General features: G+C 38.9%; 1 protein-coding gene across 1 annotated transcript; it reads left to right on the plus strand.

The window, feature by feature from the left end:
- Positions 1 to 17,195: 17,195 nt before the first annotated feature.
- LOC139711744 (sulfite oxidase, mitochondrial-like) lies at positions 17,196 to 53,050 on the plus strand. Its single transcript, XM_071623599.1, has 12 exons — positions 17,196 to 17,339; positions 27,323 to 27,521; positions 32,358 to 32,454; positions 33,863 to 33,910; positions 35,121 to 35,210; positions 35,596 to 35,696; positions 36,729 to 36,762; positions 38,681 to 38,754; positions 41,400 to 41,490; positions 41,976 to 42,133; positions 50,144 to 50,313; positions 52,938 to 53,050. Exons 2-12 carry the CDS (start codon positions 27,346 to 27,348, stop codon positions 53,048 to 53,050), a joined length of 1,152 nt encoding a protein of 383 aa, XP_071479700.1. The 5' UTR covers positions 17,196 to 17,339; positions 27,323 to 27,345.
- The last annotated feature ends 19,039 nt before the right edge of the window (positions 53,051 to 72,089 follow it).

The raw sequence follows: 72,089 nt of genomic DNA on the forward strand, positions 1-72,089 counted from the left end.
GATATACTCCTCAACACTCACTCTTAATTTCTTACATTATCAAAGCATCATTCATCACCTTCTTGTATACAATGACTGTCTTCTACAGTGACCGTTACCAACGACCATTTGTGGTCTGGTCTGGGGACAGGGAGTCTACTTGGGGGTGATAAACTCTAGGGGGCTCGTCCGTGGTAAGGGGAAAGGAAGAACCACAGATACAAACAATGTTCTCAGTTAATGTGTCCGCCCATAAGACTTGCCCTACCAACTTTCAAGTGGAGTCCCAATTTGCCTAACTCTGGGACCGTAACAGTATTATGCACACGTATTATTCCGAGCTTAGTTCATGTCTGATCAATGACAATTGTGAGCGACACAATCATTGAATTTTTAAGAGTGTTTTCATTAACCGCAAAAAGTAGAAGTCGCAGAGATTGTGTTGAATGTCCCTTATAGAAACGCATGCACTTTACAATAACTCAGCATATTTCCAGTCATTCGTAAAGCTTGGCAAGGTTGGTTTTTGCGACTGATGCGTTAAACTTTCTCAATGGCATGGTATCAGAATGAGTATAGCTTTGTGCAACTTTATTGGACATATTTTTATGCAGTCTTTGATGTGTCTATCTGTTAAAACAAAAAGAATTCATATGATTCCCCAGAGTTTTTTGCTTATCTGAAAACAAGAATGTAACCCAGCATTGTATTTCTCTAGTTTGTTTTCTGAATGCAACAATAGTTGCGAAGTCAGCCTGACGGGGTAAACGGTTTCATTTACGTATCAAAAAATCGGTAGAAGGAAACAGACGTAGCCTCCTTTATGATTAGACTGGCATGACCAGTTAAATGATAGTAACAGTAGAAACACGAAAGGCAAAAGTTGCATTGGGTTTTGTTTTTTGCGTTTATTTGATTAATATTTCTCCCGAAGTCAGGTAGCAACAAATTTAACGTCCTTGCAATTAAATGAAATGATTGCTCTATTACTGTGTCACGGCGTCTAACGATTTGATTTATATCAAAGTTATTTCACGTTAGCCAACAGAAGTAGAAATCCTATAATAATGACAAACGTAATCTTACATTTAACCGCGTCAATAGCTGATGACAAAAGATTCGATCGAAAGTATTACCTTGTACAAGATTTAGACACGCATTGCATTATAAAGTATGCTCGTCGGTGGTTCATGATTATTACGTTTGAAATGATGATTAAACCACGCATACTTTGATCTTCAGTCACCTTTTGCAAATATGCTTTTCTGCTTTTGTGCTTCAAAATACTTATAATGAAACTTGTGATAGAAAATCCAGTTTGTTACTGTCATAAGAAGAATGCAAATACAAATTGACAGCATTCAGATTAGTAACAACACCCACTTCTTTTTTTTGCATTAGTAGTTCAAAGTCTGCTTTTTTTTTGATGTTGTTGTTCTTTTGAAAGCAACTCAACACTGCCTCACATGAAATTATGTTATACACACTGAATTCGAACGTTAAAACCAGCGGTTACTTCACCGATTACTCGGTTTTATACTTTTAGCTATCATTAATTGTTCACTCCTATATACAGATGGAATGTATTTAAATTTCCTCGCTCGTTTGAATAAGATACTAGCGTCCATCGAATTTCATTTTAGTGAAGCTTTAGCACGTGCAAAGACATTCGTCAACACACACACACACACAAAAAAAGGCATTGGTCAAACGTAAAGTAGTTGCTGAAGATTTCCAAATCACAAATCGCGCTAAAGTACAACTTTGTTACAGTTTACAAGGCCTATGATTTAATTCACAACTGATATCATTATGAGAGATAAGATATTTCTCTGTTGAAAACAGAAACTAATGATTGCGGATGTATTTTTCAAAGTGAACTATTCATTGAACATTACTGAAAACGTAAAAAGTGCATCCTGATAATTGATATTAGTCTTTAAAAAATGCAAACGATCAGTGCCAAATAAACGTTCACCACGGGGCACCCTGCTAGTTCTGTAAAGCAAACATCATTCTGCTTGAAGTATTCGATATTTGAAGAAATGAACAAATCGCTGGTCATTGTTCCCATACAGCGATGAACCATTAAACGCCTTTGCAACGAGTCAGATCATTAAAGTGAGCGCATTATTACTGCATGCTGCTGAAAGAAAAGACAAGTTGGCTGTGGTTCAGTTATCAACATGCAATGCACGCATAGTTATAAACACAGATTGCAGGTCTGACTTGACTAAATAGTGTTCACATCGATGGGTTGGCATCCAAAGATTTGATAATCACGCATTTGAAGACATGATATCTATATGATTAGGTGAGTTCGTTCTTCAGTTTTTTTATAGTTTATAAGTAGAAGAGCTGGTGTGTAAATGTAAATACTTATAGCATAATGATGTAATGGTAACGAGTGATTTAAGGTTAGGGGATACCCACAATCATGCCACTTTGCAGTGTGAGAACAAGTTAGGGTAGCGAGAGAATGATTTGAGACATCTTGTGAAAAGAACTTTTTCGTAGGATTAAAAAGAAATCGGTCATTCATCCGTGGGAGAGCTGTAAATAATTACGGTATCGAAGTGGCTGATATAGCTGGAGCAGAAAAATGTTCCAACGAAGCCTATGTGTCAATAATGACCCCCGGTCTCCCGTACTTTCCACATGTTAACCAGTATTATCAAACATCTGTACTTTTGAAGGGGACGTCAAAACCGTATCAGGCGATACACGCAAGCGGCATCATAAGCAGAGTTTTTTACTAATCATACCTTTCGACTGATAAATGGAGTGTTGTCAGGTATATCTTCATGGCTAACTCTTCTTCTAATGGGTATATACGTCAAAATGCCTAACAAAAGATGTACTTTCATTTGAGCCCAACAGGCCATAATGATTATCAATACATCTCTATGAGGTAACTCGATCAGAGCATAATATGTGTGGTAGCATCAGGTTGGTACTTCAAGGAAATGGTACTCCAAGGTAAGAAAGTGACTCGTTGAGAATAGACATGCAGGTTCATGTAATATCACCTTCAGCAGCACTCGTGGACTTAACCTTTTTCACCATCGTTGCTGTTGGAAGGAAATACCCAATTATTACAAAACACGAGTGCAATAACCTTATTTTGCTTCACATTATTTTGGTAGGGTTACTTGAATAAAGGCTGGGCGGACTCGTTTTGCTAGGAAAAGCTTTCGATAGCGTTACACTTAATGGACTTTAAAAAGATAACTATTACACTTGACGTATTGAAGAGGATCAATTTTGGAGACTTGTGGTGTAAAGTCGATTGGCGCAACCTATACCGCTATTGGAAAATTACGTTATAAATAATTCTTATTTTCTGTTGTGGATATAAGAGAGCATAGAACGAATGTACGATGATTCTATATTTGGTGGTTTACGTACTGTAATTGATGCTTATGATATTTGTTTGTGTGTGTGTGTGTGTGTGTTGGGTTTTTTTTTTCATTCACCCAGAAGGCGCAATGGGTAACATATTTACTGAATAAACTTTATGTAACGTCGTGGTTTTGCACAAATATCGGTATATCGTTGAAGTTAAGGTCGGTACAGCACATTCTTCAAACAATTTACGCCTCGGATGGAGGGTTAGGAGTTGTTACTAGCTTTTCAAATCCCCCTGCAGGATGTCATTAAGTATGATTTTATAGTTAGAAATATTCCCGATGCATGGACACAAAACAAACTATGAAATGATAATTTGGATTTAGAAAATACCCAATACAATATTATTCCCGGGCTGGACTCGTAAAGATCAATTCTGTAAATGATTAAGGTAAATCATAACGCATCTCTCAATCCCCGTTATACACGTACGCCTTGGAAATCATACCCTGGAAGTGGACTTTTAAAGTTATACCAAACTTATTTACCCCTCTGCATCGAAAAAGATGAACAATTTCTGGGTGAAAGGCTCTGTACAGCTGGGGCATTTTAGTGGAATTTGTCCATATTTAAGATTTATTTCAAATGTGTCAATGGAAGAGCTCACTATTACGTAAGGTGTTAGACTGTTCCATTCTGTTATCACTCTTGGAAAAGAAAGAGTGTAGCCTGAACTTTGTCTTGACATGCTCCTTCGAGATTTTAAATGGATGAGCTCTTTGTTCGGCCGCTAGTAGATGAAAAGCCAAAGAAATCAGTTGACCGGAGAGCGTCAATTCCCTGTACACGTATCAAGGTTTGTTCCATGTCTGATCTATGACGTCTGTCATTGTCTGTATAGGCTATAGTGAAGGTATGTGTTCAAGCCCTGATGCGTATTGCAGACGTCGCAGGAGACACATTTATGAGATAGACTTGGTGCTCGACGTTGCACGTGAATCTCTATTTTCACAGCATTTTTCTTGAGGATGCCACACGGAAAACATTGCTATAGTTTAAGTATGCATGTAGTCAATCCTCAACCTGTTATCCATAGCTTCGGACCTTCTGTCACTTCCAGCGGTTGAGTTATACATGATTTCCTAAAACCATGTTGGTCTTGAGAAAATAACTCGTTCTTTTTCATGTATGCCGCTATCTCATTTCTTACAAAGGTTTCATTATCTTGCATACTGTACTGGTTATGTTCAGAAGAGTTGTTAAGTCATCATAATGTGTTTCATCCTATGACTTTAATACCTGTCTGGATATAATCTTGAACAACCTTAAGTCATCTTGAATTTCTTCGTGTGTTTAAGCCTCAGTGCTGCCGAATGTGATAGAAAAAAAAAGGGAATCTTTGTATGTCCTCTACAGTCAGCCACGCTTAATCTTCGTACACAATCACACATTGTATGATTATTATACTGACGGTAAAAACGAATGGCTGCGTTTTACAAGTGAAGCTGTATTCATCGTCACTCACAGGTCGACTTTCAACGTGTAATCAATCAACTCGATTCGTTCTGCCAGAGGGATGTATTTCAACTAGGTTTGGTGTTATGATTTCTAATACATGCGCGTCACATGTCATGTATCTTGCCTTTACTGAAGTAAGAAACCAATCACGCCAAAGAATATGAACAATCAAACTTTCTTACGCTTGTACATGAACGAGTCAAAATGATCATGACCTTACTGTTTTAATTCGCACCATCTCACAAGCCCATCCTTGGCTAATTTTATCTTAACGTTCGCATAGTTTGCTTGAATGCACAATCCCGCCCAAACCGATCTACAAATCGCCAAATGCCGCAGCGGCGGTACAATGAAAACTTCATTCGCAACTCCATGTCTTACAGAGAAATGGAGCAACCTCCGTTGGGCTGTGACTAAAGATGGGTTCTTCCAAAGACGGTTTCATGATAATTGTAACTGTACCGACTTTAACTTCAACGATATACAGATATTATTGTGCAAAACCACGACGTTACATAAAGTTTATTCAGTAAATATGTTACCCATTGCGCCTTCTGGGTGAATGAAAAAAAAACCAAACCAACACACACACACACACAAAAACAAATATCATAAGCATCAATTACAGTACGTAAACCACCAAATATAGAATCATCGTACATTCGTTCTATGCTCTCTTATATCCACAACAGAAAATAAGAATTATTTATAACGTAATTTTCCAATAGCGGTATAGGTTGCGCCAATCGACTTTACACCACAAGTCTCCAAAATTGATCCTCTTCAATACGTCAAGTGTAATAGTTATCTTTTTAAAGTCCATTAAGTGTAACGCTATCGAAAGCTTTTCCTAGCAAAACGAGTCCGCCCAGCCTTTATTCAAGTAACCTTACCAAAATAATGTGAAGCAAAATAAGGTTATTGCACTCGTGTTTTGTAATAATTGGGTATTTCCTTCCAACAGCAACGATGGTGAAAAAGGTTAAGTCCACGAGTGCTGCTGAAGGTGATATTACATGAACCTGCATGTCTATTCTCAACGAGTCACTTTCTTACCTTGGAGTACCATTTCCTTGAAGTACCAACCTGATGCTACCACACATATTATGCTCTGATCGAGTTACCTCATAGAGATGTATTGATAATCATTATGGCCTGTTGGGCTCAAATGAAAGTACATCTTTTGTTAGGCATTTTGACGTATATACCCATTAGAAGAAGAGTTAGCCATGAAGATATACCTGACAACACTCCATTTATCAGTCGAAAGGTATGATTAGTAAAAAACTCTGCTTATGATGCCGCTTGCGTGTATCGCCTGATACGGTTTTGACGTCCCCTTCAAAAGTACAGATGTTTGATAATACTGGTTAACATGTGGAAAGTACGGGAGACCGGGGGTCATTATTGACACATAGGCTTCGTTGGAACATTTTTCTGCTCCAGCTATATCAGCCACTTCGATACCGTAATTATTTACAGCTCTCCCACGGATGAATGACCGATTTCTTTTTAATCCTACGAAAAAGTTCTTTTCACAAGATGTCTCAAATCATTCTCTCGCTACCCTAACTTGTTCTCACACTGCAAAGTGGCATGATTGTGGGTATCCCCTAACCTTAAATCACTCGTTACCATTACATCATTATGCTATAAGTATTTACATTTACACACCAGCTCTTCTACTTATAAACTATAAAAAAACTGAAGAACGAACTCACCTAATCATATAGATATCATGTCTTCAAATGCGTGATTATCAAATCTTTGGATGCCAACCCATCGATGTGAACACTATTTAGTCAAGTCAGACCTGCAATCTGTGTTTATAACTATGCGTGCATTGCATGTTGATAACTGAACCACAGCTATACTTGTCTTTTCTTTCAGCAGCATGCAGTAATAATGCGCTCACTTTAATGATCTGACTCGTTGCAAAGGCGTTTAATGGTTCATCGCTGTATGGGAACAATGACCAGCGATTTGTTCATTTCTTCAAATATCGAATACTTCAAGCAGAATGATGTTTGCTTTACAGAACTAGCAGGGTGCCCCGTGGTGAACGTTTATTTGGCACTGATCGTTTGCATTTTTTAAAGACTAATATCAATTATCAGGATGCACTTTTTACGTTTTCAGTAATGTTCAATGAATAGTTCACTTTGAAAAATACATCCGCAATTATTAGTTTCTGTTTTCAACAGAGAAATATCTTATCTCTCATAATGATATCAGTTGTGAATTAAATCATAGGCCTTGTAAACTGTAACAAAGTTGTACTTTAGCGCGATTTGTGATTTGGAAATCTTCAGCAACTACTTTACGTTTGACCAATGCCTTTTTTTTTTGTGTGTGTGTGTGTTGACGAATGTCTTTGCACGTGCTAAAGCTTCACTAAAATGAAATTCGATGGACGCTAGTATCTTATTCAAACGAGCGAGGAAATTTAAATACATTCCATCTGTATATAGGAGTGAACAATTAATGATAGCTAAAAGTATAAAACCGAGTAATCGGTGAAGTAACCGCTGGTTTTAACGTTCGAATTCAGTGTGTATAACATAATTTCATGTGAGGCAGTGTTGAGTTGCTTTCAAAAGAACAACAACATCAAAAAAAAAAGCAGACTTTGAACTACTAATGCAAAAAAAAGAAGTGGGTGTTGTTACTAATCTGAATGCTGTCAATTTGTATTTGCATTCTTCTTATGACAGTAACAAACTGGATTTTCTATCACAAGTTTCATTATAAGTATTTTGAAGCACAAAAGCAGAAAAGCATATTTGCAAAAGGTGACTGAAGATCAAAGTATGCGTGGTTTAATCATCATTTCAAACGTAATAATCATGAACCACCGACGAGCATATAATGCAATGCGTGTCTAAATCTTGTACAAGGTAATACTTTCGATCGAATCTTTTGTCATCAGCTATTGACGCGGTTAAATGTAAGATTACGTTTGTCATTATTATAGGATTTCTACTTCTGTTGGCTAACGTGAAATAACTTTGATATAAATCAAATCGTTAGACGCCGTGACACAGTAATAGAGCAATCATTTCATTTAATTGCAAGGACGTTAAATTTGTTGCTACCTGACTTCGGGAGAAATATTAATCAAATAAACGCAAAAAACAAAACCCAATGCAACTTTTGCCTTTCGTGTTTCTACTGTTACTATCATTTAACTGGTCATGCCAGTCTAATCATAAGGTAGGCTACGTCTGTTTCCTTCTACTGATTTTTTTTTTTTGTACGTAAATGAAACCTTTTATACCCGTCAGGCTGACTTCGCAGCTATTGTTGCATTCAGAAAACAAACTAGAGAAATACAATGCTGGGTTACATTCTAGTTTTGAGATAAGCAAAGAACTCTGGCGAATCATATGAATTCTTTTTGTTTTAACAGATAGACACATCAAAGACTGCATAGAAATATGTCCAATAAAGTTGCACAAAGCTATACTCATTCTGATACCATACCATTGAGAAAGTTTAACGCATCAGTCGCAAAAACCAACCTTGCCAAGCTTTACGAATGACTGGAAATATGCTGAGTTATTGTAAAGTGCATGCGTTTCTATAAGGGACATTCAACACAATCTCTGCGACTTCTACTTTTTGAGGTTAATGAAAACACTCTTAAATGAAATGATTGTGTCGCTCACAATTGCCATTGATCAAACATGAACTAAGCTCGGAATAATACGTGTGCATGTACTCGAACGATAACTGTGCTATTCCGTCGTTATGTTGGTCAAGATTCCTACCACTTCAAGTCGTGTTTTGCGATGTGTATCACGCAGGATTTTCAGAACCTTGATTTCCACATCGCCCTTTCACCTTTGAAACCTCTCATACGCCTACATTTCTGCAATGCGAAATTGTTCTGTAACAATTTTTGAAATGCCTCTCCTAGAGTTTAAGGTGATTGCTTAGCGATACTCTATCCGTAATGATAACTGTACTATGAAAAACAAAACAAAAACGCTTTACTTCAACTTGAAGAATGAAACGTCCTAACCTATATACATCTTTTACAGGTATAATCGTTCTAACTGCGAACATGCCCACCAGTGACAACGCAGGTATATGACTGGAACTGTTGTTTCGAATTGCCGCGTTCATGCCAGGGGAGTGTGATGTATTTGCCGGGCAAGTCAAGAACATCTTCATCGCTCGTGTCGGTTGCTCTTCCTACCAAAGACCTACTCAGATGATACACCCATGTCAACGATTTACATTTTTCCCCTTTATTGGAATATCATTGGATACTTAGTATGTCCCTGTCAGAAAAAAAAAATAGTTTCCTATCCTTTCTCTAACAGTATTTTGCAATGACGCGCCTGCTCTTCGCAGTGGACATGCTTGGCTGTAGACAAGCTGAGGTGCTGAAAACTCACTACTACTTCCTTGAGGTTCCAGTCCACCGTTATGAAAATGATGATCCCACTTACCCAACGTTCCCCGAAAGGAGACGAAGCCCTTCATGATTGATTCCTACTCTGAGTCTTTAATGACAGCTTGAAAATGAACGCATATCGGGGTTAAAAGTCTGTTCATTCAAAGTCTTAAAGTGAATCGTGAGACAAAAAGGAAGGATTAAAGTTCTCTGAAAAGATCTTTATTCTTACCAGAAGCTACAGTTGAAAATGTATGTTTGAATGTAACATGTTTTGGTGTTCTGATTATTCGTGTATTATAATTCGACACTACTGTTTCTTTCCAATGTATTGATTAATAAGTCACCACAGGACACACGATTTAGTAGGCGTACTTGTCGTATAATCACAAACTCTGCATGCCACAAAATGACTGTCGTACATACTGTATAATCTATATTGAATCTACCTCCCATTGAAAACAAGGCATATATAATCACGTAATATCCCATACATATAAACTATTTCTTCGTGTATAACTTGTGCATAAAATCATGGCGCCATCGTAATCACTGTATACATGGCTATACGTTACAACTCATTCGCCTCGTGAGTCAATGCAGTATTCAAAAAAAGAATATTCCGCTCAAATAGTTTTTTAAACAACCTCTGTGACGTGAACCTGTGATTTAGCAATATTAACATGATTGCATCAGGGTTTTCGGTTGGCAATTTTTCTCATTAGACCGATTCTTACAACATGTTTCTATCATACGCCACTGTTCTTGTACCAATAGTTTCACCCGGCCCATTTAGGCATGTAACTTTACCATGTACACGTACCATACACGTTTTGTTTCATCCATCGCAGCATTCTGAAAAGTGCCTGTGGCCGGCAAGAAAAAATGGACTAGTAAAGGCGTGTTAACAGCAAATTTATGGGCGAATAACAGCAAATTTATTGGCGAATATCATCCTTTTGAAATTATTCTATATCGACACCCAGGGAACCGGTGATGATGGTTCGTATGAGACAACGTTGATAGACCAATGCGTAAGGTTGAGTCTATAATATTAAGCTATTATTGGTCGTGAGACTTCATTGCGTTTTCTTCATCCAGTGGGATATTGGATTTAGCATCAGCGAGAGTTGCTATTAATTCGGACCAAACGTTAGGTTTTGTAATTATTAACTATACGATTTGAATTACTTGTTCTGTTATACCTAGAAGTAACGATGTTGCCACACACACTATACACACATGCAGATAAAAAATCTACCCGCCCTCGAAGTGACTCTCATTTCCCCGTCGAATCGTACTAGCCAGTGGTTAACCTAGCCAAAAATGGCCCAACGATCACTTTTTGCTCACTATTCTAAAGTCAGCGGCACGCGTCTGACTCGATATGATACCCTTTATTTCTTGGCGAGCTCAAGACCTAAGTACGTGCATATTGCACAGCTTTTAGGAAAATGTTGGCATCCTATTAATATTGCAGAGCGTTTAGCTCAACCTTGACATCGCTATGACATTGCACCACATATTGAAATGAATGACGTCGTTTTTAAAAGTTGCGGCACGTGTCGGATGAAAATGGTGTGGGCTTGTGCTCTTCATCAACTAGTCATCCCGACACTTATCTGTATTTGCTTACTGATACCATCATCTGCCGAAACTTCCCCCTTGGTAAACCAAATATTCTTTGAAGAGCCACCAAGAAAGAACGAATAACAATGAACTATCGTGGCATGCTATTATGGCAGGGCAAGATAAATGGTAAGTTCTATGTTTAAATGATCCTGTAAGAAATTCCCCGGTAGTCATTGTATAAAGGTTGTAGGCTCATGTTTACTATCAACTCGTCATTGGGATATACATGCATCTATATCTATTTATTGATACCATCATCGGTAGCTTGTGGGCTCCCCTATCGATCATCTCACTTGTACATACGACGCTTACTAACTTGTCCGGTAAATTGACTGATATAGCTAGAAAGTGGCCAATGCAGCCGACAACACAGTAACATCGATGAAATAATAAAGCCTTGCTCTCTCTGAGCTGTTTCTCCGTGCCTCTTAATATTTGTGATTGCACCATCTGTACGCAACGCAGCACCTGCAAAATGTCCCCAGGAAGTAAACAAACAGGTAATTTTCCCTATTAAACATCGCCATGACATCAGTTTCCCCCATTGGCTCACGGTCAAAGCTCATAATAGCAGCGGCACGCGACCGGTGTAACGATTGACCTGTTGACCCACCTCCTCTCGCTCATTTCTCGGTTGCCATTTGACCTCAGCGGCACGCGACTTGGGGGCAGAGGTTTCCGTATTATGGAGCTTCCGTTGTAGCTTCATATCCTAATTGAAAAAAAAATTCCCCTCTCTCGTTCACTTATTGCTCACTCTCTTCAATTCACTTTCCCCATCAGGCAGTATGTAAGGGCGTTTCTGCGAGCCATGACACTATCCATGATCAAACCAAATGATGGCATTATGTTGCGCCATGTGTGGATGATGTCATTTTATTCTACGTTATGTCTTGGAATCGTTCATCTCACGATGTGCCTCGGCATAGTCTCCCGTGTCCTGTGCGCGACAAGCAAGACTTTCTTGTTTCCTAAGCAGGGTGGTCTCATACTCTTCTTCCTGGACCTAGTGGACTACCTTCGCGACGAGAACCGTCGGAAACTCAACGCCTAAATCTCTCGGGCTTTCGTAAGCCAAAGGCTCTTTTAAGAGCCACTACACATACAACAACAAAACAAAAACAAAAAAAAAAAACAAAAAAACCGAATAATGGGTCGATACGCTCTCATGGTAATTATGAAACAATATAAAATTCCAGCAGGGATTACACCGACAGAAATTCCCCGGTAGTCGTTGTAGAACTGTCGTAAATGTTCGTGCTCACGATCAACTATACTCACACATCTATCTAGGGCCTATATTTATTGATACCATCGTCATCTTACACACTCCATCGATCATCTGACTTGTACTCGCTATTCTATTATAGGTTAGATCCTAATACACGCGTCCGCTGCAGCGATTGACCGACGATTGGACCTCAATGGTATTGACCGTTATACTCCCTTTTGATAACCGCTTATACTTACATTAAAAACAATAAAAATATATTTCTAAGCGCTTCGCAATACACGCAATTGCGCCACCTGTACGCAACGCGACTTCAATGTTCCCAAAAGTAAACAAACCGGTATTTTCCCACCATGACCTCAGTTACTCCCGATGACTCACGGTCTAAGTTCAGACGGTGCAACGATTGACCTCCTGACATAGACGACACGCGACTGTCCCAGTTCCGTAGCAGGCACAGCTGACCTCGTTACCAATCCTCTCTCCCTCTCCCCTCGCACCGAGACCGAAGCAGACCCAACCGACCTCGTTAATGATTCCTGACCCTTCTCCTTCACTCTCACTTACATCGCTCACTCTCTTCAATGCACCGGCTAGGGATGCTGCGAAATCCTCATCATATCATCAAACGGCGCTGCTGCGAGCTACCCTATCATCCCGAATTATAGGTCCTCATGTTGTCACTATGTATGCCCACGCCCGTCACGCTATGTTGCGCCATGTGGTGATGCAGCGTCATTCCATCCACGTTGCAATCGATTATCTCATCCCCCCAAAACACCCACGAAATTGATCATTATATGATCTCATACTATGTCACGACATGTTGCGACATGTGCGGATATCTATCATTAATATTTTCTTGCGCCATGCGTTGCAATCGATGAGTTCATGATATTAACGCGGTCATGATGTCACCCTATGGTGCAATCGATGAGGTCATCTGTTACGCAAGAAATGATGTCATCATTTACCTAATATAGCCCCTGTTACGTGATACAACTGATGGCGCAATCAATTGCGCAATCTGGGCTGTCAGTCTCTAACCCCTATCTACTCAACTGATTGAAAAATTGCCCTACATCGACGTAAATAAGCACTGAATTGATCAGTGTTTTAGTAGTAGCCATGATAAAAAATCATGGGCGTACATACTCGAGCAGGATTCGAACCTACGACCTCCTGATCACCGGACAGGCGTCATCTCCACTAGACCACCGAGCTTTCGCCCGACAGCAAGTGTTGGTTCTACTCCTTATAGCATGCAGCGGTTACTGCTTTTATTATTCAAATTAGTGAAATTCTTTTATATCATGGCTACTACTAAAACACTGATCAATTCAGTGCTTATTTACGTCGATGTAGGGCAATTTTTCAATCAGTTGCAATGAAAAAATCATCTCGACGGAAGAATTTCACTAATTTGAATAATAAAAGCAGTAACCGCTGCATGCTATAAGGAGTAGAACCAACACTTGCTGTCGGGCGAAAGCTCGGTGGTCTAGTGGAGATGACGCCTGTCCGGTGATCAGGAGGTCGTAGGTTCGAATCCTGCTCGAGTATGTACGCCCATGACTTTTTATCATGGCTACTACTAAAACACTGATCAATTCAGTGCTTATTTACGTCGATGTAGGGCAATTTTTCAATCAGTTGCAATGAAAAAAATCATCTCGACGGAAGAATTTCACTAATTTGAAGAATTGTTTCTTATGAACATCTGTAAAAAGACACCAGGAAGATCTTTTGAGGAAAATTTATACATAAAAATACCTAAATTATAACCAAACAAATCTATCAGTTTTAAAATCTTATTTTTCTGAAATAAGGCGTTTGTGTGAGATAAATACCCAGCATGGTTAATAATTCTGATCGCTCGCTTTTGAAGAAGAAAAAGTGAATCCAGTAAGTATTTAGATGCGTTACCCCACGCAAGAATTCCATAATTAAGATATGGGGAAATCATGGTTGAATATACAATCTGCAAGATATGGTTGGGCAAAAAATGTTTCAGTTTGTTTAGGATTCCTGTATTTCGTGACAAAATTTTGCTTAAAAAATTAAAGTGAGTTTTCCAGGAAAGGTCACTATCGATGTAAAGTCCTAAAAACTTTGTACTATCTACTCGGGTTAGGTTAATATCATTAATCTTAACATCATCAGGAATAACTTGCAAGGAATTGCTAAATAATGTGTTTTATCAACATTTAATGATAACTTGTTAGCGTAAATCCAGGACTGAACAGATTTCAATTCATTATTCATTATACTTACAAGGGTATTGGGATTGCGGTGAGACAGAAATAGATTTGTATCATCGGCGAAACAAATAAAAGAAAGAATCTGTGACGAATTTTGGAGATCACCATTGATGTACAGGATGAAGAAAAGTGGGCCAAGAAGAGAACCCTGGGGGACACCGCAGAAGTTGACGTCATACCTGACTCATAGCCATTTATGTAAACAAATTGTTTTCTGTTTGTGAGATAGTCTTTAAACCACTCTAAAGCCCTCCCACGGATACCGTAATGGCTTAACTTATAATGCAAAATTTGATGGTCAATGGTATCAAAAGCCTTCGAAAAATCGAGAAAAACACCGATGGTGTGGGAAACATCATCTAAAGCATGAGCTACTTTATCAATAAAGGCTAATAATGCGTGAGTTGTGCTATGTTGTTTTCTGAATCCAAATTGGAAATTAGAAAGAATATTGCAATTAACAAGAAATCTAAGAGTTCGTTTATAAACAAGCCTTTCAAGAATTCTTGAGACTGAGGTTAAGAGAGATATCGGGCGGTAATTACTCACAAATTCTTTTGGACCCTTTTTGTATATGGGAACAACTCGAGCGATTTTCATAATTATTATCTGGGACTTTGCCACTAGATAAAGATTGATTGAAAATATAAGTGAGTGGAGAAATTATTTCATTTATTATATTCTTCAGAAGAAAAGCCGAAATACCATCATTACCTATACTTTTCTTAATATTTAGGTTATCAACAATTTCTTTGATTTCTTCTTCAACAATAGGAATGAAAAACATGGTTTGTACATTCCTGTCTTTTAAAAAAGAATGAAAAATTGTCTGGGTATTTGGTATTTTGCTAGCAAGATCAGTGAAACAGTGAAATAAGTTTGAGGTCAAACATCATCAAATGTGTATCACTGTTTAATGTTGATTTTCCGTAGCCAATGGACTGTGAGCAGCCTGAGAATACTCACGATATTATAGTCTTTGATTATTGGTTAATGTCTCATATTGTTTGTTTGTTTGCTTTTATTTCTGCATTCAATCAGATGCAAATTGAATGCAAACTTCAAAAAGTACAAAGACAAAGAATAACAAGTGCAGTGAAATAAATCGATAACAGTTCCACATAAATAGATACACATGGGTGATTGCATTGAGCAATGTATACACAGAAACATAAAATAAAATATACAGTATTTTTCAGTAAGCAACAGAGATAATTGAATGCAGGAGACCACCATCATAAGCGGTTAAGCTTGAAATGGATGGAGGCCTCATAAAATGACTATCCAACGACATAACTCTCTTGGAGGAAGGTGATCAGGTGAGTGCAGTGCAGTTGCAGGTGAGAGTGCAAGATGCAGTTGAAGGAAGAAAATAGAGATTGACAATAAGATGACAATCTATACTATAAATATTTGTTAGCTCAATTGGTTTGGAGAATCAAATATCGTTTAAGTGAAGCTTTCAAAGAATAAATACTTTAACAAGACTTTATATTATCTGGGAGATTATTCCAAATATCCGGACCCGAATGTCTTATAGATTGGTGTCACTAATAATTTGGGATTCAAAAGGTTGAAATTTCTACATATACGAGTAGGGTACGATGATGGAAGTTGATGATGTATATATTTAAACATAATTACTGCTACTTGAATAATATTCAAATCATACGACGATACCATTCATATAATGGCTAAATGACAACAAAGGGCTTTCCGTCTCATACAGCATTCTCTGTAAATACACCCCCCCCCCCCCCCGAACAACATTCACTGTAGCAGCTACTAGCACTGCGGTTGTTTTGTGTGAATTCAATGGCGCAGATGAGTCCATTGTCTAATGAGCTGAATGCTTGTTTTTCGACTATCGGAGTATCCGTTAGAATCGGTAGAAATGAAGCATGTTTTCATGCAAATTTTTCTCAAGCATGCGTTATTCATATTTGACGCGTAAGGTCTCATATAAACGAAGAAAATATGAATATTTAGGTTATGAACTTTGTTTTTCGAAAACGCCAGATACCGTTAAAAGCCTGAAAATTCACTTAAAGTCACCATTTGCGCGTGCAAATAAAAATTTGGTAGCACCACTTTTCGTTGTACTAACCCAGTCATGCATGAACGATGAACATTAAGTTGTTCATCAAATGAAAGAAGAAAAGTTTATCTTTCCGTTGATGTATAGGCCTATATCTCATAAAGAATTCAGAATGTATGATTTCGATAGCAAAAAGTTGCATGGAAACTCAATTTCGTTTTTTTTTTCTGGGACACGCTGTACATCCAGTGTATTCTGAATTCACATAAAAGATAATTGAGTGCGTCAAAATAACACCCCACGCGTCAAAAGCAGTTATCTTGGAGCGTGTACCGCGTGAATTCAGAGTACTTTTTTTGACATACATATGAGTTAAATTTCAGGTAAATTGTGAGATATATTAATAGATAGAAAAACATGGGGGCGTCGATGTATTGGATACCCAACCATGCCATGTACTAAATCATCGTTCCCCCCCCCCCCCCCACTTCCTCCAAAGTCCTCAATCAGCCCATCATGGAGCTACAATACACAACCAAGCATCCCCCCCCCCCCCCCCCCTTTCTGTGAAACTCACAAGACCAAACAGCTACAGGGAAGTGGGAACTTCCCACCTCCCTGGGTACCGTTTCAAAAACAGGGACGATGCACTCCCTTCCGTTGTCTGCACTGTACGTCCACGTCGAAACGTGCGTGCGTAAACAAACCTCTCTGTCGTCCTCTCTTGCATTGCGCATTGGCGCATCGACTATCACGCGCAGCTGTCTAATCGCAAGCAAACCCATCTACCCGAGCCACCGACCGACCGCGCGGAACGCGCCGTAGACGCTAGCTTGCCTTGAGCTACACGCACAAAATTACAACCGCGGCTGCTGTCAATTAATTATCAACAGAAGCAATCACATTCTATTAGCAAAAGTCATTGATGAGGTAAGACACGGCCATTGGTTCATCATCTTTGGTATTTAATTTGCGGGATCCGGGAGCAGAGTAGCCGTTCGATGGCCAGTGTGTAGTTCTCTGATAACCTAGTTCGTGGCCTGTCGAACGTCTCGGTGCCAGATCTTCTTGTACACTGGCCCTGGGCCTGTTGTGAATATCCTCCTCTCTCGCACAGCACACCAATCCTCATCATCTAAACAGTATTACATCCCTTGCTCGGTTTTGAACGCATTTTGCATACATGTTGACAAAGTTGTAGTGAGTATGTTTGTGGAATGGATTGTGGAGTGGTTTGTAGAATGGCTGGGGCACTTATGTTAACTTAAAAGTAAAAATATTCAGTTTAAGCAAAAGTACAACAAACTGCATGTAAATGCCGGGAACATGTATTAATTAATAACAGGGTTAGGTATGTATGGGGGTGGGGGTAGGGAGGAGGTGGGATGGTATTCTACTACTACTATTTATATACTACAAGACTCCAAGGCCCGAATTCACAAAGGTGGTACAAATGAAACCATGGTTTAACCATGGACAAAAACCATGGAGCGCCAAGTGTCGGCTGTCGCATATTTCGTTACGAAATCAGTCATTTCGTTGAAGAAATGATTATTTTGTAACTAAATGAACATTTCGTTAACGAAACGGTCATTTGGTCGACAAAATAACCAATTTTGTAAGGAAATATTTCGTGCGACACTTGGCGCTCCATGATTTTTGTCCATGGTTTAAACCATGGTTTCATTTGTACCATCTTCGTGAATTCGGGCCTAGATGTGTAGTAGACTGCTGACAGATCAAGCATCTCAATTCAGTAGAAGACGTAGCCTGACCAGACTCCATGCGGAGCACACGTTTTTACAGCGACCGTGACTGGGCTGTGTATGGTTATTTTCGACGGTTCTCCAACAAGACAGAAGCCTTGATAGACACCGCTGTGGGTCGACCGAAAGATCAGTCTGTAAATTTACCTTGTTGTCAGGGATATGTTTTGCACGGACTATGCCTAGCTTCACAGAATTCTAAACAGACTGAAGGCTGTCCTGTTTTACTCATTACTGGCTCGATCCTATGGAGCTGCTCTGCCTGCTGTTGCGCACAAACCAAACATTACTTTCACCCCAGTTTCATGCAACTTTTTTACACGAACAAGTTTGACATGACGTGACACAATATGCAGCAATATTTGCGGTATCTTTGCCACTTTGTGCAATTGAAATACTCACAGCAACTAGGTTATATTACAGAATAGCACATTCGTATCCACATCGGTAATATCACAACATCTCTGTTCACTACTTAAACTGTAAGTCGCCATTCTGCCCATTTACTTTAGAAATGCGTACATGCATAAGTTGTGCTCTAACTGGCCGAAGAGACCATTTCTGTTGCATGTACATTGCATTTGATTGGCTAACAGATTCATATGTTGAAGAGCTGTTATGATCATATCGACGGGCTGGTACAGTAGTTGTGTATTTTCCCATGAAAATTTCACCCAAATCTTGGATATTTCAAACAGTTAGTGAGTGCATTATTTTATGAGATGTTGATTTTACTATATGAGTGTAAATTTGCCACTCTAGGACTGTGAATAAGATACAGTGGAGAAGGTAGCCCAACTTACAACTAGATGCCATGCCGTGCGAAGCACAACACTCGTGTACAGCAACAGGGCTGTGTGTATGGTTGTTGAGAAGGGTGAGGTACACTGTACCTCACCCAATTCTCCATAGGGACAGTGGTTTTAGAGTCTCTTTACAGCGACATTTATACATTGTAACATGCTTTCATCTGTCTACGGAGGAGAGCCATATTACATAGCAAAGACTTTTTTTTTTTTTTTTTAACTCCGGAGGACAAACAGATTTTTTTTTGTCTACGCTATGTGATGCTTTACCACTGTTCCTATGGATGTGCTGGGTGAGGAACCTTCCTTGATTACCTCTAAATCACAGCCCAATTCTTTTAGTTCAAATTAACATCTGATAAAGCACAGTGTGCTCACCAGCTGTTTGAAATATCAACCATTTGGCCTGGTTCTGGTGGAATTGTCATGGAAAAAGACACAGCTACCAGCTCGTCGCTGCGCTAATACTTATAGCGCGCTGATGACTGATCATCGGCGGATGCATGTGTTAGCCAATCACATTGGTTTCCATGGATAGAGCATCCCCTACAGCATCTGGTGATGATATGAGAGGATGAGAACCTTCAGTCTGTATGTGACAAGGATTCTGTGAAGCCAAACATTGTCTCTGCGGATCATATTCCCATTGATAAAAGACTCTAAATCTTTCAGTCTTGTCCTCTGGTTGCAGCGGTTGTGCCCTTACCTGTACACCACTACAGTGTAGGTGATGTGAGGCATTTTATCAGTTAAATCGTCATTGCCAAATCCATTGGAGGGGACTCAAAAGTCAAAGCTGTAACATACTCCAAAGATGTCTAAGATGACACCTTACATTTCTAGTGACACAGTCCTGTATTCCTCAAGATTAAGACTTGTGTCAAATGTATTTCCAACCAAAACACTGTCTTAGATTTAAGTGCTGATGTTCTGATTGATTAAACTGTCTTAAGTAATTTCATAGTGTGCTCAAGTTTTCATTGACATGTAGGTCTGACCTACTACTTTTAACTACTTTTAACAGCTTGATCGCTTTTTTTGTTGACTTTTACTGAGCTAAGAGTAACAATGTATAACAACAAGTTCATTGCCACTGAAATCTCGGGTTTTTAGTCATACCATTTTTCCACATGACATTTTTGCATGAAAAGACTGATTTCAATGGCAAACCTTAGAAATGTTTGTGTGAGGAATCCTCTTTGTCGATTAAAAAGAAGAGATATGGAGTCTTCTATGTAGTAACATCATTTTCCTCATTTACAAGTGGCAGAGCAAGGAGAAGTGATGACAGTTCACACTCATATTGGTGAGGAGTATTACTCTCATGATGTTAGAGTCACATTAATGGCAGTCACACTGGCCAAAGATCGTGAAGTTTAAGATCGTGAAGTTTGCTTCTCAATTCTTGGTGTTGGGTCACTGGTGCGCTTGCTCAAGAAAGAAGGAAGAGCGCACCGTCTGACAGCTAGTGATTGTGATGTAACAATGCACACACATGCATTACAATTACAGCAAACAGATGATGGACTGGTCACGTGACAAACTTTGTGAAGTATCAGTTGCTAGTGTTCACATTGCCCAAAGATTGAGAAGACTGGAGAGGGTACTAGAAATATCCCATTTGAGTGGGAAAGTACTGTATTCAAAAGTGGATATTTTTGAGCGACAAATTTTTCGCACTCGACTGGGTAAGGAGAGTTTTGCTCGTTTTTAATGTCGCGGAATCAAAACATCTACTACTAGAACATATACAACGTAGCAAGCAAAAATATTCGCGTGCTTTTATTTTCGCGATAGTTTCTGCTTGCAGGAAGCGCGCGAAAATTTCAACACAGAGAAAATTTGTGCTTTTACAGTACATGAGAAGATTCGCGATGTGTTTGCGGTCACACTGGCAATACTTTGATATCTTTAATTCACAATCTTTTACTAGTGTGACAGCAGCTATAGTAAACCACTGCACCACATTATAGAAGTGCTGAGCTGATGTTGTGTCTCTGATATGATGCAGTGCAATTCAAACATCATTTTAATCTCTTTGTATGGCCATATATTCATAGTATTTAAAAAAACCAGAGCACTTGGGGCTGCAGTCTGCCACGAGAACATTAGATGACTAATATTTCACATGCAAAAGTATTTATAGGAGTACATGAGTGATGTCACAGTCATGCACCCTAAATACATTGTACACCCCACTGCAGTGTATCAACTCGGCAGTATTCAATTACTGTACACGCCATATATTTCGTGAGTCTAAATTTTTGCGAATTGGGACTTCCCAACAATTTCGCGAGTGGTTAAATTCGCGATCGTGGAGTCCTGTACTGAACTGTCAAATGATATGCATACGTCACAATCATATCAGCATTAGAGTCAATATTTTCACATGTTGTTAGTTTCACGAATAGCAGCTGACTCGCGAAATTCGCAAAAATAAAAACCTCGCGAAATATTCGGCACATACAGTACTACATAGCTTGTAATGTGTTTGCCTCATCCCTGCTCAGAATTGAACTGATCTGTTCCCTTTTGTTCCTGTTCGCATTTGCAGTGCATCAGCTTAGTCAGATACACCTTAAATGACCATTTGATTTGGCTCAGATAATACCCAAGGTGTTTTTATTCAATTGATTTTTCCTTTGAAAGAGAAGATTAAGCAAGACAATGAGCGTGTTTCTACTGAGCGATGAAAATTTGAGGTGATACCAGGCGATGCGAGGTGATTCGTGGTGATGCGCGGTGACACCTCAAATTTTTCCTCAGTAGAAACAGATCGGGTAGTGGCCGATGCACAGTGATGTGAGGTGCTCCGTCGTCCACCTTCTGAGGTGGTCGATGCGTGGTGATGCGAGAGACGATTCTCAGTAGAAACACACCGGGTAGCGAAATTCGTGGTGTACCAGAAGTCTCGAATTATTGGGAGCTTTTGCCCGCGCTTTTCAAATCGGTTCATCGCACACTCCCGACACTTGTGTACATGCACAGTTGCTCACGGACTACTAAATACGTGAGGTGGTGGTACATGTGTGCATTCGTTTATTGTTTGCGTGCCCAACAGCCTACTTAAATACTCTGATTTTTACACTACGTTCATTTTCCCAAAATATCGTGTCGTCTCGAAGTTGTAGATTCCCTAATTCGTTTTCGCTGGAATACTAACGTTAGTATGCCGGAGCCTCTAACATTAGACAGCATTAACTGGACCCTAGACCTGCGACGATTCCTAATAACCAAGTGGCAGGAAATCTTGGTGAGAGGTATTTTGAATGGAAAAACTAAACAAAATTCAGTGGTCTACCACAAAGTGGCAGTCGAGGCAGCGTTACCCGATATGTGACCTGAAAATATGTGACTTCTGGATTCACCGCATTTTGCACGTCACCTTCGTCACCGCATATTTTATCGCTCAGTAGAAACAGCTCGTGTGGTCGTAAAATACGACATGACGCGGGAGACAAAATTTGTGGTGATGCGAAGTGATGCGAGGTGATGCGAGGTGCTCTCAGTAGAAACACACTCAATGATAATGTCAGTGCCCGTGTTTTTGACTTGCTCTTCAAATATTGTCTCTCTCTCTCTCTCTCTCTCTCTCTGTTGAATGGCAGTTGTGTGTTTTCTGTCCTTGTCTTGTTTGCACAGGCTCCTTTTAAGTCAGACCAGATATTACTTCAAGGGGTGTAATCTCTGTTGTCTCTCAGATTAAGCCACATGTGTACCAATAAAGGTTGTCTAGAAGACACACTGCACATGAACTTCATACTTACTGTAGCACAGATGTGCTGGCTACCTACACGTACATGTATAAACTCATGTACTAGAAAAATGCACATCTGGGTATGATAGACTTTACTGACATGTGTGCACATTCACATGAATCAAATGTTTACAGAGGAGATGATGCAATAGAAGATGTGAGCAGGCATCCAAACTGTGTTTCTCTGTTGAAGTTGTCGTTCTTGGTGTGAGATGTGATAAGTTTATTACGTACGTCACGAAAGATAGTCACCACAGTTTTAGATTAAATGATTCATGATATGGAGCGCAAACAAAATACTGAATAAAAACCAGTTTGTCAATAAAAATGAAGAGATCATATCTTTTGTCTGATTTATTAAACCATGCTACAAAGAGTGCAGCAAGGTCTATTCAAAGTGATAGTTAAGCTGCACCATTGAAGCTACAAATGTAGATTCAAGTCTTTGCTGCCTTCCACACCCCATCCCTTGCCCAAGAGCATTATAAATAGGAACATTACCATCTGTTTACTGCCAACCTTCAGGTGCAATGATGAATGGCCACCGTGCCGCATGAAGCCAATAACCTGTGAGGATCATGTGACAGTTGTTTGTAGACAATTTCTGTTCTTTTGCCAAAAGCGGAGTGGCAGTATCTGCAAAAGCAGTATATTATTGTCACTTTGTCCCAGAAAATCTCAATCCTTGGCAGAGCACCAACAACATTCTTAGGCTATTTGAGCGTCAAGTTTGTAGAAGCAAGTTCTGCGTTAAAGGGACTGTACAGTACTGATTGAGGTGGGGATTCATGTTTTGAACATTCTGAAGTGAGATAATGAAAAGCCTCATATGAAATATGAAAGAGCATGTAGTCTTAAGAAGGATTCAATGTTTATTTGATGAAAATTGGTTGTCAAATGTCTGAGATATCCCAAAAAGTACTAATAATAAAAGGTGATATGCCACAACTTTATTAGGATCTCTTTGTTTCACCTTGTTTTTGGATATCTCAGCCATTTCAAAACCGATTTCCATTGAATAAACTTTTTATACCCCTTAGAACTACATGCTCTTTAACATCTCATATAGTGGTTTCTGAATATCTCGCAAAACGTTAAAGGCTGAATCTTCGCCTCGACCAGAACTGTACACACCCTTTAAACGTGTAATTTACCACTTACAGGTTGTTCATTGCAGTATGGCTCTTTTTTTTTTTTATTGTAGTCAGTGGAATAGCAGTGCTGGATCTGAAATTAACTGTCATTTGCAATGTAAAGGCATTCCTATCTGGTGTAAAGTCACACAGGGGGGATTCAGACATCAGTTTAGGGTGGTTCTCTAACCGCAGTAAGCCATGTCCAATCTATGACGGAAACAGAACCAGGTATGAGTGCAGTATCAATGTGTTGTGAAAACAGCATAATTTACCATTTGCAGATGAAACAAAAACCCTGCATTAGTGCTTTAAAATAGTTCCGAAATTTGAGTTTCGGATAGAAACAACCACAGTAAAAGTTTGAATCCATACAATCAGTGTTAAATATTGTTAGATATACACATAACGTGAACAATAGTTATAATAAAACTGTTTCCAGACTAAACCGTCTACAGTTATGGTTTAATGAGAAAAATACTGATATCTCCTTATATTTTAGGCTTTATTGCAACAATTTTACATGGTAGAATGTTTTGTGATACAACAGACCTATCATAGATGCCAAGTTCAAAAAAATTTTTATGAGTGAGATTTTCATGACTCAGCATCTCTCGTGCGCGCATGTGTGTGAGTGGGGGAGCGAAGCGACTGAGCGAGGGGAGGGTGTGGGAGGGCGTGTCCACCCTCCCACGGTAGGGAGCTTTTTCAATTTTTTTTGCTCTTAATGGTGCAAGCTGGTGCATACTTACGTGACTATTTTTTACTTATTTTGAAAGACAAAAGGGAAATATGCCTTCAATTGCAACTCTCACTTTAATCCTTTAAGCCCTGCTTCCAATGCGTGAGAAAAATGGGTGTCATGCGTGAGATCGTGAGACAGACCCTAAATGCTTGAGTCTCACTCACAATGCGTGAGACTTGGTAGCTCTGGACCTTCACATATTCACCAAATGTGGTATCTTGAACATCTTTTGAATCACTTTCCCCAAAGGTAAACAGGGCACAGTACCGGTAATGCGAAATCCGGTGAGTAGGCCCACCGTGAATATTCTCATGTGTATTTTATTAGGTAGCCAGCACATCCGGCAAGTATGAAGTTCACATGCAGTGGGTTTAGACAATTCGACAACCTTGCATCCAAGCTGAAATGCACTCAATAAAGTCACTGACTTGTATTGACTCAACATCGCTGTGAATCAAGAAGACGATGAGAAAATATGGGTTACGACTGCATCTTTCACCCCTGGAAATGCGGCATACACAGTAATAATGCTAGTTAAAGGACAAGTCCACCTTCATATACATGTACATTGGGATTGAGAGATATTAGTAGAACACATCAGTGAAAGTTTGAGGAAAATCGGACAATCCGTTCAAAGGTTATGAATATTTTAAGTATCTGCGCAGTCACTGCTGGATGAGAAGACTACTACAGTGTATGATGTCACATGCGTACAACTATATAAGGAAAATAAAAAGAGAATTTCACAAAACTTTACTTTTTGAATAAAATGCACATTTCTTCGACTTGCTACTTACGTATGTTAAGGGTAATATTATTCCCCCTGCCTTCTGAAAGAGAGAAGTCGAGTGTTCTTTTGTTATGCGAGAAAAATGGAAATATGTTGAATTTTCTTTATTCTTTCTTTATATCGTTGTACTCATGTGACATCACAAGCTTACTTAGTCTTTTCATCCTGCCGTGACTGAGCAGAAACTTCAAAAATTCATAACTTTTGAACGGATTGTCTGATTTTCCTCAAACTCTCACTGATGTGTTCTACTAATATTGCTGCATTCACTCAACCCACATGTCTATGAAGGTGAACTTGTCCTTTAAGACTGGCATGTCCTTGCTTATAGTAGGTATAGAAGTAAGAAGAACTAGAAAAGCACTCCGAGAGCGCAGACCTCCGCCAAGCAGGTTACTTTCCACCAAATGATCTTGCTCTTCCATAGAGATAAGTGATTTTCACCCACTGAATTTCCCAATATAGAAGCCTTTGTTACGTCATAAACCCTCAGATGCGCGGCGCACCTCTCCCCAGCAGAAACTAGAGCATGCACTTTAGTGCGCGCATGCAAACCTCAAATATGCGCTGCCTGAACTCCCAAGTTCATTGACCCTACCTGCTAAAATATCAAAATCCTTCATAAATTCCCCCAAGATTCTCGGATCACTACCAAAAGTTAATCGTTTGTTACTCGTGTCATTCTCAACCTTTCCTGCAAGTTTCATCCCAATCCGTTCACTACTTTTTGAGTTATTTTGCACATGGACAAACGAACTAACGAACTAACGAAACAAACCAACGGTAACGAAAACATAACCTCCTCCTCCCTTGGCGGAGGTAACAAGAATGACAGTGGGAAACAGAACCAGTTGCTTGTGCTGTCGCAAGAGGAAGCTGTGGAAGAAGATGCTTTTGGGTCTGATGTGACTAGTGATGAAGAGGAGGGACTGACAACTCCTCTTTCCTCTTCTGGTTGATAGGAGTAGCAGATTCGTCTTCTTTTTCATTCTGTGGTCAAGGTATAGATGTGTGGAGCATGAGTGGCTTTTGCACTGCTGGTAGTTTTGTTGCCCCTTCTCCCTCTCTTGGGCAACATTCCTATTGGTCTCAAGAGTGTTCAGCAGGCTGTACAGTGTTGTAGCAGGTTTCAAACATCCCAAATTGTCAACGTTTTGTATCAGTGTTACTCGCTCATTTGCCTTCATCACTTTTACTCTAGTATACACACAGCTCCAGCTCTCTATATGCATGCTTTTTAATCTGAAGCCAACTTTAGTTGCTACATTTTTTCTCCAAGGCTCAGTTTGATTGAATACAAATCTTCTTTATTAATATTTCATTTTTGGCCAACGTCATGGCCCACCAGTTGAGAAGCACTGCTCTGATACGTTCATGCTCTGCATCAACTGCAGTGCCACTGTGTCGCTCCGTGATGGGTCTGTAAGGAAACTTGATGGGTCTGTAAGGAAACTTCAGTACCTTGGTATGTGAGCGGTAGACAAGGGTAAACATTGTGAACAGCATTGCAAACATGAAGGAACACTGTATTAAACTTCCAAGATCACCATGAAAAATTAAAGATTAAAAAAAAAAATCTTTTCACCTCAGTCCTTATGAATTGATGAGGATGAGTGGCAACTACCTTGGGATTGAATATGGTATTGATACTGTACATTCCCCTGTGGATTATGGGGGATTGCTGAACAGCCATGAACCGTCATCTGAACAGCCAGTGTGTGGAAGTGCTGTTCATCCTAAGCATTTGTTTAAGCAGAATGCAGTTATCATAGTTCACATCAGCATTATGTGCAGCAGCACTGTACCAGGGTGTATTTTCTTTTCTTTGCAATGGCATGTTCTTAGAAAGATGGAGATTACTGCATTCTTTTTTATTCCATTATTTCCGTATATTCTGCTTTAATATGTGCACTCAGCTAGCCTCTGACACTTGACAAGAATGGCCAGCTACAGCAACGAGCCTCTTCGGAATCCAAACTTAACCATCAACAGCAAGGAGCCCTTCAATGCAGAGCCACCAACGGATGTTTTGCGCGAGCATTTTGTGACTCCCAATGACCAGTTCTACGTGAGGAACCATGCCCCCGTGCCAAATCTCGATGGTAGAACACACAGGTGTGTACTCGTACATGTTCAACATAGACCCGTGTCATTTGATGTGTCCCTTTAAATTCTCAGACTACTCTCAACTACCATGGGTACTCGCCATTCCATCCCACTCTCTCCTTTCAGTAGCTAAAAATCTTTCCAAATTCTTGTAGCATGCCCCAGCAGAGATATTTCATGTTTAAACAATATGCTCTTCTCATGTTTCTTCTCTGCATGATGACCTGACCAATGCTCTTCTCAACCTTTGCCAAGGTGCTCTCCCTCTATTGACAAATCAATGAAGAGATTCTAATTGGCTTGTACTTGTATGGAAAGGGATGAAAAAGGGGAAACAATTTACCATTCACATTTACCTAAATTACTGTGAATTTTAACATTTACCTAAATTACTGTGAATTTTCAGAGTGTTTGTCATGGTATTTTTCACATAAACACAAGCTCACAATTATCAAGTATTGTGAGTGTGAATCTGAAAGTATTGACATCTTGCAAGCGTTACGTTTTGTCGTCCGTTAGTTCCAGTTGGCCTGTGAGGGATACATGCTGCACATACACTGTACATGTGAGCACAGGAGTCCATTGTAATATGCCATCAGAGGAGTGAAATTTTGCTGTATGATAATGATATTGAGAAAAAAGAAGTCTCATGGGATGCTTAAACGGGGTGCTACATATTTTTTTTACCACTTGCCCAGTAGGGCAAGCAAATTTTCAAATTGTTACAGAACACTTGCCCAGACATGAATTTTATTTGCCCGAAAAGAAAGTCCAAAGATATAAGAAAATGATATAGAAAATCACTTAAAAAGTCAAAGGCTTGATAAAACAAAATTATTTGAAAAAAACAGGACATGTGCAAAGTAACAAACTTGGTTCAGCAGAGTGTTGGTGTTGGATTGCGTTGAGACTTCTTCCGGTATGTGTCAGGAAGTAAAGGTGGCTTCAAAACATTTTGCTTGCCCAGTTCGGGCAAGCATTCTTTCTCATTGTTCCAAAACACTTGCCCGACTTTGATTTTTAACTTGCCCCGAGCAATCGAGCAAGTGCTTATGTAGCAACCCTGTTAAAGACTTACAGTACCTACAGTGCATACTGTTGTAGTGACTTTAGTCATGAGAAGAAACAAGCTGTTAAGGTAGCAAGGAATAGAGGCGATGACTGTTTAATGATGACGACAGGAGCATGAACTTGGCACTGTACCATGTGATAGTAAATATGACCTTGGCACATTGACAGGGGCAAGCAAACGTGGCTATGCCTCATTAAGGCTTAATTACCTCCATGTATTTGTACATTGTAACTGCCCTCCTGACATGTTCTACATTGTGTTTAAACGTACAGGTACGAAACAAATATTAAGTGATCTTTGTCCTTGAAGTTGATTTTATGAATTTCTACAACTAATCTGGACTCATCTTCCAAACTTCCTTTACTGATGAACTCTGAGCTCTCAGATTTAGAGATGAAATGTTTAATGTGAGAAAATATTGACATAATTGATGTAAAATTTCTGTACAAAAACAAAGACAGGCACACCACTTATGGCATGAAAGTCACAAGATCAATGAAAGTCTTTCACAAGGCCGGCGGAATGGGTGGGGGGGGGGGGGGGGGGCAGTGGGGCTCGGGCCCCCCCCCCCCCCCCCCCACTTTTTTTAAACCCGGAAGTACATGTACATAAGTGGCACTAAAAAGAAATAGAGATCTTGAGGTGTGAGCGCGGTAAGGTTATGTTTTTTTTTTTTTTTTCACTGAAGAAAAGAAGAAAGATGAGCTGAAGACCTTTTTTTTTGTTTTTTGTTTTCTTGCTTTTTTTTTTTGGTTGCTTGTGAGCTGAAGAAACCCAGAAGTGGAAGGAGAAAGAGCTGAAGACCGTTTTTTTTTTTTTTGCTTGTCAGCTCATGAAACCCGGAAGTGCCCCCCCCCCCCCCCCCCCCCCCACTTTTGAAAACTCTCCACTGGCCCTGGGTCATGCACTCAAAGGTGCCATGTCAGAGTAAATGCATTTGGTTTAGTTTTGTTGAAAGTCAGCTTTTGATTCGCTGCCCTTATTCTGAATAATTTTCTCTTGCAGAACATAATGACATTCATGACACAGATTGCCTTTGAGAGAAAATTGACCTTAGAATCAAGATTTAACACACATTTTGTAGCAACTTACAAAGTATGCGATGGATCACTCACACATAACACGTATGGTAATATTTTCTGCTTTCAGGATAACATTTCTTGTTTGGCTTATATTGAAAACATTCTGACTTTTTTCCTTCATTGTTAACTATTTTGAAACTTCTAGGAGCATCAAAGACATCTTACACTAACACTGGGCAAGTCCGAGATAATGTGCATTCGTATGTATGGGACACTACAGATGCTTATACGGCCTGAAAAAAGTGTAAAGGGCGTTTGATTACTGTAAAAGTGGATATCTTTGTGGGACTAATTTTTCGCGCTTGGCCAGGTAAGAAGAGTTTTGCATGTTTTTAATTCCGCGGAATCAAGACATCAGCTACTGGAACATATGGCAAGGAAAAATATTAGCATGCTTTTATTCTCATCCTAGCTTCTGGTTGCATGAAATGCGCAAAAATTTCCACATCGCGAAAATTTCCACTTTTACAGTATGGCGATACTTATCTGGGAGAAGAATAATCATGTAAAAAATGGCGACAGATGGCCTTGATAATCCTATTTTAGTAGAGAAAATATGTGCTGTTACATATGGGACAACAACAAAACACATTATATTTCGAACATTTTGTTTTTGTGGAGCCCACCAGAGGTGACGGGAGACTAAGAGATCGCCTACGGCGTCTGTCCATCCGTCATGTATCCGTAACACTACAAAGACTTGAGTAACTCTCCACTGAGGACTTCAATTTCAATCAAACTGGAGGGAAGAGTGGTTATTAGATAGTGTACACATTTTTGCCAAACATGAAGGTCACCTCAAGTAAAAGGTCAGAAAGGTCACAGACAGGGTCAACAAACTTTTAGGGCCCAATGTTAAATTTTTATGCCTCGTTTCGTTATGGCTACTAACTTTTGATCCCTATGTCCGTTTGTGACCAAACGTGGATGGTAGATGTCCCTTGGTGAGTTGAAGTTCATCACAGGTCAAAAGTAACAGATAGGGGTCAACAACCTTTCAAATATCCTCATTTCTCCTTGACCACTGAAGCAAATCAGACAGGGTTTTCTGTAAGATGTGTTTAATAAGTTATAGTTCATTGGAATTATATTTGGATTCATTCACTATTTTTAAAGTGCTTGTTTTTGGACATACATCATCTGGAGCTATATGTATCTTCCATGGTATCCTTGGTCCCTGTTGTATGGCAATTGTTGACAGTTTGTACGATAGCAGACCAGAGAAAAGACGCCAATACGTTCCTCTATAGATGTTTTGAACTGTAGCTGGCCTTGAAGAGGACTTTAGATAACCTGTGTATGATCAACAATGTGAGTGTGTTGCAGAAACACAATTGAAATCATTCAAAGCATGAAGAGTTCTCCAATCCTTTTGCCTAACTTCACATTATGCAATCATTGAAAGCAAATCCTCCCCCGCCCCCGTACACCTAGATAACTATCTAAACATGAAGTCACCCTACATTATATAAGTCAATTGTCTTTGTTAAAGGGATCATATGTTTTGGTTGAGATGGGAGATTCAGATTTTAACTGTTTGCTAAAAAATTAGACTCCAGTTATGAAATAATTTAATATCTTGCAATCTTAAGAGGGATTTCAAAGTTTATTCAATGAAAAATAGTTTTTAGATGGCTTAGATATCCAAAACCAAAGTGAAACAAAGTGGTCCTAATAAAAGTTTGGTCCCACCTTATATTAGGGTCTCTTTCCTTTTGGATACTGTAAAACATGATATATTCGCGGCATGAAATTTCGCGAATTGGAGCCGACAGCCCTTTTCATGGCATGAAATTTTCACGAATTGCCACTGGTGTCCAATGCATGTAGTGTAGACAAAAACTTTCGCGTGCATTTTAATTTCGCGAATTTTGGCGCTTGCGAAATTCGCGAAATTAAAATGCACGCGAAAATTTCTCGTTTTACAGTACCTCAGCCCTTTCAAAACCAATTTTCATCAAATAAACGTTGGATTCCTCATGAAATTGTATTTTTTTTCAATCTCATTAGAGGTTTCTTGTTATCTCACAAAAAAGGTTGAAAGCTGAAACCCCACCTCAACCAATGCTATGCCATCTGAAATGTTTGTTAAAATAGTCATGATGTGTTTATAATCATGGAATGTAAGTAGAATTGAACTATAATAGCCATGGGCAAATCAAGTCAAACTCTCATGATTGGGCAAGTTTTGTGACAAGAAACTAGCTGTTAGACAAAACCGGTGTCATGTTTACATCTGATAAAGAAAGAAAAAAAAAAGCAAAGAGGAAAAACAGCAACAACACTAGACCTGTTTGTACTTAACTGTCTATCATGCACCTTCAGTGACACACACACACACACACACTGAGGGAGGCACTTTGTAATTCATTTTATTTTGACCTTCAGACGTCTATTTCTTGGCCAGAAATTGTGTCATTTTGAAAGTCTGCCCATGGATGCAGTAGATACAAAGTAGCCTTTGAGCATGTAATAGTAATTGAGAAAATAACAGCTTTTACAGTATTCAAACAGTTGCAAACACACATGCATACACACACACATACACACAGAAACACAAATATTGCCAAATGTTTATTGTTCATAACTTTAATGATTAACTTATCACTATTTGCCTTTTTTCTTTGTTTGTTGGTCTCTCAGGCAATATTTACAATTGTATTTCTTGCCATTAATGAATTTTATGTGCAGAGTGCAGGTGGCAGGGCTTGTGCCACACCCCCTTGAGTTGACTGCAGAGCAGCTGAGGTCTCAATATGAACAGGTCACTGTTATGGCAACTCTCATGGTAAGAAATATGGCCATCCTTTTTTACGGCCGGCACACAAGGTGCTCATAAAGTATCAGTGGTGGAGGGGGGGGGGGGGGGGGGGGGGGGGGGGCACATGGGGCTTGCTCCCCCTATTATTTTTTGTTAAAACAATGGAGATAAGAAAAAAATGGGGGACATGTGCGCCCCCTTTTAATTTTGCAAAGGCACCCCCCCCCCTCCCACCCCCCTTTACCGAATTCCTGGATCCGCCCCTGAGTATGTATGTACAGTTTTTGAAGAACAATGCCCATTTACTTTGGGAAGAACAGAATGATATTGAACAAGGAATTAATTAGTGACAAGATGCATATCATATGCACACACAACCACAAAAGGATAAGTTTTGAGAATACAAATGTGTTGAGTGATTCTTTGATCTTATATCTCTGCAATACTGTATAAAAAGTAGAGATCCATCTTTTAATCTTGCTTCATATTTTAGATAAATTGTGCAAATAAGAAGACTGCAAGGATGTGTTCAGTGGCAGTCAAATTAATGAATTGAAATAAAGTTGAAGTGACCTTTTGATAACTTAGTCTTCCTGTTGATTCTCAAGTTTGCTTTAGAAATGAGCCCTTATTTCCATGAGGTTAACATTGTTAATATAAACAGGTATAATGATTGTCAATGATTCTCAATATACATGAGCCTGCCAGTATTTTTGATAGTTGATAAAAATTTTGACCTGTAGGCCTCAAGAACGTTGCCAGAGAGATCATGGTAAATGTGTCTTTTAGTTTGAATTATATTCTGCTGTTTTCTAAGTTGAATAAATTGCGAGAGATTGTGCAATGATTATATGTTTTAAAGGGAAATGGAACCCAAATATCTATGTAGACTGAGAGAATGCACCAATATTTGTAAATTACATCACAGAAGTTTGAGAAAAATGGGACAACTGTTGAAAAGTTACGAACTTTGAAAATTCAGATGCTGCCATGACTGGATGAGAAGACTGCTACAGTTCTTGATGTCACTGCAGAACAATTATTTAAAGAAAATTCCAAAGAATTAATTCTTTACCAAAAAGTGTGCATTCCCTCGGCTTGTTACTGACATATGTCAAGGTATATAATAAACCTGCTTTTTGAAGAGGTAAGTCAAGGCTCATTACTTATGCAGAAAAAAAAAATGAAAATATGTTCCATTTTCTTGATAAATTCGTATCTTCTTTATATCATTCATGTGTGATGTCACAAAATACTGTAGTCTTCTCATCAGCGATTGCAACACAAATTCATACTTTGAACAGATTGATTTTCTGCAAACTGTCCTGTAATGTGTATCAACAAAATTGCTGTTTTTCCCTCAATCCACCTTATGTATTTGGGTTTCTCAGTGTTGTGTAACTATTTGAAAGTTTCATCTTCCTTTTCCATGCAGTGTGCTGGGAACCGGAGAACAGAAATGGCGAGCATCAAAAAAGTCAGGGTGAGTGATTGACACAGGAGCTGCTTTTAGCAAGATTGTCCTATCATGTCAACAAAAGTGATTGATTGATCATATTTGTATGGAGTCAACATCTGTGGGATGTCTTAGTCAATACACTGACATTGTATCATGTTACACTGTTGCATTTGTGACTTGTTCTTGTTCAAACTGTCTCTGGTGTGCTCTGCTGTCAGCTGAGAGTTGTGAGTCAAGACTAGTCTCGGCTCTGACATCGTACACCAAACCAATATCAACCTGACTGTTGGTTTTTGTAACCAGCAACAGTGTGTGGTGTTTCTAGTGAAAAAACAAATACAATAAACAAAAGATGCTAATTTTGGGCAATATAGGCCAAAAAAAGTCTGTGTATTTATTTTCCCACGGGGTACACTTCTCTCGAAATATTAACGCCAGGTGATTAGTAGTTTCTTTGTGTCATGTTATAATGAACTGGACTAGATCTTTTACTCTCCCTCTCTCTCTTTCTCTCTATGTGAGATCCTGCATACAAAAGTTGTGCAAGCACATTTATATTGTTTGGTTTGTATTTTTTTAATACAATGTCTGTGTTTCATATGAGGGAGGGAGAAAAAAAAAAGGCTTTACTATGAGGGAGAGAAAGAATGTCTTTCACCTGTGCCTTTTTTTCATATATATTTATTTGTTATGGTTGGAGAATTTTCAAAAGTCTAAAAATTCACTAGATTTACTGCTGATTCTTGATTTTGTTGTTGTTGTTGCAAATTTGATGATACCAATGTTATTTCTACAGCAAAAGTTCCCCTGAAATTCATTGATTAAATGGGAGATAAATCACTCATAACAGGATTTCTGACTAAACTCAGCTATCAAACTTGCCGTATGCGCAGTAGATTGTGGCTCTGGTTGTGAAAGATAAAACAAAAACAAAAACAAAAACATGGACCCTCCACCCACAATTTCAGTTCTACTATTGCTACCACAGCATCAGCTAGTCACATGTTAGAGTTAATATCTCTTACCATGGCATTGACTTTCACTGAAATATGTTGTCAACACAAGCATCATCTTTACAGACCCTTTTTAGGTACAGTTTAAGACTGAGGTGTACTGCTACTTCAACAGAAAGAAGAAAAAAAAAAAGATTAAAAAGAGATCAGATCTGGTTTGTACAAGAAGCATTTAGAAAGATTTTTATGAATGATTTTGTTGCATTTTTGCACATCTGCAGGGTGTGGGTTGGGGTCATGCAGCCATCAGCAATGCTATTTGGAGAGGACCCCGCCTGCGGGATGTTCTTCTCAATGCTGGCATTGAAAAGGTGAGTTTTCTGTCTGTCTCATCTTCCGCTAATTGTTAAACATTAACCATGTGGTCCATGCTTTTGTTGTACATGTCTCATAGTTTGATATGTTAGCTGTGTATGAGAGTTAAAGATTAATTTTTAGTGAGCATCAATATTACGATAAATTGAGCTGGAATAGAGTACTATCAGTCAGGACATTGGTGTTGTTGTCGTTTTTCTTTCTTTATTGATTTAATGTCATATTTTCCAAGACACAAGCAGGGTTACAGTAATATTGTTTCATTTTATCCTAATATTCTGGTAATGATTTTAATCTTGTTAAATGAGATCATTGACGAAATATCAAATGTTTGACCCAAGAGATATGGATTTTGTAATATCCAATTTTGCTCCCCATCAGCTGGAATCGCAGTGGGAAGATCTCCACGTTGACTTCGAAGGGGTGGACATCTGCAAGGAAAACCGTGGCTATGGGTCTTCCATACCACTCATGAAGGCAATGTGAGTCACCCATGTAGGGCACAAGCCAAGCAATTTTATTGCCACTGTTCAAACAGACACAATATACATGTAGTCAGACAGACAGACAGACAGACAAACAGAGTACATTTTCCAGCAGGTGGCTGAGAAGCCAATGAAGTAGGCTGTTTGAGGACAATAAGCCAATTCACAACTTGCTCATGAGTAGAAAATTGTCAGATGTAGAATCAGGCATGTTGGTTTTTAAATTCATTGAGATAGCCATCCATTATGTACAGTAATCCTTTGATATAAATGGGGCATGGCACTGTCAGGTTAGCACATTCACCTCACAGCAAGTCCGGTACCAGTGGGTTTTTGGTAATATTGATAGAAAAAGGTTACAAATGCATTTAATACAAAATAATGAAGAGAAATGCCTGCCAAAGTGTAAATTGACAGACCATTCTGGTCAGTTGGTCTGTATGCAAATCCATTCTTTGTTTGAATATATGAATTCCATTACTGTTACTCCGGGCAAGCTTATGCATTATGTTGCTTTGAAAACAAGTGAAGTGGCTATTCAAACCAACTGAGAAAAATAAAGGTCATTTGTACCAATGTGCACATCAGCTAACTGTGAACTGGCTTATCCACAAGTTGTGCTGCTTGTGTTTAATTCTGTAGCATTGTAGCTGCAAGACAGTCATAAGTGTACCATTGTTGGGGGAAGATACCATGCCTTGTTGGGCAAGGAGCACAAACTTGTGTTTGCTTAGAATTGATGGATGAGTGTTTGATTTATGCCATTTACATGGGACTTAATGACACTGTTGTACGTGCAAAGCAAGCTATCGACTTCTCTACAGACATTTGTCACATACAAAGTTACACGTACGCACAAAACACCCTTAAAAGAAACAAGAAGATAAGTGATACTGACTGATAACATGGAAATCATTAAACCAAAGGGATAAGTAGTGAAGCAAATAAGTGGCTATGTTGATATTGATTGTCGCTCCCCACAGTATTGTCAAAGTCCTCTTTCTTTTTGTTTGAATATTTGTTGTGCAGGGACCCAAGGGGTGATGTCATCATTGCACTGGAGGTGAGCATTAAGGAGACATTTTCATTATTAGTATCATGCTGCCTTGTATGAAAAAAACAGAAGAAAAATCAAAGTTGAGTAATGTAGTTAGACTTTTGGTCAAAAAATTGGACTCTGGAAAAATTGTGGATCGTAAGAGTTACAGAGAAAGACAAATCAGCAACTCTCATTCTTCTCAAAATCTTGGCACAGACAGAACTTATCTGATGAGGAGGGTATCCTGCATGCATCACAGGGAGTTGCCAATTTGCCACACTCTCTAGTTGAACATTTCATAACTTTGATTGTTTGTCTTACATTTTTCCCCCATGTTTTTTTTTTTCAGATGTACTTCTGTAATATTTTTTTTTATTTGTTTTCTTTTTTATTCATACAATGTAATACCAGGAAGGAAATTCTCTTTAAACTTTTGTCCACGTGGTATGCTGCATGTCAAACATTAACAGAAAGTTGTGTGTGTGTTTGTATGTGTGTGTGTCAAGATGCATTGTTTAGCACTATGTTCACTTCAGATGAGGAGCCATTCAGGGTGTTAGTAGATGTAGGGATGATTTCAGAGATAGAGTGCTGACTTCTCCCTACTACACTCCACTGCACTATACTGTGAATATCGAAACTTCCAGTAGTAGCATTTACCATCATGGCTCCACGCTGTTTCAGGGCTGCCAACTCTCACGCAATTCAACCAGTTTTGACTGTCTCACTCTGATAAACGAAATCTCACGCTAAACCCCCCAAATGGAATGTACATGACTACAAAAATAAATATATCTCTAAATTCTCTGATATTCCGAATATCGATATGCCCAAGCCCAAAATTTCGAGATTTTCCCGCGCGGGTGTAAAGCTTAACCAATAATAATCGTTTTCGGTTCGCGCGCAAAGACGAGCTATTGCAATGGATTACGATTGGTGTCCACCTATACCACGTGAGCGTAGCATGTACTTTTGGCAAATTACAGTACATGTATGGCTATGACGTGTGCTGTACATCGCTTTACATACACTGACTGTGTACGTAGTACGTACGTATGTACGTACGTACGGCCGCACAGCAGGCCGGCAGGCGCTAGCCAGGAGGTCGCTCCGCTCCCTCGCAGTGTCTCACGCCAAACTCTCACTCAAGGTTGGCAGCCCTGCTGTTTCATAGTTAAGGATGTTGTACTTTCTTTGTGTGTGTGGGGGGGGGGGGGGGTATTTTAAAGTGGATATATGTATTTCCAAAGGAAATCTTGACTGGACATGTTTATCTTTTAAAGTGACTGTCATGCAATGTCTGAGAAGAGCACACATAGGCCAGCTATTTCTTCAAGCAATGCATAACATGGCAGCCATCTGCATTTTTAGTTGTTATATATAATGATATCCAATAGTTATGTTCTTCCATAATGCAATTAAATCATACATATCTTTGTTTTGAGATAATTATTGGTTGTCTATGTTCAATATTATTCTTTATTGCATTTGTCTCTTCCTGTCATTACTAATTTCATGACAATATTTTGTTGTAACAAAGCGAGCATCACGGTACTTGCAAAAAAGTACTTTCTTGAATAAAGTCCTTCCTTAGATACGGAAGCAAATAAACTGCTTTTCATGACAAAGATGAAAACAGAATTTCGTATTTACATGGGAAAGAAATTTTTAATTTTATGAAATAAGATCTGCTCATTGATATGAACTGTCAGGGCAGAAGATTTAGTTTGCTGTTATGGGTTGTTGTTTGTTTTTTCTCCCCAAAGTTGCCCAACAAATTGGATTTTGCACTTTGCAATCATATAAACCCAGGTTCGTGATTACAATGTCCCATTAAGGGTTTATGCCAAGGACAAGCCAAACAGATGAGCTTCCCAGCGTGATGAGGTGTTCCAAACGTGAGGTCACAATGACCTAGTTTCCCCTGCTCTCTCTCTTACAGATGAATGGCTCTGAGCTGCCACGTGACCATGGATACCCAATGCGGATGGTGGTGCCAGGGATTGTGGGAGCCAGGTATGTGCTGGACGTTAAAGACCTTGTAAATTGGGGATCCATCGGTTGCCCTATTCATTTGCTACCCACCATGGCTCTTAAATTACGCACGACTTGAAAACGACTGGTGATCAGTTCTGATGTGCTATATCATAATTCCGCTCAAGAATTGATCATCGGTCGTTCTTAAGTCGTTCGTAATTCTAAGGACAGCTTTATGAAACAACCCCCCCTCCCCCCCAAAAAAAACAACAAAATAAAACAAACAAAAAACCCAAAATAAAACAAAAAAAAAAAAACCACATACACACACACACACCATCATAGCTAAAGCCAAAACAGTGGGTCTATTAGTACCATTATTTGAATCAATAAGTATATAAGCGTAGCTGTCAGCAGTCTTTCGCTCTTTTGATGTGTTGCAAAAGCTTGTCATTAATGGCCTTGAACTCACATTAATAGCTAGAGCATTTGATCTATAAATCAATGTCGCCAGTGTTTGTGTGCGTGTTTTATCACTCCACTGGCAGTCTTTATAAATATAGATCTCTACAAATGTTCATAATGCAATTTATGTACCAACACAAGCAATTACAGTAGAGTGTCATATCAGAAATCATTCATAAGATACATACAAACTAGCAGTAAATTTTTCATGAGGGTAAAATGAGTAGTAGTGTATGTGACAGAATTCCTTCAGTAGGTGATTTACCGGGGTTAGCCAGACATGATTTTGTGTTGGCCCATGTTGCCTTATGTTTGGAAAGTCACATAAAAAGTGGAACAGTTGCAGGAAATTTAGGAGGGAAGAAGCAAAGTAAACATGAATAAGTCAAGTGGGTGTCAGAGAAGGCAAATATTGACATAGTGTATGTTGTGCCAAGCATCCGGCAGAAAAAGTGCTGACTGCAAATTGTAGAATGGTTGATTTACCCTGCAAACACAGCAACTTTTGATGTTCAATCCGTGTATTGCAAGTAGGGAAGTGTAAAGATATCATCTGGGAGTAGTTTAGGAGGTTCTTTACTAGGGGTTCGTGTTCAAGCGCTCTCCTTAAACCTACCATATCACATTGTATCCGTGCCAGAGGAATACTCAAACGCTCTCAAAGTGTACCATACTGTTCCGTACTGTACCAGAAATGGACCACTTCCCGATGAGCTCCAAAAGCATACTGCACTGTACCGTACTGTGCCACAGAGTGCTCAAACACACAAAGTGGTCCAAAAGTGTACCGTGCCAGCCGTTGACATGAGAAGAGTGCACGTATAAACACACACCAGTGTCCCTAACAAAGAGTTCATTCTCTTTGTTAGGGAAACCTGTATGTAGCATATAAAGTGAGCCAGATGCATGACCCTGATGCCACAAAACTTGTGATGGTTCTGACTTGAGTCCGAAAATAACTTGTGAGATATATTATCACCACAAAGAGCTTGAACGTCCCCGGTCTAGCATCATACAGTGCCGTACAGTTCACTTCGCTTTGGAGTGTGGCCCGAGTGCAAGCTTAGGCAGTGAGCTACAGATAGCTGATCTCCTGTCATGTATTGCTGTTGTTAAATGAGCATTACGTAAATCCCACAGTAAATAGATCCACAGCAAGTATGGTTTATAATTACCTCCGCCAAGGGAGGAGGTTATGTTTTCGTTATCGTTGGTTTGTGCGTTCGTTTGTTCATTTGTTAGTTTGTCCGTGTGCAAAATAACTCAAAAAGTAGTCAACGGATTGAGATGAAACTTGCAGGAAAGGTTGAGAATGACACAAGTGACAAATGATTAACTTTTGGTAGTGATCCAAGAATTTTGGGGGAATTTATGGAGGATTTTTGATATTTTGGCAGGTAGGGTCAGTGAACTTGAGGGTTCAGGCGTCGCGTATTTGAGGTTTGCATGCGCACACCTAAGTGTGTGCTCTAGTTTCTGGTAGGGCGAGGCGCGCTGTGCAGCTGAGGGTTTATGACGTAACAAAGGCATCTATATTGGGACATCGGGTGATTTTTCAGCATGTATACTGTACCTATGGGTGGAAAGCACTGATCTCTATGGAAGAGGTCAAAGAGCTTTTCCCCAGTGGTGGAGAGGAGAAAAATCTCTTTGGGAAGATATCGTGGAAATTAGCTGCTTGGCGGAGGTCTGCGCTCTCAGAGTGCTTTTCTAGTTAGGGAATGCCACAGTGCGATTTACGTTGTAGCAAATCTGTGTGAACAGTTGGATTGTTGAATAGTATTTTGTGATAATCATTCGAAATTTTAGGCTGAATTGCATTTAATTTTACGACATGATGCAGTACACTGTCATAGTAGCTGTGAATGAAGCTTAGAATACACATGCATTATGCACATGGACATAACTGGTTTATCTGCAAACTGACCATTAACTGGGAGGCACCAGAATAGGTTTTCTACACACATTGTCTGCTAGGTTAAATATCTGGTACACATATGTGTTGTGAGTGGGCCATTTTGTAGCCCATTTGTAGCCCTTTTTGAAGAAATAATTGACTGTGAGAAACATTAAGCGATAACACACTTGATAATCACATCAGAATGTCTTCTAACTTTTTGATCACAATGGGAGGTTTTTGTCATATATTTGAATGTATTTATTTATATTTTTCTAACGAGCTTTTCTTCTTTCTTTTTTTTTTTTTTTGATTGCTCCAGATCGGTGAAGTGGCTAAAGTCAATCTGCGTCATGGCCCAAGAATCTACAAACTACTACCAGAAGAGGGACTACAAGCTGTTCCCACCCCATGTAAGTCAGCTGATATATTGAGACCGTCTTCTCTGTGAGGCACACAGTAGCCATTATTGATGGTTTCCATGGTAACAATGATGATGGTGATGTTGATATTGAGGATGGCAGTGATGGTATTGGGTCATGGTGAGGATGATGTGCCAAATAGTGCTAATGATCAAGACTATTAAAAAAAATGTTTGGCCTAGTTCAGATTCTCAAAATTGACATTGATGAAAAGGAGGGATGATTGAAAACAGTTATGATTGGTGATATTGATGACATACGTGATGTTGAAGATGATGGTGATGGTGGTGGTGGTGATGATGATGATGAATATGATGGCGGTGGTGATGATTAGGAATGTGATAATAGCTATCATTAATGTGGTGATGAGGATACGCATGAGGAAACTAATGCTGACACGGATGTCTTTGTGACGGGACGTGTGAGAATCAGTGATAAACGGCACCCTATTTTGATCGGTGGATGTTTCTTCACAGGTTGACTGGGACACGGTTGACGACTGGTGGGACAAGGCCCCCGCCATTCAGGAGCTCCCAGTCCAAGGTGCCATCATCCAGCCCAAGCAAGGGGAAGCAATCACCACAGGCTCCCCCTACACCATCAAGGGCTATGCCATCTCTGGAGGTGGCAGAAGGTGAGGAACTGTAATACCAGCAGGTGCTTTGGCAAGTATCGTCAATGGGAGCTCAAGCCTCTCGTAGTTCTTGGAAAGATGCTCGTTGTGCCAGTAGGCATGCTACATTCTTTGACTGTTAGTGAAAGCGTGATACTTCCAAGAATTCAATTATTACCAAGTTTTCTTACAACAGTTAAAGTGTAAAATCTGATAGCAAAAGCAAAAAAAAAAAAAATAATAGAGATAATAAGAAGAAGCAAAGGATGATTTCCACATCTTAGTAGCTCTTTTTTGGTCCTAACCTTGATGGTGCCATGTTTATACCCCCACCCACACATAGTGTGTAGGGGGGGTATATAGGAATCACCCTGAGGTCGGGTGGCCGGTCGGTCGGTCGGTCGGTCGGTCGGTCGGTCGGGCGGGCGGTCGGGCGGTCGGGCGGTCGGGCGGTCGGTCCGTTGCAAAATCTTGTGGGTCGAACTCCTCTCTCATTTTTTGAGCAATTGACCCCAAATTTGGCATGTGTGACCGCTATCAAAGGTAGATGTGCAAGACACCTTTTTCGTTAGTATCGCATAATGCGTTGCCATGGCAACGGCATATTTTCGTAAAAACTTGTGGATCGAACTACTCTCTCATTTTTTGAGCAATTATCCCCAAATTTAGCATGTGTGACTGCTATCAAAGGGAGATGTGCAAGACGCCTTTTTCGTTAGTATTGCATAATGAGTTGCCATGGCAACGGCAAATTTTTTTAAAATCTAGCAAAATGTTGTGGATCGAACTCCTCTCTCATATTTTGAGCAATTGACCCCAAATTTGGCATGTGTGACCGCTATCAAAGGTAGATGTGCAAGACACCTTTTTCGTTAGTATCGCATAATGCGTTGCCATGGCAACGGCATATTTTCGTAAAAACTTGTGGATCGAACTACTCTCTCATTTTTTGAGCAATTATCCCCAAATTTAGCATGTGTGACTGCTATCAAAGGGAGATGTGCAAGACGCCTTTTTCGTTAGTATTGCATAATGAGTTGCTATGGCAACGGCAAATTTTTAAAAAATCTAGCAAAATGTTGTGGATCGAACTCCTCTCTCATTTTTTGAGCAATTGACCCCAAATTTGGCATGTGTGACTGCTATCAAAGGTAGATGTGCAAGACACCTTTTTCATTAGTATCGCGTAATGTGTTGCCATGGCAACGGCATATTTTCATAAAAACATGTGGATCGAGCAACTTTCTTAGTTTTTGAGCAATTAACTTCAAATTTGGCATGTTTGACCGCTATCACAGCCAGATGTGCAAGAGACCTTTTTCATGAGTATTTCATAATGCGTTGCCATGGCAACGGAAGATTTTCATAAAAATCTTACAAAATGTTGTGGATTGCTCTACTCTCTTAGTTTTGTAGCAATTCAGTTTGAATTTGGGATATGCGATCAATGTAATGTATATTTGTGCAAAACACAATTGATTTGTGTGGTAATGGATCTGTTGCCATGGCAACAGTATTTTTTTTTTACCAATCATACAAAAATGTGTGGATTAGCCTAACTCCTTCAGTTTTCAAGCATTTGGCTTAAAAATTGGCACATGTGACCACTGTTGTATGTAGATGTGCATACTTACTCTTTCGTCATTGTTGATCAATGTGTTGCCATGGCAACAGCATAGTTTGCATGAAAATCATACGAAAATATTGTGGATTCAGTTAACTCCCTCAGTCTTAGAGCATTTGACTTGAAATTTGGCACAGATGACCACTATAGTATATAGATGTACAAACTTAATCTTTCGTGAGTGGTGAGCAATGCGTTGCCATGGTAACAGCTTTTGTTTACAAAAAAACATACAAAAATATTGTGGATTCAGCTAACTTCCTTTAGTCTTTGAGCATTTAGCTAGAAATTTGGCACACATGACCACTGTGGTACGTAGATGTGAAAAGGTAATCTTTCGTCAGTGGTGATAAATGCGTTGCCATGGTAACGGCATATTTTGAATGAAAATCATACAAAAATATTGTGAATTCAGTTAATTCCCTCACTCTTTGAGCATTTGGCTTGAAATTTGGCACATGCAACCACTATAGCATATAGATGTGCAAACTTAATCTTTCGTCAGTGGTGAACAATGGGTTGCCATGGTAACAGCAGCTTTTCACTAAAAAGCGTGTGGATTCCGCCAACTCCCTCAGTCGTTGAGCATTTAGCTTGAAATTTGGCACACCTGACCACTATGGTACGTAGATGTGCAAACTTGACCTTTCGTCATTGTTGATCACTGTGTTGCCATGGTAACAGCATAGTTTGAATGAAAATCATATATAAAAATGTTGTGGATTCAGGTAATTCCCTCAGTCTTTGAGCATTTGGCTTGAAATTTGGCACATGCAACCAATGTAGTACAGAGATATGCAAACTTTGTATTTCATCATTGTTGAACAATGTGTTGCCATGGTAACAGTGCATTTTGAATGAAAATCATATAAACATTTCGATTAGATCCTAACTCTCTCTGTATAGAGCATTTTGGCTTCATATTTGGCACATGTTACCTCTTAGTGGGGTGGCTTAGTGAAATTATCGTGACACGGCGGACAAAAGCATGATTTTTTCACCAAAGGTACTTCATGATGTACCTTCTCAAAAAATAGGGTGCTCCAAGAAAATTGATGCTGGGAAGGAGGTCAGAGGTCAAAGGTCAATGACCTTTATTTGTGAAATTGGTTTTTTGACTATTTCTCAGGTCAGGAATATCCAATCTGGATAAAACTTGGCAGGAAGAATATTGAGAACAAGTAAAATATTTTGATTGAATTTGGAGTGAATTTTCCAAAGGTAAAAGGTCAAAGGTCAATGAACTTTTTCTAAAAATCATGTTTTTGTTTATTTCTCGAGGGAGGAAGATTCAATTTTCACAAAATTTGATATGAACGTTGTATAGAAGGTACCAAGAGTATAAACCAGGGGTCAAATATAATTGTTGATTTGTGCGTTGCCATGGCAACCCAAAACTAGGGTTTTTATTGAAGTTAGTTACAGGAGGCTATTTTCCAGTTTGGAAGAGATTCCATTTGAATAGGTACAACTGATCGACGGGATGTATAGAGGTTTGAAATACTTTTCATTAGTGTTAAGTGGTATGTTGCCATGGCAACTATATATATAGATTTTGGTTAAACTTAAAGGAGACTTCAGAACTTATGAATTTGAAGAGATTTCCATCAGGGTTGGTATAATTGATCAACAAAAAAGTCGCCAGACAAAGATTTGTCACCTTTATAGCATGTGGGTTGAGTGAATGCAGCAACAATAGTAGAACACATCAGTGAGAGTTTGAGGAAAATTGGACAATCCGTTCTAAAGTAATGCATTTTTGAAGTTTCTGCTCATGCAGTCGAGGCTGGATGAGAAGACTACTATACCTTGTAATGTCACATGTGTACAACGATATAAAGAATGAATAAAGAAAATTCAACATAAATTATTTTCGCTTACAAAAGGATACTCGACTTCTCTTTCAGAAGGCAGGGGGAATAATATTACCCTTGACATACGTCAGTAGCAAGTCAAAGAAACAATGTGAACTTTATTCAAAAAGTATGGTTTTGTGAAATTCTCATTTTATTTTCCTTAGAATGTGCGCATGTGACATCATACACTGTGGTAGTCTTTTCATCCAGCCGCGACTGTGCAGATACCTGAAAAAATCATAACTTTTGAACGGATTATACGATTTTTTCCAAGCTTTCTGTGATGTGTCCTACTAATATTGTTGTATTCACTGAATCCATGTGTGCATGAAGGTGGACTTGTCCTTTAAGGACAGATTCTGAAAGAGCAGACTGTAAGCTTTAAAATGATGTATCACACAATTCAAAGGGATTCTCCTAACCTATCTAAATAATAATACCGGTACTGGAAAGAAAGCACACACTCTGGATAAGTATGAACTGAGAAAAGAGGCTGCATTGTCTATTATAGCGTTTAATCTTTACCAAGCTGTCTCATGTCAATATGTTCGTCTTTTCTCCCCCCCCCCCCCCTCCAATTTTCATTTGAGTTTGTCATTATTAATTTTTGATGATAAGAACGATGCCACAAGGCATTGTTTCTTTAAAATGCTTCAACTGCTCCTTCAGGTCCAAAATCTACATCAATATATATAATTTTCCTGATCTCCTCAACATTTTCCAAAAATAAAGCATACACCTTTTATGCATTGAGTCCTCCTTTTTGTGGATAATTAAAGGCAAAAACCCAAAATTAGTGCTTGAAAATTGTTCTTAAGTGTGAGTTACGGATAGAAAGAACCTCTGTAAAAATGAATCTGTATAATCAATGTTAAGTATTGTTGATAACACAAAATGTGAACAATATTTCTATGATAACATGTTTCCAGACTAAACCGTCCGCATTTATGCTTTAATGAGAAAAATACTGATATCTCTTTATATGTTTGCTTTGATTGCAAAAACTGTATAAAAATTATGGTAGGATGTCTTGTGATACAACAGGGGGGGGGGGCATTTCATGAAGCAGTTTGGTCAGATATTTTTCTGACAAACTGTTACAAACTACAGAAATCCTTGCATCTGATTGGCAGAGAGCAAATTTGTCCGACAACTTGTCGGACAAAATGCTTCATGAAATGCCCCCAGACCTACACATATTATGCATAAAATGTGATATCCTGAACATTTTTTTCAAGTCACTCTCCCAAAAGTGTATAGGACCTTTAAGTTTTTCTTGTTTTTGTTCCTGGCAGATTACTAGTACACAAATGCTCCAATCCATGATGACCTAACGGAAATTAAGGAAATTAAAATGAATATACTGAAAACCAAAACTACAGATACTAATAACTTACTTCATTCTTCTCTCCCCACCCCACCCCTTCTTTTTGGTTTCTTGATATACTAGATCTAGCTGACTTTGATAATTGTCATTATGTAACATCATCTTCAATTGACAAGGCGAAAAACTTAACAATCATTTCATTATGCTGCTGGACTAATGGGGTTAGTTGAACTATATTGTTTTTAATGTACTATACTTTTTCCTCCTATCAATCACATGTATTTTGGTGAAATGTATTTTGACATAAAGCATCATAGAATCAACCGCCTTTGGGGTCGGGAATTTTGTCATATTATATTGTGATTTAGATTCTGCTCTATACCGATTTTGTTTTATTTCTATCAACTTTTTAAACTCCCCCATAGACTTTGTTCACCAGCCAACTACATCCCACCCTCTTTGGATAATGTGAACCAATCAAACATTGCTTTTACTTTTTAATAACATGTCTATACATAGCTATCAGACCAAAAATATTCAAACCGCTTTAAGTCTTTATGAGTGAAATTACAAATATCAATATATTTTTAAAAATATTCAAATTGTCTAAATTCAACTTCATCTATGAAAACAAACTTTTAACCTTTTTAAACATTTGAATAACCCCCATAAGAAATAAGAAACATATAGAGAGGGGAAGTGCGGACAATAAAAATTGCTTACGGGAACCAGGTAATCCCTGCGCTAAACCTATGGAATTCACACAATCTTGGAGGAAACGGGTTAAATTTGTTAGGAAATATGTATGGCAATACCCAAAACCTTAAGTTCTCAATGGAATATGCAGCTCTTCTACTGGTGAACTAGTAGTTCTGGGAGAAAAAATGAGCTGTGACATAGTCCTACACCTGGCTAAGTCATTGCCCAAGATTTAAAGTATCTGAGCCAGAGTCACATGTCACTCTTTGCCATTTCTCTACAGGAGGTAGACAGTACTAAAAAAATCCTTTACCAGAAATTATATCAAATTATTTAATGAAAAGGTGCTTAAGAAAACTGGACTATTCCAACACACCTCCCTCAGGTCTGCAACACAGACTAACCACCTGTTACCATAGGAAAACCAGTAAAAATGGTGTATTACTGTAAACATGCACATAATATGTCGTATTATGGGTCTGAATTTTAAGACTAGCAACCATGTACATTGCATTGCATTGTACAGAAACCTGGCGAATGTCCTGTGTATAGTCTTTGAATTCAGACATTATTGTTATGTACAAATTAAGGGCGTTTTCTCATTTTTTCTGTTAGCGGATTTCTTGGAGCACCCCCTAATTTTGATCTTTATATATATACAAATGTCTGAGGAAAAAATGACACTTTTGTCCGGCGTGTCACGATTATCAGTATATTTGTCACTAAGCCACCCCACTATCTACATTACCTAGATGTGCAAAAACTCTTTTGTCAGTGTGGAAAATGTGTTGCCATGGTAACAGTATATTTTGAATGAAAATGATACACTAATATTGTGAATTCAATTAAGCCCCTCATCCTGTTAGCATTTGGCTTGAAATGTGGCACATGTGACTGCATGATATATAGTTGTGCAAACTTCATTTTTTCTTAATATCCAACATTGTGTTGCCATCGTTACACAATTTTTAATTAAAAACCATGGAAATCGTCAGTTTATTTATCGTGCTCACTCAGTTTTTGAGCACTTGACTTGAGATGTGGGACATTTGACTGACAGTGAGCAATACATTTATTTACTGTTGGACAGTGCATTGCTGTGGTATTGTTGTTTTCATTAAAAAGTAAAAAAAAAAAAAATCCTGGTTGAGCTAATATCCTCAGTTGTGGGTGGGGGTATATTAATCACAATGAGTGATAGTTCTAGTTGGTCATGTAGTCTACTGCTGTGCTTGAGCCCATGTGAAAATTTGATGCTTCCAGAAATAATTCTTCCATTCTTGAAGCAACTGGAAGATGTGTAAAGATTTTGATATGGCGGGGAAAAAGAGAGAAGAATCCAGGATTACTGTATACGCCGAATATTTTGCAAGGTCTTTATTTTTCGTGAATTTCGCGAGTCAGCTGGTATTCACGAAATCAAAGACACACGAAAATATTGACTCTAATGCCGGTATGAATGTGACGTATGCGTGTACATTTTCCCATTCAATACAGGACTTAACAATCGCGAATTTAACCACTCGTGAAATTGTCAGGAAATCCCGAAACGCGAAAATTTAGATTCGCGAAAAATATAGCGTATACAGTAGTTAGTTCTGAAAACAATGCTGTAACACCACTCACGCTTCCCTCGCTTGTTGGGACTTGTGATTACAACACACATTAATGGGTCTGTCTCAAAGAACAGAAGTAGTCATAGGAAGTGATGTGTGTCATTCAAGGAAATCCCACTACCTTCTTATCATAGCAAAAGCAAGCACTGAGATGTTATTAAAGCCAGTTCATAATTCAACTTCATAGGTATGAGCAGAAAGGGTTATTTGCACTCACAGGCCGTTGGCTTTTAGATACACCGAGATAAACATCTGTGATGTAATGATTAAATACATGTATCCTTGTAAATGGTGCTTACCAGTATGTCCACCCAACAGCAAAAAAAAAAGTTAAGGAAGCCTAGTATTTGGTAATATTGATGGAAAAAGTTTGTTCATGCCTTCAATCACTAAACAATGAAATAGAGGCATTCCAAAGTGTCACTTGTTCTACGAAAGTTCATTCTATATGTGAACGTGAATTCCATGAATTGTTACATCGTGCAATCTTATGCGTTATGTCACTTTGAAAATGAGTGAAGTGCTTGAACCAACTGAGAAAACAAAAGGGTCATTTGTGAAATGTGCATATGAGTTTACAGCTGTAATTACAAACTGGCTTTATTTGACTCTCGGGAGCCTTCAATGAGCCGTACTAAGAAGCGAAACTTGCAGAAGCTCAGTGTCAAAGTCTGATGATTTTTGATTCTATGATTTTTGTTTCTATACTAAACTAAAAGATACAAAAGAATCAACCAGGTTCTAATGGTTGAATCCTAAAGAGCATTACTGAGTTTATTATGGGATTTACTTGTTTTGTTTTGTTTTGTTTGTTTATTTATTTATTTATTTGTCTTTAACTGCCCTTGTTGTCTTCAACACAATGGCCACTGCTCCATTACAGTTAAAGGTCTGTTTCTGATCCAACAGAATTACTCGTGTGGACGTCTCGCTGGACGGTGGCAAGTCCTGGGAGATAGCGCGGCTGTTTTCCAAGGTGAATGAGTACCACGCCAAGAACAAGACCAAATGGAGCTGGGAGTTCTGGGAGTTTCCCGTTCTCGCCTTTCCCTCTCCATGCGAAGTGGTCGTCAAGGCATGTAAGTTGCTCTCACGTTATGATTCCACCAGGGGTTTCCTGCATTCAGAAAATATACTTTTGCATATCTATGCTCCACTTGAGGAGAAAGAGAACATTGATTGATCTTGTTTGTTTTGTATTACTGGTATACTGTACAAGCTGTTATTTTCGCAAGGGTTTAATTTTTGCGAATTTCGCTGGATTTCAAATTTCGTTGGATTTCGTGAATTTAAAGGCGTAATTTATTATTTGCAGATGAAGCAAAAACCCAGCATCAGTGCTTTAAAATAGTTCTAAAATGTGATTAGGGATAGAAACAACCACTCTAAAAACTTGAATGGGTAAAATCGACGTTAAGTATTGTTAAATATGCAAAATGTGAACAATAGTTTCCGGACAAAAAATTTCCAGATTAAACCATCGACAGTTATGGTTTATTGAGAGAAAATACTGATATCTCCAGGCTTTATCAGGAAAATTTTATATGATAGGATGTTTTGTGGTACAACAGACCTACACATATGCAATGAATGTCATATCTTGACATTTTTTCAAATCACTGTTCCCAAAAGTAAACAGGACCTTTAACAACACACGAAAATGTCGCCATGTGCTATAGGCTACCAGTGCACTTGCAAACCTCGGTGTCAATTCGCTAAAGCGACATCTCGCGAAAATGTCCGTGACCTGCTCATTTGCGAAAAATATCTATGCGCAAAAATAACAGTTTATACAGTATGTCTGATTGTGTGTGTAATCCTTTAGAGAACAAGTTTCAACAGAAATATAATTTGAATGTCCAGAGTGCAGAAAAAATGAAATATATACATGTGGACCGGACTTATTTAAAAGTGAGTCTTTCAATGAATGAGCAGGACTTTCAGTCTTGCCATGTCTTTGTCTTTCACTCATTTAAGGGAATGTAAGTATTGGGTGGGGGAAAAGAAATTGCATTATGACAAACTGAAATAAGTGTTTCAATCAAAACACATGAAAATCGTGTCTCTGTTCCCATTCCTATTTTTTTTTGGGGGGGGGGGGGGAGGGGGGAAGGGGAGACAGGCACTGTATTGTAGTGGATAAGGCTCTTGACTTTCAAACAGAGACCTCAAGTTCCATTCCTGCCAGGTGCTTTAATTGACAAGACGAGCTGGTTTTACCTCCGATGTCTGAATATTGAATGCCTGAAAATGCTGGGGTTATAATGATGGCAGCACCCTGTGGAAAAACAGTGCTAACGCTGAAGAGGATACCGGGGATGAATTAGGCCGTAGTTATCACTGTTGTTATTACCCACGCCGATGAAAATCGGCAGGGGGTTATGTAAAGGGTTCCGTATGTTTGTTTGTTTGTTTGTTTGTTTGTTTGTTTGTTTTTTTGTTTGTTTGTTTGTTTGTGTGTTTGTGTGTTTGTTTGTTTGTTTGTTTGTTTGTTTGTTTGTTTGTGTACAAGATAACAAGAGAACGGGTAAACGGATTTGCACGAAATGTTCAGGGGATGTCTGGATAATGACAGGAAAGAATCGATTAGATTTTGGTGATAATCGGTTGACCCTTACAAATTCTGTGCGACCTTTAAGTTTTGACCCCATGGTATAGTGACCACTCTGAAAATTTCCCGTTTCTCACTTTGCGATTTTCCGCTACCATACGAAAACATAAACTCCCAAACGATCGGACTTCGCTGCTCAAATGTTCGTAAGAATTCCGAAATTTACGTTTAGGCCTATTTGAAGGACTATGTCCTTCTGGATTTATGAAAGTTCGTTCTCCGTCGTCACAAACTGGCCCGTATTTTGATGATTTTTCAAATTAAAATTGATTGTTTTTTTCGTTGGAGGAGCATTTGCTCGGTCGCAGTCACACTGCACGATATGCGCGCTCAATGTCAATGCGTGTGCAAGGCCGCTGAAAATGCATCGCGCTCTACCCTGTTGGTGCAAAATAGCATCGGGGACGTTGCGGCGCTCGTTGGTGACCGAATACTGGTGCAGTAGACATTTGCATTTAACCCTTGCATTGAATAATTCCCGTAGACACTAATCATAGGGGTAATTGCCTAGGGGGTACGTAAATTTTGTTTTTCTTTTGCGCTTTTGTGGATACCATCAAAGATCGTACACTCATACGACCTTTGATATCAACACACTCTCGGCTTGCTATAAGCAAAATATCCCGCAAGAAAACGGCGTATTTCTCGATTTTTAGCGCTTTTTCGGCGACCCGTCGTGTAGACAATACTCTTAAAACTGGACTTAATTCGCGCGCGCTTGGAAAAGTTCCGAATCTGCACTTTTGACGATGGAATTTGGGATTTTCGATGGATTTTTGGAGGAGACTAAAGGACTTTCCTGTGGTGAGTGTTACCGTATGTGAAATGATGAGATTTGCATGTGATGTGACTGTAGAACCAAAGATCGTACACTTCAGTGTACGATCTTTGGTAGAATGCACTGGCTGGTGATAAAGGACACTGGCAATTAAGTGACCGAATTCTGGTAGATGACCGAATGCACAGTATGTTTACCCCGACTTTGTACAAGGCGTGGGTCTGCCGCCTTTGACGGCCCCTCTCTAGTTATTATTGTTTTCATTGTTGTTCTTGTCACCGTCACCGTCATTATTTTTATTATTTTTCTGGCAGGGGACGAGGCCAGCAACACCATGCCACAAGACTTGGCCCAGATCTGGAACCTGAGGGGGGTCATGAACAACTCTTGGATCCGTGTCAAGGTCAACTCGAAGTCCCGTTTTTAGGACAGCCAGGCTGACTGAGAGTTAGAGATGGATGGAGCACATTAATGGAAGTTCTCTTGCGAATGATTCAAGTATTTGGGCAAATCATTCAAATCAAACTTCTCACATATACATTATAATTGAGGAATATATTCTCAAAAGAGAGGGAGAGAGAGAGAGAGAGAAAAAAAAAAAGAAGGAATATATTCTTTAAAGGGAGGAAGAGAACTAGAGAGAGAATAAAATCTTATGAGCCTCAACATAGAAAGATATGTTCATTGGCGATTTATATGCTTGAGCATAATGCATTGAGAATGCATGAATAAAGTTGTATCATGATGCTGTCGATACAGCAGGTAGCCACTTTTTAGCATCACCTTGGGATGGATGATGCCATCCGGCCAAAGCTTTCTTCCGTGTGAGTTGCTTCCCAGGAGGATGTTGCCATGACAACAATGAACAAGAGTTGGTCCAAAGCCTCCTCACCGGGAGAATCTACCCTATTCCTGGAAAATCTTGGCAATAAACTTGATTTTACTTGGTGATTTTACTAGCCGTGAAATCTAGCAATTGTAGTTTTTAAATGTCAAAGCAGCATCAAACCCGAGAGGTGCTTTTAATGAATAGGCAGTGATTCTCGGTGAATCCCGTAGAGAGATTTTGCTCCTTCTTAGATGTGCTTTACGTGGATTGAGTAGCACTCTTGTGTCACTATATGTTTTAACTCTTTTTTTGACTCGTACACAGAGCATTCATGCATGTAGTGTTTGTTTTAATCACAATTATGTGTGTTTAATGACACCCAGAAGAGCTGCTTTCTTATACCTCCTGTTTTTTTCTTTCTTTTCAGCATGCACAAAGCATGACAATCATTGGGCCATCAAATCAATGTGGCAGAAGCACGGCTTTCAGATTGTGAATAAGCTTAGAATTATTCTGTGCACAACGTTAAAAACATTATATCTACTCGTGTTTTGCATCATTTTTGAAAGAGATGTGAAATCAGATAAAAGTACTGGTACTGCTGATTTGAAGCAGATGTCGCACAATGTGAAGTGATATCATTACTCAGAGAAACAAACAAAAGCTTGGAAATAAACGCCTGGCTCTGAACTGTTTGTATGCTTCATTATCCTCCATAATCAGTAGTTAGAATGTGTACTTGCTGTATTGATGTACTATGCTGTTCCAATCTTGAAGAGTCACGAATAGACTCTTGAGCCTCGGGTACATATACCATGTGGCATAATATATTACAAGGAACCATGAAATGGTTATGTTTGTATTATCTGTTATGTACTTGTTTTGCTGCACATTCATCATATACACTTTACTCCATTATTATTTTGCATCTTGATGTTTAATCACCTCGCCAAACCAAAAAGTATCTGGGCATGTCTGTGGGAAATTTAACCTCATTCCTTATCACTTGTCTATATCTTAACGCTCACTAGCTTTTATTCTACTAACAAGATTGCCTGTATGTCTAGTAGGTTATGTATGCTCACATGAGAGGTGGTCTTTAACCTATTGATGTTTAACATCTTGAGTACAGCTCTCATGAAACTTGTCTGTAACAGCCAGAAAATATCAGTCGTGACTCCTCATGTCTTGGTCCCTGTCAGCACCTACATGATATTTCCTTCATTCAGTCAACCCACCACAGTCCATGTCTGAGTGAAGGGAGTGCTGGTTTGCATTCAAACTTGGAGCGAGATCCCCACATATAGGCCTCAGAAACACGACGCACTCTGAAATCCTGCACACTTGATTTGTAGACCATGTGATAGCTGTCGCGAGTCTCTCCGCCTACTGACATTCAATTTTAGCACGGTGAGTCACTCCATAAACCAATGTTGGTATCCGCACACATTGCACAGCATCTCATGTCCGTTTGTCTGATCATGCATGATCCAGTTTATCCCATGCCAGTTGTGTGCTGTGATTCATGCAATTTGCACTCTGTAACGCTATTTGACAAGGGGAATTGGCAGCGGGCAAATGTTAATTGATATCCTGATATTTATGGAAACAGAATTATGTCATTTTGCATCAACCTTTTTTTTTTGTGTGTGTGTGTGTGGGTGAAAATCTTACGTTTTTAAGATGATGGGCCATGTCATTTTCATTTTTACTCTTATGGAAAGTAGAGTAAAATCTTGTGAAGAGAACAGTGAAATAGTTTATGAAAATTTGACGTGGAAGATGTTTAATTGTAATATGAGATAACTTTCTTATTTTTATGACTGATTGTGCATAAACGTGTATTAATTTTATTGGTTGGTTGTACTGTACAGTCAAAAGCAAAAAGTGAATTATCCACCTCTAAAGTCCACAACTTGCTGAATTTTCTTCCAATTTCATGGAAACATGCGCTGTTCAGTATGTGTGTGATGTGACTTAGATACAAGAGTGGCATTCCACTGATACGTAAATGGAATTACGTAGAGGATTCAAAGAGTATAATTATACAGAATTTCTCTTGTTATGCTGCTGGAATATATATTTTTCAAGTTGTTCAAACCAGTTTTGTGTGGAGGTTTTGTTCATTAATGTCTTTACTCTTAAAGTAGTTATCCTTGGTTGATGCTCTCTCTTTCTCATTCTTTGATGGATGGTCATATTGCTTGACAGAATATTTCATTGTGGCATAGGTATAATGTATGTCCAAGCTAGGGCAAAAATCTTGCTTACTGTTCCAAAAGATTGTGAAAATTCATAATTGAACGGGGTCATCCCACTAGACCAACACCTATGAGTCATACAGTCAGCAAGTTCAACACTCCGCAAATAAAGCCCATGAAACCGACACTTGGTAAAAACAGCCCACGAGTTTGACAGATACAATACGGGGTTTAATGTGTCGGTCTCGTGGTTTTTGCTTGCTTAGTGTCAAACTCATGGGCTGCATGACTCGTAGGCTGTATGGCTTGTGGGTGTCGGTCTTGTGACGTTCACCCTAATCAAATGTGTGTATCCATGGTATACAGGAGCTCATGCTTTAAACAGAATTGGACTTTTCTCTTATTATCCCAGACATTGGACATTCATGCTTTATGTGCTTTTTCCACCAAGTTCTTTTTTATGCCTCCGCCACGAAGTGGTGCCGGAAGCATTATGTTTTCGGGTTGTCCGTCCGTCTGTACATACGTACATACATCCGTGCGTACGTCCGTCCGCATTCGTTTACGCGATAACTTGAGTAGTATTGACTGGAATTTTACCAAACTTGGTCCAAGTATAAAGTATGATGGGCAATTACTTGATTAGATTTTGGGTGAAATTGGCTGAAGGCCAAGGTCAAAGGTCAAGGTCAAATCATGAAATTGTATCTGCGCGATTACTCAAGAGTAGATCAAGCAAATTTCACCAAACTTTGTCTGAGGATGATGCATGATGGTAGAATTACTTGATTAGTTTTTGAGTGAAATTGGACTGAGGTCAAAGATCAAGGTCAAATCCTAAAATTTATCTGTTTACGTGATGACTCAAAACTGGATAAAGCAACTTTCACCAAACTCGGTCCAAGGATGAAGTATGATGGGACAATTAGTTGAGTAGTTTTTTAGTGAAATTGGCAAGAGGTCAAAGGTTAAAAGGTCAAGGTCAAATGTCGACAATGACACAAGGAACAAATTCAATTTTGGAAGTGATCAGGGAATTTGTATGGATTTTTGAAGGATTTTTTATCTTGAGGCATATTAGGTTAATGAACTGGGAGTTCTAGTTGTGCGTACTGGATGTTTACAAACGAGCGCTAAAGCACATGCTCTGCGTGGGCAAGGCAGCATGGCGCAGCTGGAAGTTATGAAATTTCATGCGTGTATGGGTGGAAATGAGTTGTTGGCTTGGCGGAGGTCTGCCCTGTCCGAGTGCTATTCTAGTTTTTGTTTGTTTGTTGTTGTTTTTTTAAACAAGCTGTATCCAGTTGGAAGGCTTTATTCGCATGCTGGCGTGGGCTGCTCAGGTGTGGGTTGAATTATTAAATGGTTAGCATGTTTTCTTCCGTCAGCTGAACATCCTTAGGAAGTACACTGTCTTTGGTGGTGTGTTGAAGTGATTAACTTACAAACTTTTTTTCTTGTTGTTTTTCTTTTCTTTTCTTTTCTTTTCCTTGTTTTTCTTCTTTTTTTTTAAGACTGCCACTAACTATCAAGCACCTACCTGAGGTGGCGTATTCCTGCAGTTTTCTTTCTCTCAAATTTGAATTCATTGTATTGTTGACTTCCTTGAATTCAGTGTGATTTGTCCATGTATCTTGAAAATTGTCTCCAATTGGCTTATACATATTGCATTTATTTTGTAGATATTTGATCAGTTATATGAATCATTACCTCCACCAGCTGAGGTTACGTTTTGATTCCATGTGTTTGTCTATCTGTCTGTCTGTCTGAAAGAAAGAAAGAAAAAAAAAAAGAAAGAAAAAAAGAAAGAAAGAAAGAAAGAAAGAAAGAAAGAAGTGATTTAATTTGGGGGGTCATGATGTCAAAGGTCAATGGTTCTGGGGTTATGAAGGACATAAAATAAGCTTGAAATCTAGCAATAACTCAAGAACGGATTATCAGATTTTTACCAAATGTATTATATAGATGTCCCTGTACCTCTATGTATGTGTTTGAAGATATTGCATACAAAATGGCGATAGCCTAATCATGCATGGTTACTTGGAGGTCTGCTCTCTCAGAGTGCTTCTCAAATTTTATGCTACTAGTAGTTTTCCATGGAAAATGTAGAGATTTAATCAAAGTGAATTAAAAGAACCAGCATTATATGTATGAAAACTGGATTACTAATGAGAACATGATAAACCCTCAAAGCACCACTACCTGAAAATGCCACTGACTACTGCAAGTGAACAGGTTTCTCTTGATACTGACAAAGAGAGGAAATCCCCATCACTCTCAGGAATTTGAATAAGAACCGAGAGGCTTGTTTAGTAGCAGCATGCCCCATACAATGTATTCCATTCACCATTCAATGAAACTGATAAATGTGATACTGATGCATTTATCAACTGCAATAGGCATTTTTACATCAGCCTGATAAAAATCCAAGCTCGAGATATTTTTCGCGATTGCAAATTAGCGTGCTATTTCATTTCCTATTCACATCAGCCTGACGAGAATTAGCCCGAAATTTTTTCGAGCTAATTCGACAGCTGAGCATGCGCAAACAGTGCTGGGCTTACCAGTAGTGCCTGCGCACGCTTTCAGGTCACACACGCTAGGCATGATGGGATGCATTGCGCTAGTTTCTTGAGGCGATTTCACATTATTGAGTAGCGCACCAGTTCGCTATGTTATCCCGCTATTTCTGAAATTTCCCGAGTTGGACTCGAGAAATTTTCTCGATCAGAGCAATACAATTAGCACGCTAATTTGTGTTCACATTATCAAATAGCGCGCTATTTCGTGATCGGGTTAATTTCCCAAGTCAGAAAATAGCGCGCTATTTCGAAACATCGGGCTGATGTGAAAATGCCTAATGTCACATACCCTTACCTCCTTTTCATTCCTCTGGTGTGAACATGAGGAGCCTTGATAACACGTTTGCTGACTCAACTTGTCAGCTACACATTGTAGTATACTGTATTATTATGCTTTCCCACCATACATCCCTTCACCTATAACCTTAAAAACAAAACAAAATATAGAGGTGTGTGTTTGCCTGTTCCATTGTATCCTCACATGTGTTTGTTTGTTTTTCTTTTCCACTTTCATTGTTATCTCTATTACACAGATACATTTATCTTGTTTGCTTTCATGTATAATCTAATAGACTTCACTGCAGAATCTCTGCTCTGTGTGGGTGGAAACTCTTATGTTACTAATGCATTGCAGGAAGATGTGTTAATTTCATGTAAAATGCCATGAAGATTGTACCCCCCCCCCCCAAAAAAAAAAAAAAAAAAATCAGAAAATGGCATAGCCATTCAGATTTTAGACATTTGTCTTTAAATAAACATAAAAATCAATACACGAGAACATTGTCATTGTGCGTTAATTTCATTGAGTTGTTTATTTCTTCATGTGAGCTTTACCCACACAACTTTATAAAGTCACTTAATGGACACACCTGTGATTGACAATTGGTATCCTTTCCACAACTAAAGGTCTGTAGTACCTCTCAATTACAAATCCACTTTGAAATTAGATATTTAGAAGAAGACGGGTGCAGATGCCAAGGTGAGATTTTACGGGAATAATAGTGTAAAGATACTACAGTAATATGGTTACACTGGAGGGCAAAAAAAAAAAAAAAAATGATTGGTTGAAGCTGTACACCAAAGCCTTGTTTACTCCTGTCACTGCTGAGGAGAGAAAAGGAAAATCAAACTACATTTAGTTCTGAATATCTCATCGGCCTTATGCCAAAATGGCTCTAACATTGTACAAAGTCTATGGTGTTAAGGACCTTTTACTATAAGGCGTAAGGCCGACGCTAGGTAGACATGGTAAAGAAGTTGCCTGTGATGTCTTCTGTTTAATCTTTCACATATCTTATGTGTGTTTACAGGTCTCTGGCCTCATGGCCCGAGGCCACTAAATTTGACTTTTTAAGATTTTTCAGGTCAAGCACTGGTGTGTGTGTGTATGTGTATATATATATATATATATATATATATATATATATATATATACAGTCAAACCTGCCTTAGCGGCCACCTCTCTATAGCGGCCACCTGTCTATAGCGGCCACTGAAAAATCCCCCCGAGAGAAAAGCCATGTTAAAGACCCTGTGTATAGCGGCCACCTGTCTAACGCGGCCAGCGGCCACAAATTTTGTTTCCCGCGGTAGATTTTAACCTGTCTATAGCGGCCAAAAACCCGATGGAGCCGTAGCCGAGCTGATAATTCAGGGTGTTTTTCTGCTTTTTAGCCGTGCCAGTCATTTCCGGGCAACATTCAGTGATCGCCACCGTTGCATTCATCACTTATTCAGTCACAATAATGCACTAATTCATGACTGTGCACATGCTACATCTAGTGTACTGTGCAACAATTTCATAAACACCAGCATATTGTTCTACGCATGATACACACGTGTGCATACGTACACACATAAATACAACAATGATACATGTACATGTAGGCAATGCACACAAAGTTGGATTACCTGTCTATAGCGGCCACCTGTCTATAACGGCCACTTTTTCTGTATCCCTTGGGTGGCCGCTATAGACAGGTTTGACTGTATATATATATATATTTAAAATATAGATATATACGTTTATATATCAAACCAGTTTCTTCTGCCAATCTTTGATATGGGAGGCATAACTACTGGAAGCATGACTGTATACATACACTACATACACCAGAAAGCATGTACACCTTCACCACAAAAAGGCAGTTTAGGTGAGCTATTGAGGAGTATATGTTAAGTTTCCTTAACATGTCTTAATAAATATGAATGCTGCTCCTACAAGTAAACTTTTCTATCATTTTGGATATCTCATTGACAAATTCGGTAACACCAGAGGTACCTTGGTCGGGTTGATAAGTGTGTGTGTGTCTGTGTTATATTTGTGAATAGACAAGCTGTTGTGTCATTATTACGACTTATGCAAATATTGATTTGCACTTAATTATCTTTCAGTTGAAGGCTCTTGATGTATAAAGAGATAGAACAGAAGCGAAGGGAGCGAGGAAGGGAGAGAGAAAAGAGGGAGTGAAATAAGAGATAAATAGCAAGTTTCAAGTTTATGTCACATCTTTAAAGAGAAATACAGTATAAACCAAAAGGTACTACATGCAAATCACATATCGAAGTTTTACACAAAAGGTATGGTAATAAGGTCAGATCTGACACGGGACGGGAAAAAAAAATCATAGCAGATGTGGAGGATTAGTAAAAGCCATTGACATAATATCAAGGCTACTCCCCCTTTTTACTGCTCTTGCTACATTTTGCTACAAACATAAACAAATAAAAACAAACTATTTAAGTTACCACGACAACAACAAACTATACACGAACGAACAACAGGCATTCAGTAAACATTATAATCTTACAGTATATTGCATATTATTATTTCTGTTGATTAAAGCAAAAAAAGATCAAAACAGATAGGCAGCAGAAAGGGAAAGAAAAGAGGACTGGGTGTTATTTTCATGGTTTTGAGAGCTCAGAAAAATACTCCTTGTGATGAATATTATTTCGGATTATTACCGTTTCCATTACCACAGCAGAAACCGCAAAGCTCTCGCCGTGGTATACAGGTGATTATTAACGAGGATTTTGTTTTTCTCTCCCTCTCGCTCCGACCCCGCTCGTCCGTGGAAGCATTGAGCCAAGACCTTTCCGGTTTGTGCGAGTTTGAGAAACTTCTATGCAGCACGTGTTGTATACTTGATAAATCATATCTGGTTTGAAATGCGGTACGTCTTTCATTCTCGACTTTACCGAGTAAATCTCTTTTAAAGGCAACTCTGGTAAAGCTTGACTACAGAGATGACAGATAGATAAATAGATAGATAGATAGATAGATAGATAGATAGATAGATAGATAGATAGATAGATAGGAGCCCGTTGTTATTAAAAAGAGTTCATTCATTCATTCATTCATTCATTTTTATTTTGTCACGGTACCAGGCTCAGCCGGAGGCTGTTTTTCAGCCAGTCCGTGAATTAAAAACACACGTTACACAATGAATTGTACAATACAAAAGTTACTGTATGCAATCACCACAATCATTGACAATGGCGAGATTTCTGTCAATCTCGTAGTGCTCGAGTGTTAACATATTAGAGCAGAGATTGCCCCAGGCAGAAAATGGCTTAGATCACTCTCGAGTCTTACTGTAGTGACGCTGTGATAATCGAAGATTTTAGAATTGTAATCATCCAAACACGAATTGCTCGGCAGCACTGACCATTTTCGGATGCCTTTCCAGCCTATCGAGATTTCACAAATCGGGAGATCTCCCGTCCTTATCTTCATTCCCTGATTATAATACGTACGCTCTCATGATAATCCGGACCACCGACGTAGAGATGTGTTTGTGTATTACTTTCATCCAGTTCCAGGGACTAACCAACCTGCTACCGTCACGAGGGCATAATCCAATCAGACGTGTTTCCTCTCGTATCAACAGCCAATCAGAACTCGCAGGACGGTGTCTGAAAGAAAAACAAAAGCGTGTCGCCCAAAGTGTCGCCCAATCAGCACGCGCGCATGTTATGCCATCAAAGCCAAATATTTACATTTCGCGGGGAAACTGGAGATGTTATTTATGCCGAGTTTTTGGCTAGTAACCCACAGTTTGGCAAGTGTGTAGCATTGTGACCTACACCCAAACTACACTGACCCCGATCACAGAAACGGCGTTATTTCAGTTGAAAGTTCCTATACAACCACGATAAACCGATGATAACCATATAAGCAGGTAAGAGACTAATTCTGGAACAAAACTTCAAAGAAGCCTGTTGGAGGAGAGGTGTGAAAACAGACTTGTGTGTCAGAGGTAAGGCGACAGTCGCAACTATACAATGTATAATGTTTAATTACTACTTTTATGTATAGCCTATATGTGTCTTTAAAGTAAAATCACATTGAATTGATTTGCAATATAAACTTTTGAATTAAAAAAGCTGGTCAATTCATTTCCAGTTTGATTTTTGTTTTCATCCATGTCTGCGGTATTCTGATAGTGAAGCTTTACTTAACGCAGGTAAGCATTCATTGTCTAAAGTCTCAAAAATATGTCTCCGCTCAGATGGTTTTTTCTGTTACTTTGTTTGCTTTTCTAAAGAAGTTTTTCGTCATTATCTATTGCAGTGTCTCAGTGATAAGATATAATTGCCATTTCACTTCTTCTAAAGCTAACTTTCTCTTTCCGGGATCCTTAAAAGGTCTTGAAAAAACCCCAGAAAGGATTGTTCATTTGGGAACCGTAATAAGGTCAGCTACTCTTCATCAAACTCAAACAATGTCAAAAATGAATCAATCGTTAGAGCGCGGACATATTACAGTAAAGACTCGGATCGGATTAACTTGTTTCGGCATTATGCGTGAAAGTAAGTATATCATCGCCTCTGCTCACGATTGACATTCAGTTAATATTGGCGTTCAGTTTCTAATCATTGTTGTTGATTTCGACATTGTATTCACAGTATATTTGAGGGTAGTACACATCTGAAACTCTTTAATGTGACAACGGCAGAAATGATCGACAAGAAGCGCGTTGACAACTAGAGGACGGAATTTTGCATAATAAATATGTTAATTTGATGTAAGTATTTGACACCACTCTGCGACTGATGGACACAAGCGCAGTCCTTTATTGAGGAAAGGTGCTCAGACCATTTGAACCACCATCTCATAATGCCATCGAAATTGAGCATCGACAGGTTGTCAATGATAATGAAGTGGTTTAACAAACGAAAACTTGTTACGCAAGCTTTGTTACGGGTCCATGTGCCAATTTCCCCCGAAATGACCTTCCCCTTTTCTCGTTCCTCACATCACTGCTGTTGTACATGACCTTGTCAGGTCGATCGTCTGGTCTGACAGGCACGATCAAGTCAAACGATCCTGGCCCTGTGCCTCAAACACACTCCTTCTGTCTTCCTTCGTCCTACCAACAGGTCGTATTTTGTATGGATGCCCCTTCCCTTCCTACCAACAGGTGTAAGGGTTTCTGACTTGGTATCGATCTGAGAGCGTGGCGGCACGAGAATGCATGCGCACATCATCGCGCGCTCCCCGCTCTGGCGATTCGGCCACGTCCAGCGCGGCATTCAGCCCGACCCATCGCCAGCCCGACTTCGAGCCATGGAGGACAGATTCGTGCTCGACTGCATCTCCGTGGAGAAACTGCGATACAAGTGGTCATCCGACATCATCCCGAGGTACGATGCCCTCGACGATCCCTACGCCCGACACTATTTTCAGTCGCCCATGGTAAGAGGCGTCATCACCAAGACGTTAGGGAGAGAGGTGAGTTCATCCCCCCCCCCCCCCCCCACACACACACACACACCTTCTCCTCTGTTCTCTCTATCTCTCGATGATGTCGGTCTCGGAAAGATAATTGACGATTGTTTGAAAAAAAGAAGAAAATAACAGATAAAAACGAGAGTAGTTGAACATTTTCCACACGCGTTCTCATAAGATGCGCTTCGTTGCTCTATAAGCTATACCAGCACGATTGTATGTAATTAAAACCTGTGACGTTATTCTCTTTTTCGAAAGGAATACCTTGCACCTCATACACTATGCTTTGATGGGTGCATAATTATTATGTCTACTCTTAGAGTTTGCAAGTAATAATCATAGGCCCTATTCTGCTTTTGCGTGTCCTCTTTATTTCCTTGTCGAACTCACAATATCAGCTGACAGAAGAATATTTATACAAAGTACGACCAAAAGGAGGATAAGAATATCTCGCGGTTTTGCAACAGTGGCCTTTGAATTTCCGTTTTCTTTGAATCCACGGGACGTTCCATAGTAACATAGGAGCGACGAGATAATTATGCTAAGTTCCTTCGATGTAACATTGTCACTATTTTACGGGTCGTCTATTACTAACCACATCACTGTCAGCTACAAAGGACATAACGTATATTTTTGTCCGATAATGAAAGATAATACTTCAGTAAAAGAAAGGGCATAATTTTGATAAGCTTTACCACATTCAAAGGCAGAATGTATACCATGTCTTTTATATATTTAGATAGATAGATATATAGATGAATGAGTGAATGAATAAAAACAAAAAATAATCAATCCATCAATCAATCAGTCGGTCAGTGATTAGTAGGTATAGGTAGACAGCTATAGAGTTTGTGTGGAAATGTAGTTTTTTAAATATTTAATTGCTCTATTGTACAATATGCAGGAAATAAAAAGGGTACCTCAATGTAAGACATCACTGACAAAAATGGAGTGACCCTCTCTTGCAGCAGGTAGAATTTCTATAGAAAGAATAGAGAAAAAAAGGCAGATTCAAAATGAAATCCATTCGTGTACTCTGCTGTGAGTCTGAGTCGACTGCTGTCATATTTGATTATGTCATTTTATTCCGCATCTCTTTGGGTTTCCATCCAAACAAAAAATATAAACCTAGGTTGATGATTGCATTCTTGTTCTTATGGGGAATTTGAGATGCATCACTTGGTCATGTTTACGGTCGCAGGCACTGGAAAAAAAATAGCCATTACCAAATTGCAGAGAAAAGAAAAGTTAGAGAAAGCAGTAAATCATTGTAAGATGCACAAACTCCTGAAAGCCATTTTCATTCTCTCGCAAAAAGAAAAACAAAACAGAAATAAAAATTCGAGTTTGAAGAAGGTGCCAGATGAACTTGAATGAATAATCAGTTACTTAACTATGTCGTACTTATATCATTAATTGCAGGTTCCGTCCAAAACCAGGTCAGACAAAACAAAGAAAAACACACAAAACCCCCTTCTTCATGACTTATGTGTATGCATGCATGATTTTATGTTTGTGTGGAGAGATTCTGCTTCAATATCCGAAATGCAAATCTCGCAGGAGTGCACAGAGTCGCTGACAGCACTTTAAGTGTAATAAATTTAACGCAATATAATTTTCAATCTTGTTATTGTTATTGTTGTTGTTGTTGGACGTAAAGTCACTCGACATAATTTGTTAGGCATTAGAAATTCCATAATAGGTGATGGTTAAGAACAAAAAAAAAATCGCTTCACTTTTTCTCTGACTTTATGAAAATATCAAACAATGAATATGTAAAAAAGACAAATGACAGATAAAAGGAAGTAAAGAAGGAATGGTATTATCATCAGGTTCGCATGTTACACGCATCTGCGAACACAATCATGATGTGCATGTACTAATTATGGCAACTGTTCTTGACAACGGCAACCACTGAAAGTAACGTTTGGTGCCTGACAGTATGAAGTCTAACAAATTTAGCCCGACGAGTGCAAGTGCAACTGATGAATCGTGATGAAGGTTATATTATGCATCCTAGTATTATAGGGTCATTATTTATGATAACTCTTTGGTGGCACGGTGCAAATAAAAATCGACTGATGTTTCGTTTTGCTATCTCAAAAGAAGTCGAATGTATGAATTAAGTAAGAGTAACTACTGACACGAGCATGTCGCGAGAGAAAGACCGAGCAAGTCAGAAACTCAAGGTTATCGCCTATTCTCTTGTCTGTCTACGACAGAAACAAAATGAAGGGGAAGAAATTGATCCGCTTTCTTTTATTGTGCTCGTCACAATGGAGCGATCGATGACGAACATTGTTACCCCTTCCATGTTGTGTTTTTATGTCATCCGCTGGCTGTCGCCCCGCGCGTGAAGAATCAATGTACCAGAACCCCTTTTCCGTATAAACAGAGAGCAGGTCACGCATTCAAATAATGTGACAGATCTTCATGATCTTACGGCATGAACAGACTTCCTATATAAAAGTTATAGATAGAGTATCTCTCTATCATGTTCGGTCTACAAAAGAGTTCGCACTCATGTTAAGGACTTTGTTCAAGATGTTTTATCACCTCCTTCCTATCTCCTAGAGGATTAACAATGTAAACATATTTACCTTCCTCTTGTTTGCCAATGCATTAAGGAGACAATGGAATTGGGCCTGAGACATGTTACCAAGTGAAAGTTCTGAAGGGGGCATGAATGGTTACTACAATGGGTACCGTAAGAGGAGAAACACTGAAGTTAATCCTTCAGTTAACACTCAGAGGGCCTTAATTACGGCTTTTTCGAGTGATATTTACCGAGCCACTTCAATAATTACTTTCTCTCAACCAAGCAGAGTTTCAGTGGTGCTCAGAGGGAAAATTCCTGCTTACGAGACTTATGAGACAATATTGAAATATGGTGTAGTGTTGACAACTACAACAGTTTTTTTTAAAATATAATTACATTAAATCATAGTTCCTTTAGTATAGGCCTATACTCATTTTTTTTTTTAAATTGAAGGCCATTCGAGACTCCCCTGTCCCTGCACTCGCACTTGTCCATCCTCCTTTTTTGTGAGTAATACCTGAGAATAGTTTTTGGTCGTTTTGTCAGAAAAGGCCTGTTCCCTCGTTAAATATAATTACGTATGCAGGTTGTCTATTGCGACTGCCCCTGCAACGTGGTCATGTAATGAAAGTGAAATGCAATAAATGAACATTTGTTTTCTTCCTCGAAAATTGTATTCTAATCGGTGTTATTGTAATTTCTTTTGTACATTTTATTTTAAAAAAGAAACATCGCAGAAATAATTTGAATTTGAAAAAAAATGACGTCAATTCAAGTCTTTTTTCTCAAATCAATATCTCCTCTATTCGTATTTATCTTTCTCTTTCTCTCTTTCTTCTTTTTTTTTCTTCTTCTTCGATTTCAACTTATAGCATGCTCACTATACTCATTTTCTTCTCTCTCTCTCCTACACTGTTTCTTCTTTACATATCTCTCAAAGGCCTACATAGTTTTAATGTCTGTAAATGTAACTATGATACGATAAGAATTTTATACGTCATTACGGTATAATGAATTTTATGGAATGATTACATTTTTGAATGCGCCAGCATTTTGAACTAATGAACAATATGTAAATGACTGAACTTATGTATCTTAATCGATGTTTATGTTTTTTTTTTCTTACGAGGACTCCTGCTTTCCTTTTCTTTGTCTCTCTCGATCTCCCACCCTCATTTCTGCATCTCTAACCCCCTATTAGTAACTCTGTCTATCTTCTCCTTCTCCCTTCGCTGAGGCTTCCTCTCGAGTCCATATCCTGGTTAAATATGATATGTTTATGATGGAAATGCTTTTTGTAATTTTATCATTCTTTTATCCGTATTGTTTTGTATCATATTTTATTGTAACATCGTGCAATTCAGTCACTGACTGCAATGCGATTGAAATAAAACCATTATTGAATTGAGTTGAATTGAATTGACAACACTGATTTTCATATCTATCATACCATATTCCAATTGACTAGAATATATACAAATATATAGTATATTCAGTATCGTCCCTATATATTCTATAAAACCATGTTAATCATGTTGCCATTAGCAAGAGATTACTGACCTTTTAGTTTATTTATCAAAACAATGACGACATCACTCTCCCCGACTCAGAATCTACCGGAGCCATGGAGGATAGACCCACTCCGACCGGTCCTAACGGCCACGCATCGACGTAACAGTCGATCACCGAACCGATGCTCTCTCTCGGCCCAACAACGACTGCCGCGGAGTTCGTCGCTAGACACCCTGAGAAGGCGGCGAAACGACTTCAAGGTTGACAGCGTGTATGCTACAAATCAGGTACAATACATGACCAGTGCATAAAAAGATGATAGCATGGTAATGTAGTCTGTAATTATAATTCTATCCTGTTATGTAATAGCCAAGTATCAGTCAGTGATTGGATAATGACGGGCGGGAAGAGGCTTTGTTAACATAGCCTGCATGTGGGCTCAATATTCGTACTGCTGTGGAAAGTGGCTACAACGGAAAATTAGAGTTCTCCTGTTGGGACAAACCAACAAACATTGATCACAGTTTTTGGCAAGAAATAATACGAAATGTTTTGACCGCGTTGAATTGGTTTGAATGTTACTTCGGCATGCACTGGGAGGGTTATGCGTCCTTATAGACCATGTAGACTTTGTCTCGGGACTTCTAACATTCCACAAAGTACTTTTGACATTTGTGGGAAACATTATACCATCCCACATGTCTGCATATACTTGTGTGTTTTTAACATTGTTTAAACTGGCCCAAAACGAGACTCACCACGTACAAAAGTGGGTACAATATAGAAGTGCTTGTGCATCTGAGAAAACAACTATTAGAAATTAGTACTATTAGTATAGTACTAATTTAGACTGACATCAAATGGCTTTAATCGACAATTAGACTGATGGATTGATAACCTGTTGACGATAATCAGATAATGGATTAGTTCATATCTACATTATAATCACCTATCTTTCCCCCTCCCTCTCTCCCTCCCTCTTTGTCTGTGTATCCGTCTGTCTGTCTGTTTGTCTCTCTCTCTCTCTCTCTCTTCATCGCGAAAGGTGACAGAGAGGAAACCGATGTTTAAACCGTACGATGCCCTCCACGACAAGCACGCGGCGGACTATTTTGAGAGGAAAGGAGTTAAAGAGACGCTAGGCGTGACGATGACGTCACCAAGGTACCATAGAGCTAGATCACCACCAGTACCTACCAAAAGGTTCGTGCTTTTGCCCTGCTGTAACTCACATTATTTTTCTTCAAAAGGAGTCCATTCATATAGCAAAGTACTAGTAGGGCCTACCCTATGATAGACCTGCTCGGTTTGGAGTACTGTTTTTTTTTTCAGTCATATGGGGGGGGGGGGGGGGGGGCTTCAGTATATGTTTGTTTGTTTGTTTGTTTGTTTGTTTGCTCATTTTCCATCTGAGAAGATGGCTGGATAGCCCATATTCAGCTACGTTAAGCTGGTCTTCCATGGGGTCCAGTTGGATGTGAGGTGGGAACACTTCACCGGGTTAAACACCCTGCTCTTTGCGATGAATGAATGAAGCGGGATCTTTTACGTGCATGAGTTGTTACTCTCTCATACACGGGACCTCCAGTTTATGTCCTATCCGAGTATATGACCAATAACTGTAGGTAATTTATGCACTGACATAACGATGCACCTAACTCATTGCACAACCAACTGAATCGTCTTTTCTTCTTATTTTGGAAGATCCCCAGTATTATGGCCGACATAAGTTACAGTGTTTTACATCCTATATTCATAGCTTCGCTCTGGTATAGGGGGCGTGCTTCGATCTCTATTCGATTTCGAAAGCGTGTAGATGATGTCTTTTGCAGATTACTGTGCAGTTCCGTATTTTACTCAACTCCTGTCAGGGAGAAAATTAGGAAAGTATAAAATCGACAAAAATCCATCGATGAATGCCCCCCCCCCCTCTTTCTTATACAATTTCTGCGTTCTTACAGGTCTTGCCATTTGATAAATCAATTCGAAAGTTATCAACTGCCGAGGATAACGTGAGCCTGTAACTGCCGACAAACCTAGGGAAGTTATTTTGAAGGATTTTATTTGACTTTTTTTTCACAAGTCATCCACGATCGTTACGCAAATAGATTTGGTGAAAATACACGCACGACAGAGAAAGCTACATTACAATGGCAATGAGAAGATGGACTCATATTACAGGTTATAAGAACAATAGCGATCGTGACTGTAATGGCAGTGGTGTTGAAAATGACAATTATGATAATAATACTAGTAGTAATAAGAATATTAGCAACAATAGTAATTGTAATGATAATAGTAGTAGGGATAATGATGGTGAATATGATAATAATGATAATGTACAGTGAAATGGTAAAGCTGATAATGAAAATAAGATAGTAGTAATATTGATAACAACTTTTGGTGTAGTATTGTCACAACAACAACAACTACTACTACTACTGCTTCTACTTCTACTACTACAAATACTACTATAACTATAATGTACTACAACTAGTAGCAGCAGTGATGTAGTATTGCTATTTTCATGTGACAAATTCAAAAATATCATTAAAACACTATGAATTATACCAAACGGCATACATCACACTTCACTTCCGACACTCTCAGGCGCGTCGCCCTTCTACGAAGTATTTCAATGAGGCTGTCGCTTTTTGATGCACATTCTTATGTAAGTTCTTTTTTTATTTTTATTTGATTTGGAATCGATTTTTTTTTCTGCATTCCTTTTCCATACGAGAATATAACACAAAGTCAATTGATCGAAGTTATTGAGTAATAGAAATTTGAATCTAACAGTGATTGACTTAAATGTAGGCCCTACAAAATTGTTTTTCCTGAGAATATAAAATGAAAACTAGCAGGTGTCATTTTATGCATATTGAAACTTTTTAACATATTAAGATTTTCATGCATATGAAAACAGTATTGTGATTTAAAAATACCGCTTAATTTTTTCAACTATACACCCCTGGAATATTATTTCATCTCAACGAATCAGTCAGTTTCTACAACGAAATTTCATAGATCAGTATACAAATGAAAATAATTATCTTTTCTCAGCTTGGTTTGATTACAGTGCAAATTCTTGTCAAGGCATAAGCGTGCTACTTTATTACATTCTGATTATACAAATTCATGAAATTCTTCCGTCGAGATGTTTTCATTGCAACTGATTGACAAATTGCCCTACATCGACGTAAATAAGCACTGAATTGATCAGTGTTTTAGTAGTAGCCATGAAAAAAAAAATTATCATGGCTATATACTACTAAAACACTGATCAATTCAGTGCTTATTATACGTCGATGTAGGGCAATTTGTCAATCAGTTGCAATTCTGATTATATTTATCTATTTTATATATCTATTGGTTTTATTCAAACAAGGTAGCGATTGTGACTAGAGCGATAATAATATACAACACGAGAACATTAATATTTCTATAATTATTATCTTTGAAGGCTTCCGTGGTTGTAGAACGTTGGGTGCTAGGCTCAATTAACGGCGCGCCACATATTCTTTCGTGGTCATGTATGTGGCCCTGAAAAGGGCCTACCCAGTCAAGACGTTTCGGCAGGCATGTTCTCGCTTGTTTATTCTGTTTTATATGAAATTTTTGTACTTCAGCAAATAATATTATTCCCTTGAGAACGGCGAGAATATGCTTGCCAAAACGTCGGGACAGGGTAGGCCCTTTTCAGGGCCACATACATGACCAAGAAAGAATATGTGGCCCACCGTTAAGTCTTCTAAAACCCAATATTTCTATACCTCAACAACCAAATATGAATAAACAGACCACAACAACGACAAATAACCACACAAGCAAAGTTGTTCATGTCAGAACATGTACACCAGAGTGATGTGTCAGTGCACATTAAAAATGAAAAAAAGTTTCTATCTCGTGTATTTTGTTTTTTTTTAAACATGCAAACTATATTTTCTTCACAACCGTAAAACGCTGAATGGAAATGAAGAGTCACTACATTCACCGTTGAAGCTGACAAAATATTTTATTTACAGGCAGTAGGCCTACACGTGTTTCACGAAAAACTGTAAATTTTGAA

This window comes from Diadema antillarum, unplaced genomic scaffold, assembly GCF_040938485.1.
Source record: "Diadema antillarum isolate AM-2024a unplaced genomic scaffold, OU_Dant_1.0 seq00001698_RagTag, whole genome shotgun sequence".
NCBI lineage: Eukaryota > Metazoa > Echinodermata > Echinoidea > Diadematoida > Diadematidae > Diadema > Diadema antillarum.

What these genes read in the sequence shown, in the direction of transcription:
- LOC139711744 (XM_071623599.1), top strand. Translation starts at nt 27,346, where the DNA reads ATGGCCAGCTACAGCAACGAGCCTCTTCGGAATCCAAACTTAACCATC. An exon ending in ATACCACTCATGAAGGCAAT is followed by an intron (nt 35,697 to 36,728) that starts GTGAGTCACCCA and finishes TTTGTTGTGCAG; the next exon opens with GGACCCAAGGGGTGATGTCA. An exon ending in CGAAGTGGTCGTCAAGGCAT is followed by an intron (nt 50,314 to 52,937) that starts GTAAGTTGCTCT and finishes TTTTTCTGGCAG; the next exon opens with GGGACGAGGCCAGCAACACC.